At 42.4% G+C, this 72,089-nt stretch overlaps 1 long non-coding RNA gene across 1 annotated transcript; it reads left to right on the top strand.

Annotated features, from left to right (window-relative positions):
• The first annotated feature begins 19,846 nt into the window (after positions 1 to 19,846).
• On the top strand, positions 19,847 to 70,530 carry LOC309610405. The gene is made up of 2 exons (XR_014233908.1): positions 19,847 to 20,142; positions 54,654 to 70,530. It is a non-coding gene; the product is annotated as an uncharacterized lncRNA (long non-coding RNA).
• The last annotated feature ends 1,559 nt before the right edge of the window (positions 70,531 to 72,089 follow it).

The raw sequence follows: 72,089 nt of genomic DNA, 5'->3' as shown, positions 1-72,089 counted from the left end.
GAAAAAATGCCAGACCTTGGATTAACTTGCAAAAAATCTGCAAGCAGTAACATCTGGGCCAGTAAATTACCCGGACAAAATAAGCAGCTTTGTTGATGTGGAGAGATTTAAATGGAATTAAACAGCTGTAAATAAGCCAGGAGGGCACTCAAAGAGTTTGGAGAAGTGCAAGGGAATTAAAGTCAAGTGGAGTAGGAAACAGATGCAAGAGGGAATGAGTGTTCAGATCTCTTGGAGGATCGCTCCCCCAGTGAAGTCGCTGACTGGGGATCTCTCACAGGTCAATCATTACAGACTTTTCTAGAACCACTTGGATGGAGAGGAGGAAGGAGAATTCCCCAGAAGTGGGCAAGGATATTTGGATAAAAGCAAATACATAAAATAATAATAACAATGATGATAATGTTAGGAGAATTTGTGACAAGAAAACACACTTCCCAATGGCATAACCAAAAGCTGAGATTTTTCAAAAACCCCTTAGAAGCCAATATCGACCCACCAGGTTTGTGTTTAAACTCCTAAACTGTGAGCAAAGTAAAGCCACTTGGACTCTCGGAACTATTTATTCTTACTTTGCACACAACTACAATGGAATTGGTTATCTGTGAAAGGAATATTAAAGGGCTCTCAGTATAGCCTAGCTATGTGTCAGGTCCTGGATGAGCAAGAGAAAAGAGATCCTTCTTCTTTGGAACTTGCAGAAAATAAATGTTCTCAGGCCAAAGTCGTTTACAAGAAGCAAATTTGCATGGGTCGAACTTTTAAGAAAGCATGCTAAAAGCAATGAAAAGTGACAGCACATGGTAGTAAGACTGGGAGGTGAAACTATAAAAATCAAAGAGAAGAATCTATAAGGCTTGTTTGTCCAGGACAATGGAATAAAGGACCAGGCAGAATTAGAGAATTAGCTCCAGAGAGAATCGCTGCATCCAAGTGATTACCCAGACAGCCAGTGTGTATAGTGATGACAGTGACATGCACACACACATGACCCTATAGTCATAACATTCTGCTTAAAGAGCATGAAAGCAGAACACATTTTGGAAGGATGCCCATGAAAGTGATTGAAATAAAGTTTGGTTGCTTAAAGAGTGTATGAATCGCTGAGGTTTAATGAATCATGTGTTTTTAATAATGATGGATGCATGGGTTGTCCTGCCTTTAATCTGACCTCTGTTTTGCTCTCTTGGCTGCTATGGCATTCCACATATGGCATTCCTATCTGACTCAGGTGTACAAAGGTATCGAATAGGGCTCACCGTGCAGGCTGGTTGGCATGTCAGAAATAAGATCCAGAGGGGAGTTTGGCAGGAGGGCTAACACATGAAATCAACTTCACTGTTAGGGTGGATTTAGGAAATAAAACTGCAAATCCCTGGGCAGGATACAGTGCCATCAATGCCAAGAAACCGTAATCCAGCCGTTGGTTCTTGGCTCCATCACGCAAGGTCTGCCTTGATGTTCCCTAGGTTCTCCTAGGACCAGAGGAAATGCATCTGGAAGGATGGCATGAAAGGGCTAATGTCTTCTCAGAACATAGTTTTAGATGTAAAATGAATTCTGGTAACTGAAGGATGCATTTACAGAAATAAACTTCCAAAAAAGAGTGAATTGGACATTTTTTATGAGTCTATGGTAGAGAGATGCCATTTGGAATCTGAAGATGCTAGTAAGGGTTCCCCTTCCCACCACTGCAAATTACAAAATACATCTAATTCTCTATATCATTTATTGATGCTCCTAAAATCAAGAAAGGTGAGCTGAGTTAGCTACTCTCTTCATGAGACTCTTAGAAATCCATATGAGGAGAACATTTTCCCATCCCAATGTGAGGATAAACGCTCAGATGTTTAACAGCTCAGATGCTTCCTGCCCAGGTTCTCTCTGGCTCTGAGGATTGCTGTCCTTAGCCCAGCGCCTTCAGGTAGATGAAATTAGTCTCCTGTGTGTGGGATTTCATCAGCTTCTCTTAACTCCTTTTTAATTAGGGAGGTATATAGCAATCATTGTAAAATTAAAATAGAGATTTCACTTCCCAGTAAATTATAAAAGGTGACTCCTAAGACAGTAAAGGAAAGGAAGGCTTTAGGGAAAGGATAAAGTCGATGGAGGAAAACAAAGTGTGGCTAAGAATTTCAAATACTGGATACAAAATTAAAATCATGGCTGATTCATAAAACACAAGAATGAGTTAATTTGAGCTAATTGAGTAGTTTTTCCTTTGGTCATTTCTTTTTTCTCTCTCTTTGTTCATTAAAAAAAAATACTAAGGTGTATGTGAAGAAAGAGAGAAAGAGAAAAGGGTGTGGGGGAGGGAGAGGAAGGAAAGAAGGAAGGAAGAAATGGAGGAAGGAAAGAACTAAGGTTGGAAAGAAGGAAGGAAGAACCTTCCCTATGACATCGCACTCATAGGGGATTTTGCCAATAAAAAGCGTATAAGTCTTTAATCATTTAATATGAATCTTGCAAATCATAATAAAATGTCTTTATCCTGTAGAGAATGTATCACTTTCTTTGAAGCTAGTGACAGCTAATAGGATGAAAATAGTAATAAAGAGAAAAATGTGAAAAGAGTCAAGTATACAGACATTATTTTAATTTACAAGCTACAGTGGTGCTTTCATTCACTGGGTGAGCTGAATATCAAAAGCATTCTCTTATTTCCCTGTTGGGTTGGTGGTATATAGAAAATGAAAACGTTACTTATTCTTTGCAAGCTCATTAATCATGGTGTAGTGTTAACATGATAAGACTTAGGGATTAGGTCTAGTTATATCATTACTTGGCATAAAATCCATTCAAGAAATATATCTTTAGAATGAAAATGTGCATTATGAATACATTATGAATATATTTTGACCTTTTGCCTGTGCTCCACAGGACTTCAGGGAGTAAAGTTATGGAGGTACCTTGATTAAAATGGATTTTTTAGGGGTTCAGAGCATTGAGGGGCACAAGGAATTATGAATCAAGCAAGTGTAGGCAGGAAAAATACGTTAATATGTTTTTACATTCTTGTTCTTTTTCTCCCTCCCTCTCCATAAAAGCTTGTTTTACAAACAAATTGTACCTACTAGGAGAAAAAAATTGATTTTGTCATCATGAACCCTCAGTGCTTAATTTTTATGTTTTTTATTGGCAATTAAAAGGCACTAAAAGCTGAGAATGCGCCATAATGGAATAATCAAGAAATTGATAGTAATCATAGGGGGCAGAAAATACATTAAAAGTTGCATTGTGCAAACCATTATAATGTGGTCTGCACAATATTAAATCATTCAGATAAAAATGCTTAATACTCAGTGAATCAGCTTTCAGTAAAACGTGAAAGTTAACAGTTTTTTTTTCTCCCATGCCTTCCCAAACACCACTAAAATAAGAGTATTGGTTTCACCTTTAAGGCATAAATCCAAGGGACAAATGGAAAGGGAGAAGATGTAATAGAAAAAACGGCAACAATTATTGAAAGTTGATGATAGTAAGAAAGCAGAATCCTATCCTAATGGGGAAAGAGAAGGGAGCCACACAGAAATCTGATTTATTCCACAGAGTTCTACCTCCTTCCAGGTCCCATGCATCTGGGTACTTGCCCCTCCCTGATGCTGGGATTTTCACTGCAGACAGTCAAATAGAGTCTTGGGCACCGTGAGCATCCCATAGGGAACACAAGCTTGGGCATCTGCTTGTGGAGTCATCCGGGTGGAGTCACAAAAGGTGTACCTAATTCCTCCAGCAACATGTAACAACACAACTGAAATGTTATCTACCAGGGAAGCTCATTAGTGACTCATTGCCCAGGTGTTTTTATCGGGGAGCTGGTCATGTAGGCATCCTCTGCTTGGCACATACCAAAATCCCAGACTCCCGTAAGGAAAGCAGGTTGTCAGCATAAATTGTATTGTCTACATAAATCATTTTGACAAAGTGAGCCATTCTTATCAGGGAATGGGGGGAACCCTCCTGAAATCCAACTTTCAACATACCAGCCAAGGGCTAACCTTGTAAACTGGCCTTTCAAAGGACAGCACTCTCAAGACTGCGATGTTATTTTTTACTTCACCCAAGATATGTCCAAGCTCAGGGAAGAAAAATAACTTTCATTTCCGCTAGACATTACGGCTGGAGGAGTGTGAGCCTGGAACTTTAGGCAGCCCATATTGCCTTCACCAGAAAGTGTATCTCTCCTTGGAATTGACACAAAAGAAGAAAAAATTGAGAGAGGGAAAAAGAGAAACCACATTCTGCTAAGCCACTAGATACAGCCATACCTGCACCTCAAAGCTTCCCTGGATACTTGTTTTGCAAGCCTATATATTCCCTTGTTTTGTCTAGACCAAATGAATTTTTTTTTCACTTGCAAATGAGACATAATTTATTTATCCCATCGAGTCAGGACCTATTACGATTAATCATGGGATACTGTTTTCTTAGAAAACAGGAGAAGACATTGAAGAAAGGTTTGAAGGAAAGGAGGGAGGAATAAGATGACTGGGAGAGATGAGAGTGAGAATAAAGCTTAAGTTTTAGCTGAATAGCCAATCTGACAACCAGGAGGGTTTAAAGAGGAAGCCTGAAATTCTCCATAGAAATCTTATTCTTCTGCCCCAAAAGACACCACCCATTAAATAAAATGCACAGTCAAATACATTAATATATCTGAAACTAAAACACCACCCTTAAAGCATCACTATTATGAAAAAGTAAATTTTAATTGGATTATGAATAATACAAAGCAGTAGGTTTTGGTAAAGAAGCTTGTTCTAGGCTGATACCCTAGGGAAATAATTTCTAAAAACAATAATGAATTAGATTTCATGCTTCAGGAGAACCCTTAATCAAAGTCTCATATTGAATCTGACATGGCGGATATTTATAACCTTAATACAAATGACCTATTCATTAGACATTGGTCCTGGATTTTTTTTAAAATTTATTTATTTTAATTATTTTAGTTTTGGCTGCGTTGGGTCTTCGTTGCTATGCGCGGGCTTTCTCTAGTTGCGGCGAGCAGGGACTACACTTCGTTGCGGTGCCCGGGCTTCTCATTGCAGTGGCTTCTCTTGTTGTGGAGCACGGGCTCTAGGCGTGCGGGCTTCAGTATTTGTGGTGCGCGGGCTCAGCAGTTGTGGCTCACGGGGCCTAGAGTGCAGGCTCAGTAGTTGTGGTGCACGGGCTTAGTTGCTCCCCGGCATGTGGGATCTTCCCAGACCAGGGCTCGAACCCATGTCCCCTGCATTGGCAGACAGATTCTTAACCACTGTGCCACCAGGAAAGCCCCCCCCCCCCCGCCTTTTTTTTGGTCTTGCCACACAAGAGAAAAAAGAGAGAAGAGTTATGGGTCTGGATTTCAACAAAACTTCTTTTAGGAAAGAAATCAAATGGTTAAGTCATCCCTTGCTTTTGAGTGAGCCAACTTTTAGAAGTGCAGACGTGGAAAAGAGATGAATGAAGCTTCTATGTCCTTAAGTTAAGAAGCATTTAAACTCCTTTTAAAGGGTAGAATAGAATTCTGATATCGCAGGAATAATTCTCTAATTACAAGTAGAGAAAAACCTGAATTACTAGTTATTCGCTGTCAGTCTGTGGCAGGTGTCACAAAGTCAGGAGAGAGAACAGGGAACGGAATTGCGTGAGGGTGACCCTGAGTGGGTGAATGGGAAATTTAGTGTATTACAAGGCACTTGCTACTCACCTCCCATCATTATATGATCCTGATAGCGCCAAACTTTCCACAGAATACTAGAAATCCATATTATGTATAAAATCTCTGGACTTTAAAAAATTTGTAACTAATTCAACATTGTGCTGACTGAAGAGAACACCTCTGAGGTCCAACCTGCTTCTGAGAGGTTGCAAAATTTATTTTAGGGCATATTTGGTACTAATGTGACTCCAAATAAAATGCCAGTTGGGACATTGAGGTCACATGGGATTATTCAGTTATTGGGGACGGTATGATCTCACTGGATTCAATCAGTGAGGTTGGGTTTTTGCCTACACTATAGCTCAGTGTGGGATGGTGGGCATTTCTGCTCCACGCAGTCACTCAGGGACCCAGGTTGCTTCCCTCTTGTGGCTCTGTCGTATCTTGGGCTTCATCTTCCTTTGTAACCAACTGATGGAAAGAATAAAGGGAAAGGGAAAGAATATGGAATAGACTCAGCTCTATTACCCCAAAGGTGATATAATTTGTTATCACACTATTACTTTAATTTCCATTTCATCAATTACTAGTGAATTTAAATTTTTAAAATTAATTTTACTGGCCATGTGCCGTTCACCTTTCATGAGTTGCTTATACAATGTACTTTATAATCTGTATTCAGTTTTTCAAATGTGGAATTCATTTATTTTTTCTTTTGAACAATTGGAGTAAACTAGCTTGATTGCCTTCAAATCCTCACAAACTGCTTTATGAGTTAAACTTGATCATCACCATCTGTTTTCACAGACGAGGGAAGTGGGGCTGAGATAGGTGACTGTCTTACCCAGATCGTGTAGCTGAATGGGGAGGAGAGGAGACTGGAGCCCAGGACCCTAGATCCAGGCTTTTCCACAGAATTTGATGTGTCTTTCCTTTCCTTCTCCATCTGCAATGCCCACCACAGAAGAGGGTAGGAGGGGGAGAGGAAAAGGGTAAAACCAAGAACTCTTGATGGCCCTGTAGTGTGGGAACAGGGAATGTGTGTGAAGACAGCAAAATGCCTCTAGAGAATTTGAGGAATGTGTGATTTCAAATCTTGGTCCTATGGCTTCATCATAGAAGTAGCCCTCCCCTCAAAAAAACTTAGTTCTTAAACCAGAGGTTCTTAACGAGAGAGTGCTTTTCCTCACAGGAGAATTTGGTAATGTCTGGAGAAATTTGGGTTGTTATAACTGAATGGAGAGTGTTTGTGGCATCTGGTGAGTAGAGGTTAGGGCTACTTGTAAGCCTCCTACAGTGCACAGGGCAGTCCCTACCGCAAGAATCCTTCCCGAAAGCCAATCTTCTCAAGATTGAGAAACCTGGCTTTATACCAGAAATGCACAACCCAGAGCCCTCTGAACATTAATATTTTTGTGCTTTGTATTAAACACATTTACTTAGCCTCAGGAAATTCCCCTTCAACTCAGCCATAAAAAAGAACAAAATAATGCCATTTGCAGCAACATGGATGGACCTAGAAACTGTCATACTGAGTGAAGTACATCAGACAGAAAGATATATATCATATGATATCACTTATATGTGGAATCTAAAAAAAGTGGTACAAATGAACTTATTTACAAAACAGAAATAGAGTCAAAGATGTAGAAAACAATTTTATGGTTAGCAGGAGAGAAGGGGGGGAGGGATAAATGGGAGATTGGACTGGACATATACACACTACTATATGTAAAATAGATAACTAATAAGGACCTACTGTATATAGCACAGGGAACTCTAATCAATACTCTGTAATGATCTAAATGGGAAAACAATCTAAAAAAGAGTGAATATATGTATATGTATAACTGATTCACTTTGCTGTACAGCAGAAAGTAACACGACATTGTAAATCAACTATACGCCAATAAAAGTTTTTTAAAAATAAGAGCAAAATAAGGCTTGTGTCATCAAGAACTTTAATAACCAAGTACACCCCCCCTTCTACCTGCCCCAGTGATTAAGATCTTTGGGACCCCAATAATTCCCAAAGGACAAGAGCAATCCAATCGCCATAAAGCCATTTCGTGGAGGTCCATACTTTGGTCCACTGAAAATGACCAGGAATGAAACACAAATCTGACTGCTGCTGATTCAGTTTCAGGAAGGATAACAACTCATGTGATTGTGGAAATGTGCACCTGTGCCTGCAAAACACAGTCTCGCATTTTGAAATCTATCTGGGCAATAAGGATCAGGAATCCATTCATTGAGCTCCATCTTCATTAAAGAAAATGGAAATAGGTCCTTTGAGACATTATTGACTATCACACAAGAGATAATACATACATCTGCATCAGATGACACAATTTGACCACAAGAAAATGACTTGAAATTTGATTTCTTTTGCCAACATTTGGTAAATTATAGGCATTAAATACATGATTGATGAATAAAGGAATGAAGTGTCCCCTATATTTATTCTCCAATATGGCAAATATTTCCATTTTTTAAAAGTGAAGCCAGATACCAGTGTTTAGAGATGAAACTTTATGATTTAAAAATTATAATTAAATAAATTATTTAGCAATACTATATTGCGTGGCTTAAAAAAATCCCAAATTCTTCTGGTGGTCAAAGACAGAGGGACCCACCAGTATTAAGGCATGTGTGTTTGCTATGTTTGTATTTATTTTCCTCAAAACAAAGGACTATTATACTTCAGCATCATTAGTTGCAGAGAAGAGTCACTCTACTTAATTTAATCAGGAAAGGACTTATTAAGAAATACTAGGAGGCTTAAGAATGGTTCCAAGCAAGGGTAAACAAGACGAGGTTCTTGTTTAAGCTTCCAGCAACAACTTTCAGAGACACTCCATAGAGCCAGAATGGCAAAGAAAGAACGAAGATGGGCCAAGCCATGAGATGGGAGGGACCATGGGATAGGGGAGCCACCTTATTGGAGGAGCCATAAGATGGAAGGGACAATGGGATAGGGGGAGCCATCCTATTGGAGGGACCATGGGATAGGGGAGCCATCTTATTGGAGGAGCCATGGAACAGAGGAGCCATCTTATTGGAGGAGCCATAAGATGGGAGAAACCATGGGATGGGCGGACCCTCCAAATAGGAGGGAACCATCACAGCTATGACACTTGGAAAGCCACCACCACCATTGACCCAAGAAATGTGCTGCACATTCACCATTCCTGCATCACACCTGTCTACCCTAATGTACGTCTCATATCAGAATCTCACAGAAAAGTGTCTAATTAACAAAGCCCAGGTCACATGCCTACACATTCTGGACAGTGAGGCTGGAAAAAACAGGGTGTTTTGTTTTGTTTTGTTTTTCTATTTTAGGAAGCTGGATTCACAATGAACGGGTCCATCAAAATGTACAATGAATGTGTATCCTACATGTCTACAATATCTGATTTTTTTCTTCCTGGGTACACAGGTAAACTACATTTCCCAGCCTCCATTGCAGTAAGTGGAGTTTGCGACCTGGTTCTAGTTAGCTAAATGTGAGCAGAATCCGTACGTGGCAGAATCCCTAGTAGCCTCCCAAGTAATCATCTTACCGCTCTCTTTCCTCACCCATTGGCCAAAGGCAAGGAAAGCAGCCAATGTCTTTGAGATCAGAGAAGATGCTGTAGTCAAAAGATGGCAGAAGCCTAGATCCCCAAGGGACCATGTGGCGCAGAGCCCCTCACACCCCAGCAGCTAATTAGAGTCGAAGTATGCTTCCTTGGGTTGACAATGAATTTATCTGTTACTGCTGCTAGATTGCTTTAATTAATACAGAGTACAATGATTTAATCTAGTAATACACAATTAAACCTCGAAAGAATTAGATAAACTATGACATCACTGAAAAGACAATCTCCATCATCCCTCAAGTTTAATCACTAAAGTTTCATAAAGTCGGTGGGGTTCGGTCTTTGTCTTAACACCCCGTAACATTCATGATATTGTTCATACTGCAGTGGTAAGAATCATCAGAAACGCAGATTACAGAATATAATACAACAAAGCCTTAAGCATTCTCAGTAACCCAACTGCCTCTAAAAGCTTCGTACAATTTCCATTAACAAAATGCCATAAGCTTCTTTTTTTTTTGCATGCTCTACTAGATATTATATCGTTTGCATATTTATAACATTTTATTGAAAAATAATATTTCCTTTTTTTTTTGTATGGGTCATTTACTTTACTGTGTTAAACTAAGGAGTGAAACAAATGTCTAAGATGCCATTCACCCTAATATGTCACCTGATACAAATATGCAGGAGCTGCAGTGGTTTGGTGAAGTAGGCGTGAATTCCAAAATGTGTCTCTCCTTCAGATTTCAGAAAAGGTTCTTGGGATATCATGATTATTGACCTTTTCATGTGATTGACATCCTAGTTCAATTGTTCTATTGTTCTCTAGATACTAATCACTCACCACCTTTTATTCATTAAAGAAATGTCACAGGAGGTTGCAAAACTGTAAAATGTCACCCATGCAGATGATAATGACTTTCCTGGAATATAAACCTCTACAACAAAACCATTAAATCTGAATGCCCCTAAACTTTGAGTCCTTGATCTATTTGTATTTGTGGTAAGGTTGATGCAAGGTGGCAAGTTGGATTTACAGTATGTTAATGGATATCTATCTTTGACATAGCTGAGTAGTTAACAGTCAAGTTCTGGATTTAGAGGGCTTGGATGTGACTTGGGGTTCCAACACTTGCTTACTCTGTGACCTTTGTCAACTAATCATAGAACTGGTTCACACTCCAGAGGATGTAATATGGACCCACCCCCATCTCTGGGAAGAGTGGCAAAGATTATGTGACCGTCTTTAATCTAACACAGAGTGTGAGCGCTAAATACCATCATCACCCACTTACTCCTTCTCCGGGGTGCCTTTATTCAGTGATCAACCTGAACAACTGTACATTACAGCCCTGTCCATGAAAAATCCCATGAGTGAACATCTCCTATGCTTCTCAAAATATTTATTCTTTGCAAGTGATTTCCCCCTGACTGATCAGGAAGGAGAGCTGAAAATCACAATATTCTAATCTCAGGTGTGGCAAGGTCAAGAGACATTTGTTATTATCTAAATAGATTTATACAGAGAACATCATTTGGCTTCCAGAAAATCATTTCGGGTAATGGCATCTAATGAACTTGATGGAATAATGAAGTCCCAGTTGCTGGCCATCCCAATCCATCTTTCCCCCTGGTTTAAGACCAATTTTTACTTTAAATCAGCTGAATGAAACTAATGAGAAACTTCCACATAGATAAAATTATACAATAGAAAATATGTTATGTCTGTGCTAAAAAGTTCAAGAATAGAAATCCAATACCAGTCAGAAAGAGAGCGTGTATGTATGCTTCTTCTGGGTGGACCCTAGATGGTCTGGTCTCTGTTGGCTCACTCAGAATTTCTGGGGTTTTATAATTCTTGGTATTCTCTGTTTACCTACAATGGAAGCCAATGTTTTTTCACCAGGCAATGATCAACATGTTAGATTTCTGACATACAAGCATTGAGAAATTGCCTTAGAATTAATGCCTTTTGGTGACAACCACAGTGGAGATGGTCAGGGCCATGGATAGAGTCCTTTTAATTGTATCTGATACATACAATTTGGTGGTCACATCTCTGAGTATAAACATCCATTTAGACATCACGTTCTCACCAAGATGAGTGAAACTTTCGGCAAAGCTTGGTCCCTATTGCTTCAGAGTACAGGGTAACTCTCTCAAGGGTTCTTTGTGACCTGAGAAACCAAAGGCATATCCCAATGGATTAGAGCCCCATAGCAAACAGTACAGGAGCCATAATGCTTGAGTGGGTGGAGTGCAGCCCCAATATCAAGGTTGGAATGTCAATCAACATGACTCCACTCTCGCCTGGTCTCCATGGCTGGTTGAGGCAGATAACCCAAGGTCATCATTGCATAGCACTGCCCCGGCCATGGGACTAGGATAGGCAAGTAAACCAAACTGGGTCAGTCAATGATGTCAATACTTCTCCTGTACTGAGGGAGGGACATTCAGGGCAATGTGGTTCAGTGATGCCTGGAATTGAAGCAGTAATGTGGACCAAGGCAGCAGAGCTAAGAGAATAACAGAGAAATTGAACCAAACCTCTGATCAAGCATCACCTCTGGCAGCCTTTATTTTTCCTCATCTGGAAAATGGGCATCATAATTATGTCCATTAAAATAGGATGACTGAGTCAACAAACAACCACAGACTCTCAATGGCTTTATGCAAGAAAGATTCACTTCTTACTCATGGTCCAGTGTGAATCGGCGAGGGGGTTCTATTCCAGGCCGTCATTCAGGGGCCCAGACTCCTTCCATGTTTTGGCTCCTCTGTCTCTTACGGGCTTCTCAGAGTCCTCCACTGGGTCAGTTGCAGCTGGCCAATCAATAGGGGAAGAGAGAGAACTCAGGATGGACTGAGCAGGAGGTTTTATTAATCCAAAATGGAGGTGACATCACTTGCACCTGCATTTCATTGGTCAGAAATCAGTCCTATGGCTTCTGAGAAATATTCTCTGGTTGTGGCCCAGGAGGAAAAGGGAAATGGTTTGGTGACCTTGAAACCAGCCTGAGCCACAATAATATTAACTGCCCCATGGGAGTGGGGTTTGAGAAGATTAAAAGGAGAGAATGCAGGTCAGGGTTTCTTAACCACAGCACTATTGGCATTTGGGACCAGATAGTTCTTTATTGAGAAGAGATACGCTATGCATTGTACCATATTTAACAGCATCCCTGGACTCTACCCACTTGATGCCAGAAGCATCTCTCCGGTTGTAACGACCACAACTGTCTCCAGACTTTTGCAAATATCCCCTTGGGGGCAAACTTGACCTCAGTTGAGAACCACCTATGAAGGTGACGTGCTTAGCACTGTGGCTGGCATATAGCCTAATAGATACTATTATAGTCTTTAAGTGTGAGAATTAGATTTGAAAATCTTCGTAGGAAGACTTATAATAAAAGACGATGCTTATCAGTATTAATTATTATGTTGTTGTTGTGGTTGCTATAGACCCACTGTTGCTGTATTTACACCATGTCTGATTCAGAAACTTTTTATATAAACCACTTCCTTCAGGGTCAGGAAACCATAAGTAGCAAGAATAAACCCCTTTCTCCCTTCCTTCCTCCCTTCCTTCCTTCCTTCCTTCTTTCCTTCCTTCCTTCCATCCATCCTTCCTTCCTCCCTCTCTCTCTCTATCCCTTGCTTTCTGAAATACTTTGATGCTAAGTAGTTTGATATTATTATTTTCTAGAGAGATTATTTAACACAGATAAAGAAATATTTCATTGCAATGAAGGCTCTTCCTTTATCGTAATGCCTGTTCTCTGATCATTTAACAGATCCCAGAGCCAAGATTTTCTATTTTCCTCAAAGCCCAAAATTCTTCACGTAGAGCTAATGTATATATAAATAGATATTAGACAGATAGAGAGAGAGGCTAATAGACATTTCTATATTCCAGGGTAACTAACAGACCCAATAGACTGAGATAGTAAAGAGGACTCATTTCAATTACTGCATGATCTCACTTGTGTGTGGAATCTAAAATAGTCAAACTCATAGAAGGAGAGAGTAAAATCATGCTACCAGGGGCTGGGAGGAAATGGGGTGATGTTCCTCAAAGGGTATAAAATTTCAGTGATGCAAGTTGAATAAATTTCAGAGATCTCATGTACAGCACGATGACTATAGTTAACAGTACTGTACTGCGTACTTGAAACTTGCTAGGAGTGCAGATCTTAAGTGTTCTTACCATACACACACACACACACACACACGCACACACACACACACACACAAACACACACACGCACGCACACTCAAACTACAAGAGCTGATGGATGTTAATTATCTTGATTGTCGTGATTATTTCACAATATATATATTTAAATGTATTCCAAAACGTCAAGTTGTACCTGCAATGAGACAATTTTTATTTGTCGATTATACATCAGTAAAGCTGAAAAATAATAAAAGTTTCCTTCTTCTCCAACAAAAGCATCCCATTTACAAGAAGATGCTGTTTCCTTCCCCAGGGGAGAATAATTACTGTTAGAAATACAAAAACTGATCTAAAAGTGTCCCCCACTGTCCTTCACACATCATAGTTATGCATAACAAGGTGAAATGAATGTGGCTTAACTGGATTTGTTAGTGGTACTTTGGCACCTTAATTATTGTAAAATTGTATTCGGAGCCAACAGTGACTGAAATTGGATATCAAGTTTGATTGTGGCTTAAAAATGAAATGTCATGTCCTGGGAGGCACTGTGTCCTAGAAGAGGTACCTGAATGTCAAGCTCCTCACGTGGGCGGAGTTCTTCTGCAGGTCTGGGAAAACATGTTGTATGGTTGATGTCATTTACATATAAACAACGGAAAATTGGGCCGCTCCCCAAAGATCTGACCTAGCCAGACCATAGCATTCACACTTGAGAATCGGAGAGGTCCTCTTCTGCCTGCCATGAAGAGACAGCACATCTACAGCCTCACAGGGCAGTGCCAAGAGGGAAGAGGCGGAGACAAAAACTCCTGGGGTTCCTGAGAGCTTCCCAGTTCCCTGCTTCTGGGGCCACGTTTCAGCTTCACCTGCGTATCCCATGGGACACCCTGTTTCTTATAACTCATTCTCCTTCTGAGCTTTGCTAACTCGTTATGGTCTCTTTTACATGCAAATACAGAACTTTAAGTGGCCAGTGGGTCTTGGATTGGTAATGGCTAAAACCAGATAGCCTGGTCAATTAAAACCAGAGTCATAATAATTTGCCATAGATCAGTATAGTTTGCTTTTCCTTGAAAATTAGAGAGATTGTACACACTTCTCCCATAGATTCTAGCTTTAAATACATTTTGCTTATAAACTTAGGAAGACATTTTGAAGATTATCTATTCTATAAAGTATCCAATTCAGAAGTCCTTTCCGTAATATCTCTCCCTTTCAGGGATGTTTGGCCAGTTTGGGAAGGAAGACTGCCTTGCTTCTCATCAGACTTTCTTTGCAGGGTGAATCCCGCCGCATGAGTGTTGATAAGGACAGGGATCTGCTTCTCTTTGAAGGGGTCAGAAGAGGCCAGCAATTCCCTTCCTGCTTTCTGCCAGCTCAGGAATAGAAAGGGGAATGAGACTTGACCTCTCAAAAGCACATATGCCTTTTTCTTGGGTAATTTTCTCAAAAGCACATTCTACTATCTGCCCTATCCATACATATTTACTTGCGAATTTTTATGTGTTTTTTTCCTCTACAAGAATACAAGCTCCCAGAGACCAGACATCTTTTCTGTCTGCTCTGTTTACTTTATATCCCTGGCACCTAAGCAATGACAGTCACAGAGCAGGTGTTCAATAAGCATTTATCATCGGACACATAAATATCTACCTCAGAAACCCAACTCACCTGCAGTTTGGGAGATTTGCCCTCCCCTTCTCTCTCCTGCTTCCAAAAAGGTCCCAATTCGGTGTTTATTTCTTCCTGTGAATTCTGTTACATTTTCCAGCCCGCTGGTGAAAAGCTTTGATGCAGACTAAAGAAATTGCAGCTTCCATGAGGAAGAAGGGTTGAGGGGGCTGGCTTGAGAAAGCAGTTAGTGGGTGACCACAAACAAAAATATTCTACTAAGTCACAATGACTAAAGAGACAGCAGGTTGACTTTGGACACAGAGCTACATCTTTAAGAACCTCAAAGAAGTTGAGCAAATCTCCAGGCTGACTTTCGAGGGTTGTTTTGATGAAAATATCACCATTGGTTCAAATCCCAACTCTGCCACTTACTGGTTACGTGATCATGGGCAAGTTAATCATTGCCCTGTGTCTCAGTATGCCTATCTGTAAAATAGGAGTGAGAGTCTACTTCACAGTGTTAATATGAGATTATATGCCTTCCTATATTCTGCAAATATTTATTCAGAAACTGCCATGTTCCAAACACCGTTTCGGTAATCAGAGACACAGCTGTGAATAAGACAGTCCTTGCTCTTAAAGAGCACAGATAAATAAATGACAAGGGTTTTTCAGGTAGTAAGAAGATAACTGGGGATTTCTTCAAATTGATGGTGATTTCTGTTGGGAAAATACCAGAAGTTAAATTGCTAAGTCATAGAATATGTGTATGTGGTATAATAAGAAATATGTTTGGTCTTTGTGCCCAGGTCCTGGCACAGAGCTCCCCAAAACCTAGGAATTTCCTGAGTGATAGAAGTATTTTTGGTAATTCATAAGGAGCTCCTTTTGAGCACATCTGAGACTTTGCTAATGAGGTGACTTAGGGTGGAGCACCTAGGTAACCTCAGGTTGGAGCTGATCACCAGAAAGACCAAGTGATTAGAGGGTTAGAGCTTTCAGCTCCATCCACTGACCTCTGGGAAGGGGAAGGTTGGAGAGCTGATTTAACTCTATGAAAACTCTTGAACAATGAGGTTTGATGAGCTTCCTGGTTGGTGAACGTGTGGAGATGCTGGGAGGATGGTAAGTCGAGATGGGGCATGGAAGTTCCGTGCTCCTTCCCCCATACCTTACCCTCTGCATCTCTTCCATCTGAATACTCCTGAGGGGTGTTCTTTTATAACAAATCAGTAAACATAAGGAAATGTTCCTTGAGTTCTGTGAGCCACTGTAGAAATTATCAAACCCGAGAAGGGGATTCTGAGATTTATAGTCAGTGGGTGAGAAGTACAGGTGACAACTTGGACTTGCAATGGAGTCTGAAAGTGGGGGGAGACCTTGACTTGTGGGATCTGATGCTGCCCCTAGGTAAATATTGTCAGAATTGAGTTAAATAGCAAGACACCCAGTTGGGCTCTCGAGCATCAGAGAATTGGTTGGTGGTGTTGGAAACACTCCGGAGTATATGATTAACTTAAAAAGAAACTGCCAACTAATTTTCACTAGCAATAAAAGAGAGCTTCCTTTGATCCACATTTTCACTAACATTTGTTGCCAGGCTTTTAAACTTCGGTTATTCTAGAAGATATGTTGGGGTATCTTTTTGTAGTTTTAATCTGAATTCCCTTGATGACTGATGTTAAACTCTTCTTTCTTGTGCTTTGTGGCCACTTACATAACTTTCTTGATGAAAAATCTGTTCAAGTCTTTTGCTCATTTTTATATTGGCTTGTCTTTGATTATTGACCTGTAGGAATATTTAAGAGGATCTGTATGAAATTTGTCTGATAGATGTATTGCAAATATTTTCTCCCAGTTTGAGGTTTGCCTATTCATTGCTATGATTACATCTTTAATCAGCAGAAATTTTTAATTTTTTTAAAGGTCAACAATTCTATTCTTTTATCATTAGCAATTTTGAGTCCTGATTAGGAAACTTTTGCTAAACCCAAGGTAACAAAGATTTTCTCTTCTGTTTTCTCTTAGAAGCTTTATTCTTTTAATTTTAACATTTGGGTCTATGACATCTCTCAAAAGAAGTAGTGGGTCATTTCAGTTCCAACTTTAACAATAAAAAGTAGAAAGCTGAAAATTACCTCTCTCCCTATATTTTCACATTATCTTTGTGCAAAGAAAGCAAAGGGAAATGTATCGTGTAAAAAGTGACTTAAACCATCTAATGAAGCAAAAAGTCATAATCACATGGACAACAAAATAAAAAGCATTGTCCATTTTACTGTTTGCAAAGTGCTTTATTCCTATGGGTAATGCAAATGTATAAGAAGGTTTTTTTTTTTTCCTCTCAGCCTTTGCAGGACCTAAAGAGACAGCCTCGTATTTTGAAAAAAAAAAATTTTTAAATATGTATGTACATGTATAAATATTTATATATAAACACACACATATATATTTCATCTGAAAAACTGACCTAGTGTAGCAATGACATTTTGAAGGCATCTCATAGAACATGAAGATGGTCCAGTATTATGAATTGAAAACGCTATTGCTTTCTCGGACCGGGAGGATAATTTCCCTAATGAACTACAAAGCCCTTGGATCTTTATTTTCTGCCTGGAAAATAGTAGTGACCTGACCATCTTGAGTCAGAGTAACCCTATAAAAACACCAAAGCCCAGGTCATATTCTTCTGTGAACTTTCTCTTCTATTTAAAAAATCTAAACCGTAAATATACCAGCATAACTTAAATTTTATAAATTCATAGAGATCATTGGTGGGTACTAACAATTCGTCCACAAGAAACCTAAAATGTAGTGTTTGCATTTTGTAAACAAGAAACCCTCAAAATAAAAGGTGTTCACTTTTTCCTGAATGCCATCTTCAAAATTCCACTTTCCCTTCTCTTTTTGGATCCACATTTACTTACAAGCATAGAGACACCTGGTGAGAACACACCGATGTCTGTGGCTCAGGCCTCCAGTATCCCAGGACCAAAAGGACGGGATAAAGCTGTTAGTAGGAGACAGTTATATAAAGTGCTGAGGGCTTCCCTGGTGGCGCCGTGGTTGAGAATCCGCCTGCCAATGCAGGGGACGCGGGTTCGAGCCCTGGCCCGGGAAGATCCCACATGCCACGGAGCAACTAAGCCCATGGGCCACAACTACTGAAGCCTGTGTGCCTAGAACCTGTGCTCCACAACAAGAGAAGCCGCTGCAATGAGAAGCCCGCGCACCGCAAGAAGACCCAACGTAGCCAAAAATATTTAAATAAATAAATAAAGTGCTGAGCAAAAAGGTGGATGGGAGAGAGAGTGGATTTGCAAATTTGGGAGAGCAATTTGGTTCCTTTCCTGCCAGCTTTTTAGAAGCATGAAAGCATGCTGCTTCACAGATTAGTGTCACAAAGGCAATTTTTATGTTGTAACGTCTCCATTATTATAGGATACTTGCAAGGTCTGGGGAAAGAGCCGAGCTTGGTAAGCAGCGATAATGAAGGCGTATGAAGCTATCCAAACGCTGGATTGCCAGAGAGAGCTCCCTTTCCAGAACAACGACAAGGGACGGCACTGAGCACGTGGCAAAGATGATACTGTGATGGTGCCAGGCCCGTGAAGCGCACACATGGACAAAAATAGCCCGAGAAGAATTTGCTCAGTAACGTACCATCATCTTTCAGTTGAAACGTCTGCAGCAATCTTCGGGGATCCAAGCAGAATCCCCAGTGGTCTTGAGCTTTTCTTACCCCTCCAGAGCTCTGCGTGTCTGAGCCACCAGCACCTTGTCACTCCCGGCCCCATACGAATTCCCCCGCCCTCCTCTTCCCACAGACAGACAAAACCAAACCAGTAACTCAAAGCAAGAGGGAAAAGGGGGCCATGGCCTCGTCTATCACTACACCTGAGTGGTAAGGTAGTTTGGTCCCCGGACTGGAAAGGGAGAAACATTGGGCCTCTTTCTCTTATCGCCACGTTGGAGCATCTGGAAACATTTTTTTTTTTAGCTTTTGTTTTCAGGATTGCTTTTAATCTCTCCCTGTGTGCAATATAGATTATATTTGGAAAGAAAAGTTATACTGAATGTTATTAGTTCTCTCAAAGAGATAACAGTTGTGTGTACCAGACACCATTATAAACACTTATATGTATTCATTTATTTTTCACTGTGATTCTGTGTGCTTTTAAAGACAAAGCTGGAGCAAGTACAAGCTTTGACTAAGAGTGTTCCTTCAAATAGGCGTTCTGACTTACCACTTCCTTTGAAGTGTCAAAATCTTAAAACATTCTCACTCAAATTTAATCGTGTTTATCTTCAAAAAGAACAGTATCTAAAACCTCTAGTTCTTTTTTTCTTTTTTTAATCAGTCATCAATTTTATACACATCAGTGTATACATGTCAATCCCAATCGCCCAATTCAGCACACCACCATCCCCACCCCACCACGGTTTTCCCCGCTTGGTGTCCATACGTTTGTTCTCTACATCTGTGTCTCAACTTCTGCCCTGCAAACCGGTTCATCTGTACCATTTTTCTAGGTTCCACATACATGCGTTAATATACGATATTTGTTTTTCTCTTTCTGACTTACTTCACTCTGTATGACAGTCTCTAGATCCATCCACGTCTCAACAAATGACTCAATTTCGTTCCTTTTTATGGCTGAGTAATATTCCATTGTATATATGTACCACATCTTCTTTATCCGTTCGTCTGTCGATGGGCATTTAGGTTGCTTCCATGACCTGGCTCTTGTAAATAGTGCTGCAATGAACATTGGGGTGCATGTGTCTTTTTGAATTACGGTTTTCTCTGGGTATATGCTGGAAACATTTTTACCCAGGCTGCTAGGGAAAAAAATGAAAGATCAATTTTTAGAGGTGACATTTCTTGGTGCCTTCTTTTTAAAATCTGCGTCTATTACCTCAAGTTCTGAAACACAGGCATTGAACTCTCTGGAAAGAAAGAAATGCATGCCTAGAAAACTAGTGTCCAATCATATGGAGATTTGCTTTTCCTCATTTCAGGCAGCTGGAGAACTAGGAGCAAAAGTCCAGCTTCGTGATCTCTGAGCGTCTGGATGAAGCAAAGGTCCCCTCCTGTTTCCCAAACCTTGAACGGAGCCGTGAGTATCCACGTGTTACGTGTATTTCAGTGACGTCTTGTGGGATGTTCAATGTTCGATGTAGACCCCAGCAGTCACCACAGCAGGGACGGTTCCTTTTTGTCTGAACTTCTGAGCCTCTCCCCTGTGTCCCAAGCCTGTGTGTGCCTCAGGCGTTGGGAGATCAGAGGGGCTTCTCCCTGTCGTGATGTGCTTGTGAATGGCTGCATTTGAAAAGCAAAAATATATGTGGATGGAATTCAATAGAAGAATGTTGAAATGTTCATTTTCATGTTAAAAATGATGATTTACCCTGTGGTGAGAAGAAACATTTATCCTGGGAAATGAAGTCACTTTCCAGTTCCATCTACAATCCCGACACAGGGCACACCCTTTCCAGGTGAGAATCCCTGGAATCGGTGCATTTTGTGATGTCCTCATCCAGTACATGTCTTTCCCCCATCAGTTGAAATACTGCAGAGTGGGATGTTGAAGGTTTAAAACACATAGCTTTATGGATACCAGGGGGAGAAGGGATGGGCAGTGGGATGAATTGGGAGATTAGGACTGACATTATACACTACTATGTAGGAAACAGATAACTAATGAGAACCTACTGTATAGCACAGGGAACTCTACTCAATGCTCTGTGGTGACCTAAATGGGAGGGAAATCCAAAGAAGAGGGGATATATTTATACGTATAACTGATTCACTTTGCTGTGCAGCAGAAACTAACACCACACTGTAAAGCAAATATACTCTAATAAAAATTAATTAAAAATAAAACGTATAGCTTTGCATGATATAATACAAAAATGTAATTATTCCAAGACATACACCTTTCAGTGTTTCAGTTTACTGCATACAAGCAATTCCATCATCCACATTTTGCCCTAACTTTTCCACCACCCATTTAATGCGCTGCTCTTCTGTACAAGGAATGACATGTATTTCATTCTGCAAGGTGATTTTCCCAGAGGAATCGTCACTTAGTTTAAAAACCTTTTACCCTGTGTCAACACAGAGATTGAAGGCGGGGATGTGATGAAATTATTGAAGTGGCTGAAATGAAGAAAAAAAATAACCTTACTGGTTCAAAACTGTGTGAGGTGTGTGTGTGTGTGTGTGTGTGTGTAGGTGCGTGTGTGTGTGTGTGTAGGTGCGTGTGTGTGTGTGGAGGTGCGTGTGTGTGTGTGGAGGTGCATGTGTGTGTGTGTGTGTGTGTGTGGAGGTGCGTGTGTGCACACGTGCATGCAGAGTAGTTCTAACGGCTACAGCTTACCCTGGAATTCCCGAAATCTGCACATAAAACAGAACAACACCTTTATAAAGGGTTAAATAAGAATTATGATAAGAATCTGCAATAGCTGGTTTTCAAATAAAGGTTAAAAATTTTTTTAAATGTACATAGTCTAAAGATGTGGTAACAAGACAAAAAATACATCTTTCTCCCTGTGTTGATGTTCTCGATTTCCCAAATATTCTGCCTATATGGCATATGGACCTGTGATAAACATGTAAAAAGCATATAAGAGGAAGCATCACCACGTCCTGGAATGCTGCTCTCAAAGACGTGGAAAACTGGATGAGAAGTGGGAGGAGCTTCAAGAATTGCCAGTCTCAGCTGCGAGTCTCTGCTGACCCCCCGACCTTGTGGGATGTTAGAGTTGAAGGATTAGTTACCCATTATCCAAGGTCTCAGGATGTCTGGGAATCACACCTCTTTAGAAACTTGAAGATAATCCCAGGAAACCACTGTTGCCTTCTAGCCAAAACTCGGTCTCTGTACCCCGAATTGAATCTCAGAGACAGATTTTTGGGTGAAGTAGAAAAGAATGGCTTTATTGCTTTGCCAGGCAAAGGGGGCCATGGTGGGCTAATGCCCTCAGAACTGTGTGTTCCCCCCCGCGGGGGGTAGTGAGGAGTTTTATAGCAATGGTTCAAAGAGGAGGACGTGGTCAGTTCATGGACATTCTTCTGATTGGTTGGTGGGGAGGTAATTGGGAGCTGGCATCATCAACCTTCTGGTTCGTATTGGTCTGGGGTCTATGTGCTTGTGGGCAGCATGCAGTTAACTTCTCCCACCTGATGGGGGTTTCAGTATCTGCAAAACAGCTCAGAGATATTGTTCTGTGTATCCCCTGAGGGGGAACCAGGACCCTGCCCCAAGGCTGCACTATTGTCTCTTGACTGTTCCTCCTTTGTTTCTGCATCCCCTCCCTCCCCTGATTAGCAACTGTTTGAACGTGCCCTTTGGAACTCAGGGAAGGTCTTGGAGGCTGAATGAAGCCTATTTCCTGTAATCAGAGAATGCGGGACACAGAAAGACTTTTGTGCCCAGGAGCCCCACGGGGTCCTGCTTGATTTCAGACGGCTTGGTGGAGATTCAAGGAGAGAGGTAAACCAGCTTCCAGCTATGCACCCAGGTCTGTGATGGTTACAGGTTTGCCAGGAAAATCACTGCATCTCAGCCACGATGGAGCTGGAGAGGGAGGGAGAACATTCAAGGTTGAGGAGGAAAGCTCAAGTGTCTGCTTCACATCGTCCTACAAACAGAAACTCCTGAAGCTGAAATTCAACGTGTAAGAAAATCAACCATTATAATCCCATGGATGTTTTATTTTTAATCACAGCTTTATTATAACCATTTCCAACTTTGTAATTGATGTTTATACCAAAACAGTTTCCTAACTGACTGCCAAAAGAACACATTTGCTGAACTGGTTTGTTAAAGCATTTCATAATTATCTGATTTCACCTGCCAAATAAAGGATTTCTAAAAAGAACAACCTACTTCATTTTTGGTCTTTGATTCAAACTATAATAATGGTGTCTTCTTTATAAAAGTTTTGGATTATTTTAGTGGCAGTAATTTAAAAATTCAAAAATAATACACATCTTGGCACAGGGTATTCAAAGTACATGAATCATTACATTAAAAAATGAATATGTATGCTCAGAGAATGATACAAGTGTAATAAGTCTGCTTAAAGGATGGTGTTTAGCCATTGCCTTCTACTTCTGTTTGGCTTAGATATTTATGAAACAATGATGGGCAAGCCCTGATGACATTCTTGAGTGCCCCGGGAGATCACAGTGGGGACGAAATCTTAATCACCTAAAGACATCGGTCCTTTCAGTTAAACATCTATTTGCAAATTAATTCTGGAGAAGAAGGCATCACCACTAAACCAGCTTTGTGTAAAACAGACATTAGAAAACAGTTCAATTGTGGACTAATATTTTACAGTAACTTTTTACAGTTTTATTAAGAATATCTAATATTCAATCTCCAAACTATTATCCTATCAATATTAGCCAGAAAAGATTTTCAGTAGTGTAACAGGAAAGATAGAACATAAGACTCTGGTAATTTTTTAAAAATTTATTTTATTGACGTATAGTTGATTTACAATGTTGTGTTAATTTCTGCTGTACAGCAAAGTGATTCAGTTATACATATATATTATTTTTCATACTCTTTTCCATGATGGTTTATCACAGGATACTGAATAGAGTTCCCTGCGCTCTACAGTAGGACCTTGTTGTTTATCCATTCTATATATACTAGTTTGCATCTGCTAATCCCAAACTCCCACCCCATCCCTCCGCCACACCCCTGCCCCTTGTCAACCACAAGTCTGTGCTCTGTGTCTGTGAAGACTCTGGTAATTTTATATTTTGTGTGAAAAATGGAATCTTAAACTTTCAAAAAGTGGGCTCCAGTGCCCAAGTCCAAGTACAGCAAAATGGTTCAGCTTCAAGGTTAGACAGTAAAAACATTCAGGGGTTCCCTATCTTTATTCGTAATACACAGAGAGTAGAGAGTCATATTGGTGGGAACGTGCTGGTTTCATCTGTGTTGTAACTTAGTTTTTCCTGCAAAATGAGGTCACATCACCAGTGTTAGTTTACTGTTTCTAACCGCAATCCAGTGGGATGGTACTGGCCCGTGTTATCACTCTCATTTCATTGTTGATGAAGGGCTCAGAGACATTAAGGGTTTTGCCTAAATCACCCATCTGACCCATGACCTTGGAGCAACATAAACTCCCCAATTTTTTGAGCCCAAATCTTAAGTCTGCCTATGTCTCCACGTGGCCATATTATGAATCGGGTTCCTTAAAGCTGCCTATTTCATGAAAGTCAGTGGATTCCTTTGAGTCAATAACAAGCCTAAACTGTGAACCTGACTGAAGGACACAATCCACATTTTCTGAGCAGCCAAGTGCAACCCATGTCTTATACTGACAGCTGCATTCAAGATACCCTGTCTCTTTCTCAAATAAATGGTTTCCCTCACTAGAAAGGCTCAAGACCCCAGGACACAGAGTTGCTACTTTTGCTTCTCTGCTGCAAAGAGAAGTCTCTCTAATCAATCTCTAACTGTGCAGTAAGCCTACTTATATCACCAACGTAAAACGCACCCATGACAAGATAGGCGGTGAATCAGTTTTCTATTCCTGCTGTAACAAATTTCCAAAAAGTAGGTGGCATACATTAACCCCAGTTTATTCCCCTAGAGTTCTGGAAATCACAAGTCTGTCATGGGTCTCACTGGGCTAAAATCAAGGTGTCAGCAGGCTGCGTTCCTTTATGATGTCTGTAGAGGACAATCTGTTTGTTTGCTGGTTCCGGTACCCAGAGGCCCCCGCATTCCTCCATAGAGACCACTTCCTACACATTTTAAAGCCAGCAATGTCTCATCTCTACAGCTGGACCCGCCATCACATCTCTTTCTTTGACTCTCCACTTCTGCCTCCCTGTTCTGATTTTAAGGGCCCTTGTGACTAGACTGGTCTCCCCTGGATAATCCAGGATACTCTCCTGACTTTAACATCAGCTTATTAGCAACCTTAATCCCATCTGCAGCCTTAATTCCCCTTTGCCATGTAAGGTAACATAGTCACAGGTTCTCCGAGTTGGGACATGGGCGTCTTTGGGGGCTATTATTCTGCCTACCAAGGAGGGAACTAAAACTTTGGATAAGTCATCTCATTTGGCTGAGACAGCAGTGGGTGCTGCTCATTTGACCTAGGGCCCCAGCCCCTCTTCTGTCATCCAGTAACAGGCTCTGCATACTGAGAGGAGTGGGCACAGGGCAGACCAATCATCGTGTCCACCCCCCTAGCCACCGTGTTTGGTGGAAGTGTTACCAAAAGTGGGGTACCACCATTCAAAAGCCAATACTCGAGAGGCAAGCCTGGTGGAAAGGAAAGTTTGCTTTATCTTGGAGGCTGGCGACTGGAGGAGAGGATGGACCTGTGTCCAAGGGCTGACTTCCCCCTCTGACAATCAGGGGGCAAGAGCTTTTAAAGGGGAGTTTCAGGGGTGCACAGGCAGAGGAGGGGCCTACATGCAGAAACAGCACAGGCAGCTCTGACAGGCATCTTGAACTTGGTCATGCGGTGGTCTGATCAGTGTCATCTTGATTGTTTTGAATACAGTTAATCTTCAGTTCCAGGGTCCATTTGAGGACAGTTCTCGGAATTGTGGCAGCTTATGTCATGGCTACAGTCTGGTCATCGTGTAGTTAACTTCCCCACCTGATGGGGGTTTCAGCATCTATAAGACAGCTCACAGGACACGGCTCAGAATATGATCTATAGCCCTTGAGGAGGAACTAAAGGGCCTTGACTGTGCTTAATGACTAAACTATTATTACTTGGTCTTGTTTGACTGTTTACCTTGCCTTCTGCATTTTCTAACTTCTCTGATTAAACATATTCTTTGGCTAAAGTTTTTCTACAGACAAAAGGCAAGCGGAAGTCATGAGGGGGAAGGACCGTAGGGTCCTGCTCTGTTTCAGAAGGATGGGCAGGGGACCCACACTGGCTCACTCACTGCCCTTCTCTAGGATTTTCCAACCTGAAGCTGATAGAAATGACCCCCTTGCCCCCCACCCCCCGAACCCTGAAGGTTCTGCTACTATTTGAACAAAGGGCTTCATGCAATCACATTTTCTTTAGGTTGGAAAGGGCATGTTTGCAGCACAGAGAATGAAACCAGTTTGTAGAAACGAGGAAGGGAAGAAAGACAAGAGGGAGAGATGAGAAGAACAGTTTCTAGCAGTGTTTAAGTCCCAGAATCCGAGGGAATGTTATCAAGGCCAGCTCACCTCCGCATAGAACAACTTTATGAGGCAAGAAATTACCCAGTTTTGCTTAAGCTGACCTAGTCTAAGCTTTCCTCCTTTGCTACCAGAGTCCTGAGAAACCCAGACAGAATGCCAAGATTATTTCTTGAGGAACATCAGGGTTCCTAGAAAGAGTTGGAGAAATGCTGGCCTGAGGCGTGAAGGCAAAACAGGTCTCAATAGGGGATTCTGTGATCTTCTAAGAGGGGGAGATAGACATGAAATCCTTCCCACTCACAATCCTGAGGAAAAACTTAGGTAAAAGATGCAAATATTATTTTCCCTCTGGATTTTGGAAATCAAGGTCAGAGGCAAAGCATTGGAAAGAAAGACATTTAAACCAGACCTAGGAGGGGTCACTAGTTAATCTCAATCCATGAACCCCCAAAGAAGCCTCTGCTCCCCTGGAAAGGATAGTTACTAAGAGACTGATGAGTTGAGATGCTCAGAGTGTGAGATCTGGACCACAGGTTCACGGTTGCAAATCCCGGCCTTTCCTGTTGCCACCTGGGGACCTGGAATAGGGCAGCAGTGCACCTAGGCTTCCTGGGCCTCCGTTTCCACACCTGAGAAATGGTGATAATGCCAGAACCTCAACTGAGGAGATTATTGGGAAGATTAACTGAGCTAATTCATGCAAAATGCTGCTTAGAACAACCAAGTTAGAGCTGACACATCTTCAGAGCTCAGTAATGTATTCGTTTTATCAAAGTTATCACCTAAACATCCCCAATGACTGGACTGATCACAAAGCATGTGTCTGTTCTCTTCTATCCTTTTTTTTTTTTAATTTATTTTTGGCTGTGTTGGGTCTTCGTTTCTATGCGAGGGCTTTCTCTAGTTGCGGCGAGCGGGGGCCACTCTTCATCGCGGTGCGCGGGCCTCTCACTGTCGCGGCCTCTCCTGTTGCGGAGCACAGGCTCCAGACGCGCAGGCTCAGTAGTTGTGGCTCACGGGCCCAGTTGCTCTGCGGCATGTGGGATCTTCCCAGACCAGGGCTCGAACCCGTGTCCCCTGCATTGGCAGGCAGACTCTCAACCACTGTGCCACCAGGGAAGCCCTATCCTTTTTATTGTTATTACTATTTTTAATCTGACCAGCTGCTTGAAGGGAGATGAGCGGGCCAGCCATCAACAGCAAGCCAGGCATTCTTAGACCATATCACCCACATCAGGAGCTAAAGACCTTCTCTGACACAGGTTTCTTTTCCGCTCACCCACTCTCTGTTTCCCCAAAAGGTAGATACATTCATGCCTTCACTTAAGCTTTTCTCCTGCCTTAAAAGTAGATATTCAGCCCCAGCAATCATTGTCTCCATATCTCTCATCTCACTCACCTGCTGGGGAATCCATTGACACAAAACTGTTTGATTTCTCGAGCCAATAACTATTTCTAAAGCCAACGCAAGAAACGACAACAAAAAACCACTAATCACATATTTCTTTATGGAACTTGGGGAAGTTTTCTTTTCCTTTTCTTTTTTCCCCTCCAGTGTGTTGACATGGACCTACCTATCTTTAATAGGCTCCCTGAAATAATAGCTAAGGAAATACTATGAGCGAAGTGAATTGCTGCTACTGGAAAAAAATTTTATGATAAAGTTAGGAAGCAAGAAATCACAAATGCACTTCAAAGCGATGAGCAAACGCTGCTATATAAGCAGCCGGGCTGTATTGTAGTTTTATAGCCAAGGTGATCGTGTACCACACCAGCCTTCAGGTCAAAGGAGCATTGGGGACCATGCTTGGGTGCATTTCTTTTTTTTTTTTTTCTTAATTTCTTTTTCAACTGAAGTATATTTGATGTACAATATTATATGTTCCAGGTGTACAATACAGTGATTCACAATTTTTAATGGTTATACTTCATTTATAGTCATTATAAAATATTGATTATATCTCCCATGTTGCACAATATATCCTTGTAATTTATTTTATACATAATGGTTTGTACCTCTTAAACCCCACTTCCCTCTCCCCACTGGTAACCCCTAGTTTGTTCTCTATATTTGTGAGTCTGTTTCTTCTTTTGTTATATTCACGAGTCTGTTGTCTTTTTTTAGATCCCACGTATAAGTGATATAGTATCTGTTTGTCTCTGTCTGACTTATTTCACTTAGCATAATATCTTCCAAGTCCATCCATGTTTTTGCAAATGGCAAACTTTCATTCTTTTTTGTGGCTGAGTAATATTCCATTGTATGTATTATGCGTGTGTGTGTGTGTGTGTGTGTGTGTGTGTGTGTGTGTATAAAACATCTTCTTTATCTGTTCATCTGTGGATGGACATTTAGGTTGCTTCCATGACTTGGCTATTGTAAATAGTGCTGCTATGACCATTAGGGTGCATGTGTCTTTTTGAGTCAGAGTTTTGTTTTGTTTTTGTTTTTTCAGATAGGAATGGGATTGCTGGGTTATATGGTAGTTTTATTTTTAGTTTTTTGAGAAATGTCCATACTGTTTTCCACATTGGCTGCACCAATTCACATTCCCATCCACAGTGTACGAGGGATTTGGGTGTGTTTCTGGCCTTCGCCCAGTGGCAGATGGTTTTTGCTTTGTACTGGATAAGGATCCAAGGTGTGCGTGAGTTCTGTGCCTGTCACCCAGCAGCATCTGTTCACCACCTGTCTCCATGGACATTCTGGAACGTGAGTCAGCTGCTCCAGGTGCTACTTCTCCATTCTTAAGCCTTGGTACCTGAACCACCACGCGGTCTCCCAGGCACCCTGCCTGGTCCCCAGTCTTTTTCATGAGCACCAGTTGGAGACCGTGAGAAAGAGATGGTCAGTACATGCAAACTTCCCTTGTATCTGGGGCTCCAAGGACTTCTTAGGTATGATGTTATTCCACAGTTGGCCTTTAAGAATCAAGACTTCTCCTGTTGTCTACTTAGAAGCTTTCCCATCCACCTTTCCTCTGTGCTCTGACTGACTGTGGAGTCTGCAGTGATGGCGTCCAATTATCTCATATGGCAGGAAGTGTGGAGATACGTGGTTCCGATGGGTTCAGCAGCTCTGTGATGTCACTTCCTGCCTTTGCATTCTGCCATTTTCAGAAAATGTCTTTGTGATATGGAGCTTGTTGCCTTGTGGTTGTAAGCTCCTGCTGCAGTCCCATGATACTGATCTCAGCAGATGGATAAGGGGCTCTTCCTGACCAAGATTCTTCCTATCCAGGAAGAAGATACTTCCCAGAAGCCTCCCAGAGCTTCCCCTTGTGTTTCATGGGCTAGAAATAGATTGCATGCCAATCTCCAGACCCATGGAGAAAGGAATGATTAGGACCAGTTAAATGTGTAGATCCAAGAACCTCAGTGAACCAAACAAGATAAACTTAAAGAAAACCACACCCAGACATATCATAATGAAAATGCTGAACACCAGAGATAAACTTTTTAAATCTTGAAAGTAGCTAGGGAAAAATCACATTACATCCTGGAGGTGGGAGAAGGGTGAAGGGGGATTTTAATTATTGTAGCTTTCTTATCAGAAACTATGGAGTCCATATATGTATAACTGAATCACTTTGCTGTATAACTGAAACTAACACAACATTGTAAATCAACTATACTTCAATTAAAAAATTAGAAAAAAAACCCCAGAAACTATGGAGTCTAGAAGACATTGGAATTATGTTTTTTGAAATACCTTTTATTTTATTAAAAAAAAAAACATCTGAGGATTGGACCAGGGAGGGATGTTTCCTTCCTAAGCAAAATCAGAATTTGGTGGGCAAGAGAGAAGTGGAGTAAAATAATATAAAAACAGGCACATGTATACCCTACAAAGGTCAAGAGACAGAACATTACAGATACGTGGAAAACTCCCGTGTGCCCTTTCTAACCTCGACTCCCAGTCTCCTCTCCCAAGCAGTCAGTGATGACTGCCACAACACCGCTAAGATTTTATTAGGAATTTAAAACAGAATCATGTTAGAGGTAATAAAGAGCTATTTCCCAGGCTTCAGGTTCACCAAAGCTATTCTTGGTCCAGCTGCTGATTCTGAAGATCTCTCAGGTAAGATGCACCAAAAGAAAGTCCAGTCAGCTAAACCTGACCACTTTCTTGGGTGTAGGAATCTTCAGTCCCTCTTTGGAAATTTCCAGCATGGAGTAGATAGTGAGACTAAAGTTATAGGTTTTACACTCTGTTCTTTTTTCCCAGTCTTTTTTCTCTCTGTGTTTCATCTTGAATTACTTTTACTGCCACATCTTCAAGTTCACTGGTCTTTGCTATTCTGTATTATCTGTTCTGCTGTTAATCCCACCCAGTGTCATTTTCATTTCTGTTAATGTAGTATTCATCTCTGATAGTTCAACTTGATTCTTTTTTACATTTTTCATGCCTCTACTCAATCTTTACCTTAAACATATGGACTATATTAATAATGTTTTAATATCTTAGTCTACTAATCCTATCATCCATTGCATTCTTTTTTGACAGATACTGAAATTTACATACTTTAAAATAGATTTTTTCTATAATTATTCTTGAGTTGTGTTATGAGACACACTTAAGCTTATTCAAAACAATGTGATCCTTTCAATGCTTGCTTTTTAGCTTTGTTAGTCAGGACCCAATTATCCGTTAGTCTACTCTTTTTCTGCATTTTCCCATAATGTGAGGCTTTTTCCTCACATTTATGCACTGTTCAGGACTTTGCTGAAAGTTTGAAGAGGACCCCCTGCAGATCCCTGGGGAGTTCTCTCCTCCTGTACTCTGTTCTATGAGCTCTAGCTGCTTTCGCCTCCTCAGACCTCTATCTCTAACTCCTCATCTCTGGAAACTACCAGCCTCTGCTTGGAGTTCCCTCTCTGCTCTGGAAACACAGCAACAAGGTAGGGCCATCACAGGACCCAATTAATTTGCATCCCTATATCAGAGATCAAAACCCTGTGTTGCCTTGTCACCAATGTCTGAAAACCATTGTTACCTGTATTTTTCCCACTTTTTCATTGTTTCAAGTAGGAGGTCTAATTCGGTTCCTGTTATTGCATCTTGGCCAGAAATGGACCTATCCCATTGCTCTTATAGTTATAGCATTTTATCCCTGGATTTGGACATTAAAACACCATCAACACGTGTTAGTTTAGGAAAGGATCCAAGCACTTCTTATTCATCAAATGATATCCCCAAAAGGGATTAAGACCCGTTTGCTTGGTTAAAACCCAGCATATGGTACCATGAAGCTTCTTGCATCACTCATATCGCTGTAAACATTAAACCTGTTTATAGAAACACTTTTAATTACGTGCTGTTTGCACATGTGCTGAAACCACAATCTTAGGGTTCAGAGTTTGCACATAAATTTATCACAGGAAAAAGAGAGAAAGATCTGCAGGTTTCGTGTTTTCACACTTCTACCGAAGAGAGGCTTTTAAGGGAGCAGGTCAGAAACGCTTGACAAAGAGGCATAGTAATGCTGACTGCAGCCAGGAAAAAGTTGGACGCCCAACTATTTTTCTCTGAGCACCCCAAGAATTATCCTCTCATAGCACCCAGGATTTCCCAGCATAGTATTTCCACAATTTGCAATTACAAACTTAGTTTTGTTTTTATAAATCAGTTCTTAGTGGCAATGATTATGTCTATGAAGACTCAATCCCATAGCTTTCAATACCAGCATTGTGGCAATCCCTCAGATGCCATCTTCTCCCATTATCTGTGCACATATCCTGGGTAAGACAGAGCCCAGGGCATACACTCACGGATTTGAGTTTGGACACATAACTCAAGTCTAAAGAATCACGGTATTCTATTCCCTGATTGATGGGGTCAGGTGTGATCATGTGACCTGAGTCAGATTAACGACATTAAGTCCTGTGATTTGGGCTGGAACTATTTTGGAGAAAAACAAATAAGCAGTTATCTTTCAATGAGGCTTTCTAAACTATAAGGGTACAGGTTGGGAGATGCTAGGAGCCTATCCAAATGAAGGAAGTCATATTCAAGGGGTGGAGAGAGTCATATTCTTGGGAACAATGTCTGAGATGCTGGATCAAGCTGAGTCTGAAGTCCTTATCTCTGGAATGTCAGCTGTGTGAGCTGCCTTGCATAAGTCGGTCTGAATTAAATTTTCCGTCATTTGCTACTAAAAGTATCCAGCCTAATGAAAGCTATGTGAAAGTATCATGCTAGGTATCAGGAAACAGAAAGATATAAACATTGATTTTTTTTCCAAATAAAAGTCTCCATCCAAGAGAAGCTATATTAATGATCATTACCTACAATTCAAGTTAATGACTGATTCATGGGGCATTTGATAGAAAACTCAGAAGTTTCTTGCCTCAATGGTGGGGAATAATTATCCCATGATCTGTGCTTCCTCATCTATACTAGGGATTATAATATTCAATGACCTAAAAACTCAGGGCAATCTGAAGTGTTTCAATTTCGCTTCCAAAGGGTATATCCCGGGTAATGATGCTTGTCTATTTGCATGAAAGGAGAGGACTCTTAACTTCTCTGTCTCCACAGAATAGCACTGTTCTCTCAAATGCTGTCAATTACACACACTTCCCTGAAAAAAAATCACACCTGGGATTCAGAGGTCAGAAAGAACTGCCAGTTGGAGAAACCTGTTTTATAACATCCTCTCAGTGCCATACAGAGGGAGACGATTACTAAACTGTATTTAATAATAGGAATATTAACTCTGCTAAACTCCTGGGGAAAAGGAAAATGAAAATATTTATGGTTACACGAGGGCAGGTCACCAAATGCAGCTCAGCAATTCCCTGTCCATTAATTCTGCTTTAAATATAAATGAGGTACTTTTCTAAGGCAAGGTTTGAGGCTCACAGACATGAACGCCTCCAAATTCCATTTGGCAGGGGAGGGGCAGAAAAGCAGATATAGATACCTGATCTAAGCTTATCTGGCTACCAGAAAGGAAGAAAAAAATCCATGCCCTCACTTAATACTTCAGTTTAAGGAGTTGGTTTGCGCACTGAGAAGGCATGTGGGCCGTGACCAAAGAAAAGAAATGAAGATACCGTGTCAAGTAATTTAGACCGTGTGACGTTCTGGAATCTCACAGACTCCCTTAGTGAATATAGTCTCTATTTTCATTTGCGAAGATGGAAATTGGAAATGGATTTCAACAGTGCTGCTAAAAGTGTTGCGTTGTAAACTCCACAGAGAGGAAGAAGGCAGGTGACATTATTTCAGGAGAAAGGGCAATGTCCACATTTAGATGAGTGTGGGCAGGTCAGAGAAGCACTGTCCCCCAATTTACCCTGATTTCCTTCAGCCTCAAGGACTTGGTCACCATGGACCCAGCTCCAAAAGTGGGGTTTGGGGTCCAGATCCCCCATCAATCAGAGGCTGGAATTATTCCGGCCCTTTGTGATTGGTTCAAGAACAGCACGTGGCTCCATGTATCCAATCAGAATGGGTTTCTTATTGTAACAGAGAAGAGAAAACCTGACCCACATGGGATCTATTCCTTTAGCTCTAACCCTTGTGCTCTGTTGCCTGTGCTGAGTCACGCTGGCTCTGCACCTTTTGTCAAAGAATGTTGCCTTTAGCCTGAAATATACAGGATAACCCACTCTCAAGGCTCTGCCTCCCAGGCTTGACTGGTAAAAGTATAGCACTTTCCATTCACATAGAGATAAAAAGTTGCAGAATAGAGAATACCACTTGTCTTGTTGGAGATTTACAAGAACATCTATCTTGACCTGACCTACATGGACAGCTGCAAGAACGAAGGATTATCACATCCCCTCCAGGTCTGGCCGCACTGGGAAGTTAGCAACAACACGGCACACCCTTCCCCTTTTAGTATAAAAGAAGCCTGAATTCTAAGAAGTCATTGAAGACGGTTCTTTGGGACATTAGTCCACCATCTTCTCTGTCTGCAGGCTTTCCAAACAAAGTCACTATTCCTTGCCCCCAACACCTCATCTCTTGATTTATTGGCCTGTTGTGTGGTGAACAGTATGAGCTTGGACTCGGTAATACCATCATTTGCCACCCAAACCTTGCTGCCCAAGGACAGGCCTTTAACAGACACTGCATCACCCCCCCCACCATGCCCCACCAGAGATCTCACTATCTGATTTCCTATGGGGGTGCTGAAGATAGATCTGCTGGGTGTGCTGCCCAAAGCCACAAAGTCAGAGAGTGGCAGGGCTGGAATTCACCCTCCGAGCTTCTGACTGGCTCCAAAGTGTTGTCAATTGTTCCAAATATCAGCAGAACCAAATACGTCAGCCTCTGATCCAATTTGCCAGCAAACACAGGGAAACCCTCTTAACAAGTACTGGCACCAATTCAGTCGCTGCCTAATTTAAAATGGAATCTTCATTTAGAAAGTCAGTTCCATTTAGAGGCAAGAGCACTCCTCTTGGTTTTCTGTGAGTCCACACCACTGGACCTGCGTGCACAAACAGCTACCGCCCATTCCCTGGCCTATTTATACCTCCACTCACCTCCCGCCTTCTAATAAGAACCATGCCTTCGTTTCCACATGTCAAACCACCTTCACATCTATGGGTCCCACAACAACCCTTGGAGGCAGGTAGGGAAAGTGCTATTGTAATTACTAGGTGAGCACATTGAGGATCAGAGACGTTGCCTGGTTTATTCAAAGTCACACAGCTTGTTAAGTGCAATCCTGCCAAGGCAAGAGCATCCCTATCTACATACAATCATACCTCTGCAACCACCTGGGACTCTTTATCCCATCGTTTGCTTCTGGAAAGACACTGTCACTTGCTCATCCTTGGATCTACCCTGGATAAGTCCACATGTCCTCTCCCACCATAGCTACTGTGGGCAGGCATCCGTGTTAGCATCTGAAACATGGAATGCAGAGCCCTGAGGTCAAATTTGTCCTCATGTTTCCTCTGACTCAAGAAATGAGTTTCTGCAGCACCTTTCCCTTTGAAGATGGGCTTATCCAGGGCCGGTCATGATGATCACAACAGAGACCGCCTGTGTTCTGTGGTCCCAGCCAGGGCTAAACTGATAGTATTTGAAAACATCATAGATTTTCATAAGAAGAACAGGTTTTATATTCAGGGTTGGAATGTGCACTCATTGAGTATGTTTGCTTGTACCCCTGCAAATTAGTACTGGCGTCACTGCCCTCGTTCTAGGCAACAACAGTATGTGCACATGTGTACACACTCTCATGCCACTATTTGTTCTGCTGGACAACAGTATCTTGTAGAAAAGGGTGAAGGAATTTTTAGGCTCTCCATAAGGCTGCTCCCCAGATGCTCCTTTTGCTTAGAGTAAATCTAGATTCATGACCACAGCCCACAAGGTCTCTCTCATCTGCTCCCTGCCCACCACACGGTCCACACTCATGCCCTCCCTCCCTCTGCTTCAGCCACCTTGGCTTTCCGTTGTCCTCATGTAATGGGAGTGTACATGAGGCAGGGTATTTGCCTTGGCTGTTTCCACTTTCTGCAAGATTCTCCCCCAGGTTATAGCATGACTGTCTTCATTTTAGTCTTGATTCCAAGGCCACCTGCCAGAGAAGCTGTTCCTGACCACTCACCTGACTTCCCTTGGCAAACTATCATTTTCCTAGACATAATTCGTTTCTTTTTGCTTTTTCAGCGTATCTATCAGTATCTGATGTCTCCACTGTCCTCAGGTTTTAGGCACTAGTTTCAACTAAGGATCTAATTCTCTTTCAAAGTACAGCAAGAAAACCCCCCAATATCCTCAGCATCAAACCTTTTAATACAAAATGTGCAGCGCCTGGCATGTAAGACTGGTTTGATGTATGCGTGTTCATTAAGAAGCTCTTATTTTCTTAATGAAAGTACTGCTGGTCTCCTCTTCACTTCTTATAAGCTTCTCACATTTTAAATGCATGTTCCCTTGCCCCTTCTTCTTTCATTCTGATCAAATACTAAACACTTCAAACTCTGTCCTTAAAGAGTTGAATGCACAAGGACTGTCTCCTGCTGTTATTTAAGGATCTAAGGCTGAATCTCTTTTTTTCAAAGGAAACAGTCCTTCTGTAATGCAAACAATGAACCCTAATTTGGAATTGTAAAGTCTAAATTTTTCATAGCAAGCCAATGAAAACTGGAGCTGCTAAGGGTCTAAGATTGCAGTTGTTTTGTTTTTAAGCCATCAAATTTTAAAAAATTCAGATTGCAATATCAGGCAGTGTTGATGTTACGGAACCAAACTTGGGTCTGCTTGCTCAAGTGCAGTAAAGCCAAACTGCTGACACCTGGTTGTCGTGAAGGAAGGGGCAGCGTTTAAGGCAGGTATGAAATAAGGAGTTTAGGCAGCTAGTGCTCAAAAGAGCCAAACTCCCTGATGGGTTTCAGGAAGCATTTTTAAAGGCTAGGTGACGGAGGGGGAGTCCCAGGGTACGTGATCGGCTCGTGCACAGTTCTCTGATTGGGTGATGGCGAGGTAACGGGTTAACATTATCAATCTTTAGGCACCAGTAGGTCTGTGGGCTACTTCCTGTTCTGCGGATTCTTACCCTATAATTGATAGAACTCTGCTCTGTGTGAGAGGATTTGCTAAATGGTTAGTTGATAAACTTGGTAGAAATTCAGTTTCTCACAGAGGAAATGAAAACTGAGGTTGAGGAAAGTGCCCCCAATCATAGACCAATTCAGCCAAGGAGAGAAACATAAAATGTGTCTCCCAGTACAGTGCTTACCATCCTCCATCCTGTCTGCCTTTCCCATGATCCTTTAGATGAGGGTGATGAGTGATCAGTGACTCTGGAAGATTCAGAAGCTTTGTGCCGCTTTTCTCCAGAGCATGGAGTGTGGAGTATGGGGCAAGGAGGGGGCTGCTAGCATCCTTTCCCAACTTCTCTCTTCAATGGGGCAAAAAACCCTAACCCTCCCTCCTAAACACTGTGAATAAGCAACTTGACCAAGAAATCCTTAACTCACACAGCAGGGTCTGAAAGGAAGACTGATCTCAAGTTCAGGTGGGCACAGGACACTGAACTTCCTCATCTCTAGTGCCATAGAGCCAGGGAGGCAGGCACTCAGAGAGGCATTCATCTTCATTAATAAAGGAGAGTAACCTTAACATTTCCTGGCAGCTGTTCCAACAGACTGCTTGTTATCACAGCGAGCATTTTTTTAAAGATCCACAATGATACCCAATATGTCACAACAGCTGCCAAAGTGACTCTCATGTAGTGACTTTCTGTGCACGTCTCAGAAGGGTTTCTTCTTAGAATCTTCCACGGGGCTCTTCATTTCCTGTTGGTTGAAGGCAACTTTAAAGGGGATGCCCTGAACATAAACGTGACTGACCATTGGTGCTTTATTTCTACATAGTCCAGTCCAGAACACACAGGTGCTTGACTTTCGTGTCAACTCAGGTCACAGAGACACCTGAGCTAGTGGTCAGGGTCTCCCCTTGAGAAGGGGTCTTGTAATAGGGAAAAACAAATCTGACTCCATATTGGATTCATTTCTTTTACTTTAACCTTTGTATTCTATTGCTTTTGCTACAAGAATGTTGCCTAGAGCCTGAAATACTCAGGATAGCCCATTCTCAAGGCTCTGACCTTTAAAGGCATAACATTTTTCCATTCATATAGAGGTAAAAGTTGCAGAACAGAGAATAACATTTGTCTTGTTGGAGGTTTACAAGAACACCTATCTTGACCTGACCTACGTGCACAGCCGCAAGAACAAAGGATTCCGGCACCAAGAAGTCTGCAATAACTAGCCACAGCTCTGCTCCTCTAAGTATAAAAGAAGCCTTTCTTACAACCTCCACGAGCTGAATTCTGCAGCTACCTGAATGAAAGGGAAGCAGATGCTCCCCTAGAACCTCCAGAAACACAACCTTGTCAACACCTTGGTTTTAGCCTAAGACCCATTTTCAAATCTTTGACCTGAAAAACAGCAAAATGATATAGTCATGTTGTTTTAAGCCACTAAGTTTCAGTAAATGTGGTAGAGTTTAAAAACTAATGCACTAGAGGACCTAACTATCTCAGCCATCCTTGGCTTTTTGTTGTACATGATTTTATAAATAACTTAGCAGGGCGATGCAGCAATGGCCCAAGGGCTTTGCCAGAAAATCACAGTGATATCAACATGGTCCCTCACACGAAGTGTCATGATGGGTGATGTGCATGGTACAGAAATGGAAAACACAACCACACATAACAGTTTGCAAAACTGGCCACTCATGGATGTTTGGGTTTGTTTGTTGGTTGAAATCACATTTAATAATGGGAACGTTTCACGTTAAAAACAATAGCTCGGGACATCCCTGGTGGTCCAGTGGTAAAGAATCCGCCTTTTAATGCAGGGGACGCGGGTTTGATCCCTGGTCTAGGATTAAGATCCCATGTGCCACAGGGCAACTAAGCCCACGTGCCGTAACTACTGAGCTCGTGGGCCTCAACAAGAGAGCCCACGTGCCTCAAACTACAGCACCCATGCCCTTTGGAGACCGCGTGCCACAACTAGAGAGAAGCCCGCATGCCACAACAAAGGGACAGCGTGCCGCAACTAAGACCCGATGCAGCCCCCAAAATAAATAAATAAATAAAATTAATAAATAAAATAAATAAATATTTTTAAAAAGAAAGAAAAGGATTATTAAAAAAATAAAAATAAAAACAATAGCTCAATAATAGATTTCAGGTTTGTTTTGAAAACCCTTGGAGGAACCAACAATCTTGGGTCACACATGGAAACAAGTGGTTATGTTCTCCAGGTCTCTGTCTCCTTACTTCCTGTTTCCTCTCACACCCATACTTGTCCTTCACTGAGATTACAAGCCTGGTTGCCTGGAGAAATGTTATTTTAAACCCTGACCTATGGCACTCTCAGCACGGAAGGCAAAATGGAAACGCCAGTGAACCAGAGGAGCTAGCCAGCCCACGTGCTTGCCTCTTTGAGTTTTCCTGTTCCTTTATACTTTAAGAAATCAGACTGATGTCGTTCTCCTTGGTAAATGATGCATTTGAACTTTGACATCTCGTTATACAGTGCAGTCCACACCTTGTAGCAAAGATGGATGCATTTCAGGACACCCTGAGGGACACTGTTCTGAGCACCCGCCCCTCATGTCCCCAGCAGAGACCAAGCTAACAGGAAACAGGAGTCTCTTCTAACCAGACCCAACTCACCTCCCTGCAGACGCCAGCCTGGTTTTACGTGACTGTCTCTCAACTGGGAATTTTGAGCAGCCCTAGAGGGGACCCCACAGGGCAAGTCAAACGTGGCTGTAAAGTCCCAGAGTGGCTGCACAGATGTCCCAGGAATCAGACTGTGTTCTGTTCCATTAGGTTTCATTGTGCTGAGTTACTGCCTCTCTCTCCAAGCTCCCCTCCCCAAGAGAGAGAAGAGAACTTTACTTGTGTGTTTTTATTCAAGTATAGCTGATTTACAATGTCATGTTAATTACTGCTGTACAGCAAAGTGATTCAGTTATACATATATATACATTAGTTTCTCTTTTTTATATTCTTTTCCATTATGGCTTATCACAGGATATTGAATATAGTTCCCTGTGCTCTACAGTAGGACTTTGTTGTTCATCCATTCTACATATAAAAGCTTACATCTGCTAACCCCAAACTCCCACACCATCCCTCTCCCAACCCCCTCCCCCTTGGCAACCACCAATGAGAACAGAAGTTTATAATCATCATCTATAAATAGGCTGCCTCATCAGCCAAAGGTAGCTATTTTTCAGAAGAAGAGGTGTTTCTGGGGAGATTGAAAAGATTGGCAGATCAGCCCTGAGGTCCACAGCAATACTTGTTTCTTCTCCTCCTCCTCCCCCTCCCCTCTCCCCCTCCTCCTCCTCCCTCTTCTTATTCTTTTTTCCTAAATATCCCTCATCCTTCCTTCTTCTGTACTCTGGAAAGAACCCAGCACTTCTCCACCAGATTCTGAATAAATGAAGGCACAGTTACTTCCCCTGGGGGGATCAGTGTTTTAGGCTCAGACTTTAATTATGGGATTATCCTTCATTTCTGATTAGAGAAATTTCCTCCAGATAGGAGGAGAAGTCTGTTATTGGGCAGGAAACACTTCTCAGTGCACTCATGGATGCTGACAACTGAGTAATAAACATTGCCCTAGGCTCAGCCTGGCACACAGGCCACTAAGCAATGGTTAGTGAACAGATGATTGAATGGAAATACCTTATCATTATATAGCATCTTACTTTTTAGAAACCTTTTGAGATTTCCAATCCAAGACAGTGGATTGAACCCATGGTTTGATCTCCTTTTTGCCACATAAAAATGATGGTGAAAGGAAGAAATGATGAAATCCCCCTCGGCAAGTTATTTGAGGGGACTTGCTGAGGAGCCACAGTAGATAAAGAAAACACCTAAAATACCTCTGGCAGATGGAAAGCAGATGAAGCCAAGGTCAGTGATGGAAGAGGCAGGATAATCTTCATATAGGACTAAGATTTCAGGAATGGGGCGATTGGAAATACAATACGGTATATAAATGTTATAAACTTTAACAAGTAGCACAGATCATAATGATTAGTAATAGAGGGAAGAAATAAGAGGCTGGTCATCCCTTCACCTTCTAAAAACGGGACTCAGTTTATTAGCTACAATGAGCTCAAGACGTTGAAGACAATAACAGAACCAGCACTTTCAATGATGGCTCTAAACATTAATTTCACCATAAGCTTTCCCCACCTCAGTCTTACCAGAATGTTTTCAACACCAGTATCTCTGGGGTCAACTAACATTTACTTGAAGTCCAGCAATTTCATTTTGGATACTTTGTCTTCTGCGAGATACAAGCAATGCTGAATTTAGCACATTTTATCAAACACACGCAGAATATAATTTTTAAAACATGTATTATGTCCTTCCCTCTATGCAGTCATATCTATCTCCTTGTAGCCCTATGTAGTTAAATTATGGAAATGATAACTTGCTGATACTACTAATGGTTTTAGGGTGCTTTCATCTGAGAGAATTTTTGGTCTCACCTTGCAATGTTATTTAGAATTTTTTATAATAAAGCATTATTTTAATATAAGTGCTAGCACGCCAGTGAAAAATGCATAAGTCCCCATCTATCCACAAGCTAAAAATGGGATAAAGAAAGCACAATTACAACTGTCATCTGGACAGTTTGTAAAATTGTTAGGGAACCAAGCTAGGGTCCGCTCACCCACACACAGTAAAGCCAATCTACCGTCACAGGGTTTTGGTGAAGGAAAGCACAGCGATTATTTCAGGGTGTCCAACATGAGGCCAAGCAAGGAGCACAGGCAGCTCATCCTCAAAAGACCCAAATGCCCGATGGCTTTCAGGGAAGGTTTTTGTTTTTAAATTGCTTCTTTTTTTCTTTCTTAAATTGAAGTATAGTTGATTTACAATGTTTCAGATGTTCAGCAAAGTGATTCAGTTATACATATACATATATACATGCTTTTTCAGATTCTTTTCCATTATAGGTTATTACAAGATATTGAATACAGTGCCCTGTGCTGTACAGTAGGTCCTTGTTGTTTATCTAGGGAAAGGTTTTTAAAGACAGTGTGAGGAAGAGGGTTGCCAGGTACCTGGTCAGCTCATAGACACTCTTCTGATTGGTCAGTGGTGAGGTCATCAGGAGTCAACATCATCAACCTTCTGGTTCCACCCGGTCTGGGGTCTCCATGCTTGTGGGCAGCATGCAGTTAACTTCTTCCACCTGGTGCGGGTTTCAGTACCTGCAAAACAACTCAAGGATACAGCTCAGAATAGTATCTATAGCCCTTGAGGAGGAACTAAAGGTCCTTGACTTTGTTTTATGGCTAAACCATTATTATTTTGTCTTGCTTGACTGTTTTCCTTCATTTCTGCACCTTCTCATTTCTCAGATTAAATTTGTTCTTTAGAACTAGGGGAAGCCTAAAGGAGGCTAAAGGTTTTCTACAAGCAATAGGCAGACAGGAGACATAGGGGGCTGTCCCAGGAAGGCCCCATAGGGTCCTGCTCAGTTTCAAAATTAAGACTATGAAAGAAGTTTACCAGGCTCTGGAGTGCACTGTGATTGAAAGTGTTTTGCAGTCTTTCTCTGCATCTCTCCTGGGCAGGGCTGATGCACAAACCAGCAGCCGTGGTCACAGCTGTGCCACAGGCTGTGGGCTGGGGCCCTTTCTGATTGGTCCAAGCTCTGGTATCTTTGCTGATAAATATCTTGACAGGTCCCCCTCTTTTATGAGCACACAGAATTAATAATGAAAGTAATTTCATTATTAATTAGCCGTGTCCTCCCTGCATATTGGGCGTTTTGCCAAGAGCTATGCCTGAATTACCACGTTTAATCCCCCAAATACACCAGTGGGGATATTCTAGTAGGAATTATTTTACCCTGTTTAGAAACCAAGACTCCAGAGCTTGTGTAGATTCCCTAAGGTCATGGAGCTAGTAAATGGAGAGCTGGGATTGAATCTAGGCAGCTGAGTACAGTAAGTCCCCTACACACAAACAAGTTCCATTCTGAGAGGACATTCATAAGTCCAATTAGTTCGTAAGTCCAACAGAGTTAGCCTAGGTACCCAACTAACACAATCCGCTACATAGTACTGTACTGTAATAGGTTTATAATACTTTTCACACAAATAATACATAAAAAACAAATACAAGAAATAAAGACAACATTTTTAATCTTACAGTACAGGACGTTGAAATGTACAGTAGTACAAGCTACATCACCACTGCTTTTATACTTCCTTCCAGACATCCTGGGCTTGAAATAAAGGTACTGTACTACTGTACTCTATACAGCACTGCATCATAAAGTACACAAAAGCACAACCACTTGTAGAGGATGCACGCATGTGACAATGTACGCCAGACACGTGAACTAGCTTAAGTGATTGGACCTGCACACGCATGTACGCATTGTTGAAAGTTCACAACTTGAAGGTTCGGATGTAGGGACTTACTGTACAGGGTATCAGAGGTCAGCAAACTTTTCTCCATAATGAGCCAGTTAGAAAATAATTTAGACTTGGGGCCCCACCATCTCTCTCCCAACTACTCTGTGTTGTAGTGTAAAAGTAGCATAGAGAATAAATTGTCGTGGCTGTATGTCAATAAAACTCCATTTACAAACACAAATGTTGAAAGGATGTGCCACCCAATAGCGATTTTTTGAACATATAAATATTTTTTATTGGAATGTAGTCAATTTACAGTGTTGTGTTAGTTTCTGCAGTCCAGCAAAGTGATTCAGTTATACATATACATACCTTGTTTTTTATATTCTTTTCCATGATGTTTTATCTCAGGATATTGAATAGAGTTCCCCATCAGTATTAATATATAGTATCAATAAAAGCTCTAAAAATGTGTCACGTCACACTCCTGCCATAGAAATACCCAGAATCTATCACTGACTAACACAGACCAACAACGACCAATTTCTTTCCTCAACGTTTGAAACTGGCTTTGTTTTCCCTCTTGCACCTTGAAAAAATATGTGTTAGCAAAGGTTTGTCTGAATACAGGCAGATCAATATGACCCACACCTTCATGGTTTTTGTCTGTCTTCTCCACTTTGCTGAATCCAGTTCATTCTCTGGGAAAAAATCCTTTTATGCTTTTATATTTTGATGTGCGCTAGGAAATGACAAAACATCTAAACCTTATTATGTGCACACTGACATAATAAGTTTACTGAATACAATCATTAGGGCTCATATACTGAGGCAATACTTAGCTGTAGAGAGTTGGATACCATTGGAAGATTTGATGTGTGGCCACCCACTATTGAGCATGCGCATAAAAGAACACTTAGAAAGTACACGGTGTTTAATCTCATCGGACAAAGGTGGTTATTTCTGGTCATGTGCTCGGTGTACCCAGCGGACATCCACTCTCCTTGACATTTTACAATTGCTCCTTTCAGCTGTGAAATCATTTTTATATAACTGAGATAACCGCTGTTTGCAGAACACCTCACTCCTTCTGGTTTATAGGAGAACATAAAAGCACCGACTGCTTCAAGTTTATTCTGGAAACCCTCCCCCAAACAGCAGATAGACCGCTAGATGCTAGACGGCCTCAAAAAAATCACTGACCAGCTCGCTTTGCAGCAAAGAGAGATGCAGGCAGTATCTCAGTGGTCTTATGGAGTGAGAGTTAAAGTAAAATAAATTCCAGATATATAAAAAACTATTTCTTGTTTGACACACAGAATTCAGCCACACCACTAAAGGTAAGACTTTCTTACGGTTGTTGATGATCATTGGCTGCCTTTGGAGTCATGGTTCTGAGAGTTCATTGAGGGACAGGGAAGTGGGTCGATCCCAGAAGCGGAGGCAGAAACAGCATGGCAGACACACGGTGCCAGAAGCATCCTTGCTCACTTCCTGCGGACGAGGTCAGGATTGCTTATCAATCCTAGAGTGCTTTCCGTTGAACCCAGAGTAGACCTCAGAATCCTTCCAGCCCAAGTGTCAAAGTGCCGCCCTTCAGCCAATTTTCTGCCCCCATCAGATAGGGCTTAACAAGACTCCACTGTAGCAGCCAAAAAATTGAAAGCAGAAACAACCTAAATGATTATCAGTAGGAGAAATCCAAATACATGTTGGTACAACTATACTCTAAAATAATATGCAGCAGGTGAAAAAAAAAAAAAAGAGACAGATCTATTTATACTAGTAAGGAAATTCATCAGAAACATATCATTGTACCAAGACAAAAAAAAGACAAAAAATTTTTTAAATTAAAAAGGGGAAAGTAAAGCAAAAAAAATCATATCATTGTATGCAAAGAGTAACTCACATAGAGTGACTTATTTTTAAAATGTACATTATTTTAAAATGTATATTTTAAATAATATACATAATATATTATTTCCAGCCTCTACACAGACATTTCACTCCTCAGAGAGGGCTTTGCTGTCCCTTATTTACAGCAGTAAATCCAACCCCTTCCCTCTCAAGCCTCTCTCTCTGTGCTATTTGTTCCAGAGCTCTTACCACTATGAGAACCACATTTTCTATCCATTCATCTGTTGATGGTTCACGCCCTAAAAGAAGACCCTCTCCATGAGAGTAGGGACTTTGTTTTGTTCATCTTTAACTCCTTAGCACCTAGAATGCTTCCTGGTACATAGTAAGTGCTCATAAACATCGGTTGAGGGACTTCCCTGGTGGCGCAGTGGTTAAGACTCTGCACTCTCAATGCAGGGGGCCCGGGTTCGATCCCTGGTCAGGGAAATAGATCCCACATTCATGCCGCAACTAAGGAGCCTGCCTGCTGCAACTAAGACCCCGCACAACCAAATAAATAAGTAAATATTTTTTTTAAAAAAATCCGTTGGAGGAATGCATACGCAAAAATGCACCCAGAGAAGGGAAGTCACAGGACAAGATCCCTCAGCTTGTCAATGGTCAAGGCACAATTAGAACTGGGTTGTGTTGAGAGCCCAAGGTCCGCCCTTAGGTCCTGGTCCCACAGCCCTGGCCGTAAGCTCGCATACTTCCCATTTCCTCTGGGGGCTCATAACTGCCAGTCGAGAGGCACAATGCTCTCCTTTAAAATTCCCCCTCAGCAATATTGGGGGGGCTTCAGGACCCACAGTGAGTGGAGGCTACAGGTGAAGCATGGAAAATTCTTCCATCTACTTAGGATTCATTCGTGGGAGTTTAGCTTAAGGAGATGACACGTGTCTCAGTCCAAACCACGTTCTTCCAGAGAATTTACAGAAGAGCTCCAAGGGGCAAAAATGCAGGACAGCATCATTCTGCCCTAAAATCCACAACCATCCATCTCTGCCCTTTACCAAGTTCGTTTCCTGCCGTGCCATGAAGTCAACAAAATCAAAACACAGATCCTGCTGATGGGGACATCTTCCCTCAGTCTCCAAGAACTAGGTGTCCCTGGAAGCTTGAGTTAAAGCATGAGGTCCTCTCATTCGTTCATTCATTCATTCAACGAATATTTACAGCATGCCTACCTGTGCCAGGTATTGTCGGAGGTGCTGAGACAATGGGGACAGCGCCCCTCTGTGGGTACAAAACAGCCAAGTCCCTTCCCTAATTGATTTTACGTCTGGGATGAGGACACACCAGGAACAAATCTCTTAAAAAGTCATAACCATGCAGAAAATGAAACAGTGTAATAAACTGAATAGAGCGATGAGTGAGGAGGGGCAGACGGAGCGATTTTAGCTGAGCAGGTTGGGGACGGCATCTCTAAGGAGAGGGCATTTCTGCTGAGAGCTTACTAAAGACAAGGAGTCAAGTCTGGGGAAATTTCAGGAAGCAAAGTCTCTGGAAGAGAAAAGAACCAAGTGCAACAGCCCGAGAATCGCTTTTGCAGAAGCAAGTCTTTTTTTTTTTTTTTTTTTAATTAATTAATTTATTTTTATTTTTGGCCGTGCTGTATGGCTTGTGAGATCTTAGTTCCCCTGACCAGCGACTGAACCCGCCCCCTCGGCAGTGAAAGCACAGAGTCCTAACCCCTGGACAAGGGAATTCCCTGCAGAGGCAAGTCTTGAAACGTTACTTGATCGGTTTTGATTAGAATGCAAAACGGATCTCGATTCTGGCATGACACCTGAGTGATGGCGTATTAGTTTCCTAGAGCTGTCATAACAAGGTGCCACCAACTTGGTGGCTTAAAACAAACAAAATGTACTTTCCCACCACCTGGAGGCCAGGAGCTTCAAATCGAGGGGTCAGCAAGACCGTGCTTTCCAAGAAAGAATCCTTCCTGCCTCTTCCAGCTTCTGGTGGCCCCAGGCAGCCTCAGCTGTGGCAGCAGCCCTCCAATCTCTGCCCTGGTGGTCACACGCCTTCTCCTCCCTGTGTGTCTCTAACTGTTCTCGCCTCTTCCTGTAAGGACATCAGTTATCTGATTTAGGTACCTCCTTAAATCCAGAACAATTTCATCTCAAGATCGTGAACGAATGATATCAGCAAAGATCCTATGTCCAAATAAAGTCACGTCGGAACTTCCAGATGGATGTGAATCTGGGGGGACACTATTAACTCTGAGTAGTAAATATTCTTGCTGATTCCGTTATGATCATTTAGGTTTGTGACCTCATTCTTTGGTCTCAGCCAGGCAGGGCAAGACAGGCTAGAATACATTTGGACACTTTTAAAAGTCACAAAAGGCATTGAGCATGGGGTATTCCCATGGGTTTATCATCTTTGTGACCCATCAGCCCCTTAGGTTTCAGGTTCTGGAACCTCATGCATCACTTTCTTTTCAGATGTGGCCTCTGAGCCTTGTTGTATATGGAACTTCAACCATGCTTGGGAGAAGAAATCTGGTCACATCCAGGCCAATGAAACAGAAACACAAGATGAACTCTGGGATCCTCTCCTTACTCAGCTGGTCAGCTCTCCACAAGGCTCTTTTAACTGCATTTGCATTTCAGACTTTTCCAGTCCCTGAGAGGCTAGGAGATTCTCATAGCAGAGCTGATCGCCAAGGGGCTGGTTTCTTGACTTACAAAACCGCTGTGTCCACCCTGTGTCCGGAATACCTTTCAATGAAACCATCTTCAGTAATTGTAGACCTTCGTCTTGATGTACATGAAGATGAAGGTCATAAACAATAGGTTCTCTACAGGAGCCAGTTCTGTAACATCTACAAATGAAAAAGGATTTAAACTGAAGAGCTGTATGGTTTCCAAAGAGTACTCATGGCGTAAGTGGTAAATGCAATGCTATTGGAATGTATCTTTCTCGTTTAGAAAAGTTGCATCACCTACTTGGGAAATAGGAACTATAAAAGATTTCATGTTTCTTTTAATAATAAAAGAAGGCAAAAGAATTATTGTTATGACACATGCTTTTCAAAGCAAGGATGCATGTCCATGAATGTTATCTGATGAAAAATGCATAACAGTTGGTTCAATCATCAGACAATTCACCTGCCTCCTATCCCATGGGGTCCAGGCCAGGCCACTGCTGCTGTCAATTCCTAAGCCCACCATCCTGACCCTCTGGAAAGGGTCAACTGTTCTGTGCCAGGAGATCAGGTGCTGTAGACATTCTGCCCCTATTCAAAAGGATTGTTATAACTGGTGTCCCCTTAATAAATGGAGAGAAAACAGAACTCATAACGCAAGATGCTAAATGACCTCATTCCACCCTAAATATATGTGCCTTTGCTCATGCAGAACACAAGGAATCCAGTCCCCAAATAGCCAGAGGGTGCAGGTCATACATACCAGGGCCCTGTAAAGCCAACAGGAGCATCAGCTCTTCCCAGGACTTTGGGTACCACGTCAGCTGTACAATTCAGCATCCGTGGAGTCAGGTGTCAAAGCAAATACTTTCTCAGCACAGATGGACTCAGAGATTTCAGAACTAAACTCTACAGTTAAGAGCCCCATGGGTCTTGAACAAATGTCTTCCAAGAACTCTCCCATCCCCAGCATAATCATACTCTGAACCCTCGGTGGTAACTTCTGAATTCCTCTACCACAGAATTAGCCTGGTAAATTTTTAAAACTATAGTAACAAGACATTGCATAATTACCACCTAATTACAGCCATTTCTTTGCCAGGAAGTCATATATTGTTTTCCTAAGACATTCTGATAAGCCTATTCACACAAGATTAAATACTTCTAGCGCCAAATGGCTATTATGCTTGACAGGCTGATTAGTAAGTGTAGGGAGCTGCAAAGTACAATCTGAGTAAATTGGATGCTTTAAATTTCGCTAGAAGGATGCTTTTCATTACACTGGCATATCTAGAGTCTATATATATATTTTTTTCTCAGCAAAATAGATTGTGGCACCATATGCGGTGCAATTTCTGACTAATAATGCTTAATGGAGGCATGTCAAGCCGACAACTTGTAATATTCTCATTTATGTTAAATCATCCCTTACTGGTTTTCTAATTGTTCTCCCAGCTTTATGGCCGGGACACTCTCCTATACCACAACAGAACTTCTGTGTCCACACGAGCTGAAAATACATGGGTTCTTAAGAATTCAAAACCATGAGGTTAGGGGAACAAGAGAAGAGGTTTCTGATGGGGCCTGACTTCTGGCTTTTCCATTTTAATACTGACAAAGACTCCCTCCTTGATCAAACTTCAGCCAGACTACTTTGAAAAGGAGTCTTCTTCTCTACAAGTTCTGAACGTTGGCCTTCCATGTCCTGAGGCTGCTAAATCAGTTCGTCAAGGATCTTCACACCCTTGATTTCTGTCTTAGTCTGTTAGGGTTGCCATAATGAAAATACAGTAGACTGGGGGACAGAAATATGTCTCTCACAGTTCTGGGGCTGGAAAGTCCAAGATCCAAGATCAAGGCTCTGGCAGATTTGGCACCTAGTGAGGGTCTGCTTTCTGGGTCACAGATGGCCATCTCCTCACTGTGTTCTCACATGGAGGAAAGAGGTGAGGGGGCTTTTGAGGGTCTCTTTTTATAAGGGCACTAATCCCATTCACAAGGACTCCACCCCCATGACCTAATGACCTCCCACCAACACCACCTCCTACACCATCACATTGGGGGTTAGGATTTCAACATACAACTTTTTTTAGGTGGTGGGAGAGACAAACATTCAGTCATTTTCTGATCACGTTCCTCTTCCCCCATCTTTGACATCTAGGCCTTTGGCTTATCTTTAGCAAGAATCTTGTTAAGACAGTTTAGCAAGAAGCCGCCTTCCCTTGACTTCCGATTTCCCACCCACTGATCCCCCTCAGCCTGCCCTTCGGCTATAAATCCCCACTTGCCCTTGGTGTGTTCAGTATTGATTTCAGTCTTTCTCCCCTATTGCCATAAGCTTTTTTTTTTTAATTTTTTAAAAATTTATTTGTTTACTTATTTGTATTGAAGTATAGTTGATTTACAATGTTGTGTTAGTTTCAGGTGTACAGCAAAGTGATTCAGTCATATAGAGAGAGATAGATATATAGATTTTTTTTCAGATTCTTTTCTATTATAGGTTATTACAAGATACTGAATATAATTCCCTGTGCTATACAGTAGGTCCTTGTTGGTTATCTTTTTTATATATAGTAGTGTGTATCTTTCTGTCCGGGCTGGGGTAGAACCCTGGGCGCTGAAAGCAGACCTTGCGCCCTGCTGCGAATGAGTTTAACCTACAGGTCCCACCAAGATCAGAGCCAGGAACCTGCAGACCTTTCGCCCGGTGGCGAGGGAAGTGTTTTTCTCACCTCATGCCCGCGCCCAGGCGTCCCGGGACCCCTGAAGACCCACTGTGAGCGCAGCCTCAATCCGGATGGAGGGGAGCCTCTCTCCTCCCCAGCCCCGCGCTCACCCGAACCTGAGCCGGGGCGCGGAGGGCACACGTGGTGGTCGGCTGCTCCTGGGCGTGGAAGCCGCCTCCTTCCCTACTGATCTGGGTCTGCTCGGCTCCACCCCGGTGCCACGTGTGCATCATAAAAACAGCAAAGGTAATAAGCTCGCCTCTGACCTGGAGATGCACCCACTGCTCCCAGACGCCAGCGTCACTGAGCCCCACAACCCCGATGATCACCCTCCCAACCGCCTTGGACCCGGGGAGTTGCCCGCGGGGATGATCCCACACCTCGGCCAAGAGGGGGCTCCCCGCGAGCTGCGCTGGGAGCGCGAGTCATCTCCGAGGGCCTAGGCCGGCTCTTCGCTGCCTTGTACACCCATGGATCGGGAACCGGTCTGCAGGTGGTCTCAGGTAGGGGAGACCGGGTACGCAGAGCCCAGTGGAGCCCGCTATTCCAGGGATGGGGCCCCCCGCCGAGGGGCTCCAAATGGGACCAACGCCCTTGCCAGAGCCCGGAGACTGAACTCAAGTTCAGGTTCTCTCCGGTGCCCCTGGAAGCCTGGAGGACATTGCCCAGCGCCGGGTGGGGGGGAGGGGAGGGGAGAGACAGCCGCGCTCCTGCCTTGCCTTTCCCGGCGCGCCAGCATCCAGCTCAGCGGCCGGCACAGCCCCGGGGCGCACCCTCGGGGCGCATCCCGAGGTCCCGCCGTTCGCATCCCGCCGCTGACCCGCGCGAGTGGAGGACCCCGCGGCTGAGCCCCAAGCCCGGCAGCGTCTCGGATGCCTGCGCCCCGGTCCCGCGGTGCCCTCGCCGCTGCCCGCGCTCCGCCACCAGCAACTTTTCTACTGCCGCCGCCGCCCGGTCCCACCCTCGTTTCTGTCCCCGCCCGGGGCCTCCAGGACTATCCCCGGCCCAGGGGCGGGGCCCAGCGCCCGCACCATCCCGCGCGGAGGCTGGGCTGGAGGTGAGCGGGGCGCAGGGGGAGAAGCGCGCGGGCGGGGATGCAGGGTGCCTGGTGCGCTGGGGAAGTGGCGCCGCCGGGGGCAGATGGACGTGCCGGGGCGGCTCCCACCGGTGACCCGCACAGCTCGTCCGCGCACACCGGCTCCACCCGCGAGGAAACGGCGAGTTCGCACACTCGGTCCTTCGCCCCTGCGGCGCCGGAATTCTGCGCCGGGTCCCTGCTACTGTGACGCGGACCCTTTCCCCACCCGCCGGCCGTCCCCTGGGGCAGGCGGTGGGCGCCTCCCACTTGTAAACTGCTCTGTTGTCTTGGGAGCTCGCGATTTCAGGAATTAAAAGTCCCATTCATCTGATGCGTAACCATCTTCGGCCCACTGAGAGAATAAATACACAATAGTGAACAAGGGATCTATGCTCATATAGATGGACATTTACCTGTAGTTTAGGGGCGCGTGTGTAAAGACTCAAAACATACGTGTAGAAATACACCGTTAACTGCTGGTGGAAGAAAGGTTAACCGTTCACTAGTGACCCGTATTTACTCATGGAGTTTTAACGCAATGTGCTTCAGTTAACTACTCAGGAGGGAAGAGCCCCCTCTCCTGCAGAACTGTTCCCGCAAGAGCGTTTTCAGCCCAGCTTCCCACCGCCCCTCATCCCTCCTCTTTCCCCCAGATTTTCACCAGCGCCCCGAGCTTCTCCCCTCGCGGTTGCCTCAGGTGCCCCCCGATCAGGTTCTGCCTGTTCCTGTCGGTGTGGGGGGGAGAGCGAGCCAGAGCGACCCCTCTCCCGACAATACACCAGCGCACAGACAGCCCTCAGACCCCTGCTGCCGCCCCTTCCCCGCGCCCCTGTCCCAGCGCCCGGGACAGCCACCTCCGTCTCCTCTTCTAGCACAGGGCTCAGGCCGCCCTCCTCTCTCCCGGGAGGCCCAGTCCAGCCTCAGAAAGGAAGCCAAGCTGACTGTGCCCTGTGTCACCATCTTTCTGCAACCGAGGGCATCCTGAGCCTAGAAAGCTTTTCAAAAGAAAAGAAAACTTAAAATCCCGTGAGTGAATGAGAATTAGAGATAGAAAGAATGAGCTACTGAAAATCCATTTGTGTCCCCAGACGCAGGCACGCGGAGGTGCCAGGCCTCGGAGGAGCTGGGGGTGGGCTGGGGAGTGCACTCAGCGTGGAGCAGGTCCCCCAGGAGATCACCTTCGGAAATCTGGACCCAGGCTGGGGTGAAGCCAGCTCACTGGGTTTCCACGTTGATTCCACTTGTCGGCGGTGGGGAGAAGACAGCCTGGAAAACAGGACACAGGCCAGAGGGGGTCAGAGTTAAATGCCAGCTCTAATAGGTCTGGGGAGCACAGAGTTGTGGCTTTTATTGTTTGCTTGTCTTTGTTTAAAAAAAAAAAAGAAAGAAAACTCTTGCTGATAATTTCCCAAGATTCCTTCCATTTGGCTAGCCTAGATGTGACCTCAGAAGCAGATGCAGTTATAAAGCACATGCGGGCTGTCTGGCGCTCGTAAAACAGCCGGGCTACCTTCTTCTGTATCAGCTTCTGCTACTCCTTTCTCTCGCTCTCTCTCTCTCTCTCTCTCCCTCTCTCTCCCTCTCTCTCTCTCTCTCTCCCTCCATCCCAAACACACACACACACACGTTTCTCACCTTCCGAATTCATCCAGGAGTGTGTAATACCTGGCTGATGAATCAGGCTGTTCACCTTTCCCTCCTCCTATAAGATCATATGAACAACAAAACCGTAAAAATAGCCCTAAAAATGTACCCAGCTTTCCCCCCTGCCTTTCCCTCTTCTTTGTAGGCTTACAGTCTGCAGTTCCTGCTTCCGCATCATCTCTAACCTTCCAGCGCTGAATATTACTCTCTCCAAGTTGTAGAATTAATGCAGGTCCCAGTCCAAAATACCACGGGGAAAATAACAAAACCCCTTTCTGACTGTCTGATGCCCACGTTTATCTTCCTCCTTCCATATCCTCACACCCTCTGTTTCTGTCTCTCTCCCTTTCTGGATAAAGATTTAGTCCATCCTATGCCCCATCCAGTTGTAAGTACGATTTACTGAGCACTTGTTATGGGCCTTCCTTGCTTCATTATGTTGTTCATTTATTTGTTTACTTGCTTATTATCTGTCCCCAGGGCCACCCGTCCAGCCCTCAGTGAAAACTCCATGGAGCATGGCTTGATTCAACCCTGCTTTCCCAGCTCCTGGAGCCGTGCCGGGCATAGTGTGTAACTCATGACCATTTGTTGGGTGAATTAATCTTGTAAAGCTCTGCATATTATCCATTTTACCACTGAAGAAACTGGGATTCAGAAATATGAAATTAAAATGGCCTAGCTTGCAATGACAATAGCATTTTGGAGCACATAAGTTAGATGCTGTTCTGAGAATAATGAGTGAGTTGACTCATTGAATCTTTATGAAAACCCTACAAGTATATGCTCTCCTTAGAGTCATTTTACAGGCAAGGAAACAAACGCTTCAAGATGTCCAGTCATTTGTCCAGGGTCACACAGAGGGCGGGGGGTGGAGCTGAATCCATCCCAGGCAGTAGGCTTCTGAGTTCACATTCACCAGGCAGCTTGGTGCCCGGGTGTTTCCAGAAGTTGTGTCCCCACCCTTACTGCATGACACACCGATGACTTTGTTACCGACCAGGGTCCTTGGACTCTTTAATAACTAGAAATTGATAAGAGGACAGAAGAGAAATTCAGGCAAGGCTTTATTGGGCTCCTGCTGCAGCAGGAGGGAGTGAAAACAAGTAGCAGCCTCCCTTGGAGCGCTCCCTGAGAAGGGCGAGCTGGTCCCTTAAAATGCAGTGCGGGTGAGGGTGGGTCCAGGAGTCGGGCTGGGGGGCAGCTTAGGTGGTCTGTGCACCCCCTTGGTGAAGCTGTGTGCAGGGGGCATGTGCGGTATCCTGCTTTTGTTCCAGGCACCTCAGAAGTGGCAGCTGGGTTTTGGCCTTTTTGTATCTTGTTGTTCATAATTTGCCCCAACTGCACCTGTGTGCGGTTACTTTTAGCCCCTTACAGCTTCTTTGTATCTGTTGCTTGCAGAGGCAGTTTGTCCAGGTGCAAGCCCTCCAATAAAGGGTCCCAGGTCCCAGCCTGTCTCAGGTTCTGTTGGCTCCTATTTCCTTGCTCATCTCTGGCTCAGATCTTACTTGCTAGAACTTTCTACATCAAACAAAACTTTGTTTTGGTAACTTCTGCTTCTTTTCTCACTCCTAGAACCAGCCTCATCACAAGCTTAGGAGACACCGGCCCACCCTGGGCAGGGCCACCTCCTCGGAAGTCTGGGTCTCAGCCCCAGAGGGGGGTCCGTCTTGCACCCTCCGGAGGCAGCACCAGCCCCCGGGTTGTGGTCTTTCTTCTGAGGTCCACACTCGTAGGTACCAACATAACCTCAGGTGTTTGGGAAATTAAATATTTCATGCAAAGAGGCGTGTGTGTCCAGCAAACTCTGGTTCCATGTCACTCACTGAGGGCCCCTTTAAGAAGAAGTCGCAAGTACTTTATTTTCCACCATTTAAAGCATACCAGAGTGTAAAACATTCTGATTTAATGTGAAATATTTGTAGGAGGAGCTGAGTGATTTTTACGGTGAATTCGCTGAACGAGATATTAAAGAATTTTGTAGAGAAAACATATTCTTCTGCCCATGTAAATACATCATAATCTATACTGGAATGTAGCAGGGAACTGATTGGAATATAAAATAACAGTCCATTAGCTCTGATTTAAGAAAGGTGTAAAATTACAAAAATAAAAGAAATATGTTGGCTTAAGTGGATATGGGTACAAATCAGGGGAAGAAATGGCACAAAAAAATGCTGGTAAATGGATTCTTATATTTTATTTGTGGTATTATAAAAGCAAACGGCAGCACTGTGATTCAGAAAATATGGGTGCCTGAAAAGCAAGTCACAATATAAAATTGGATGGAATAAAAATGAATGGCTCTGTTGGCAAGCGAAGAAATTAAGCAAAATGAAAACATACGTTGGACTGAATTCCCACACAGGGTTTGCTGGAGGAAATGTTGGCAAGCCAATATTTCTGTATAAATCAGTGCAAGATATACAGTAAAAAATCGAGTTGAAGAAAACCCAAGGTCATTCTTATGCATGCAGTAAAAGCCAATATTTGTTTGGCTATTATTCACACACTAACAAGTGGCAGGGGAGAAAAAAGAATTCTAATAGAAACTAGCTTGAAACCTAGCTTCAAGAACATCCTAGAAATTCCATTCCTCTTGGAGCCTTGGCTTGTGGTAGTGAGAAACTTAAATATAAATCTCGTAAGGAAATACCCCGAATTCTAGCTCTGATTCGTTGGGTGGGTAACGGGGTGTTACTTATGTAGAAAATCATGCTAGGATGGGAATCTGTCTCCAGTCTTTTCTGTGACGTTTGTGTTTCCATTTTTTGCCACTAGAGGTAACGATGTTACCATAGTCTGTAGAGCCACTATTCCTGTCTCCTTCCCTGCTGGGTTTTCAACATGCTATCTTGGTTCACTAGACATGGGGTAAAGATGTTGCTTTTGGATAAAGATGGATCTTGCTTGCTGGCAAGTAGAGTAGCTCTTTACAAAATGAGTGATGCATACACTCCATTGAAAAGGGTGATCAGAGACAGCGTAAGCAGGTAGTCAACAGATTGTTGGACCTTGCTAATTATTATGCAAATATGAAATGCAAATCAAAACTACAATGAAGTACCACCTCACACCAGTCAGAATGGGCATCATTGAAAAGTCTACAAATAACAAATGCTGGAGAGGGTGTGGAGAAAAGGGAACCCTCCTACACTGTTGGTGGGAATGTAAGTTGGTGCAGCTACTATGGAAAACAGTATGGAGGTTCCTCAGAAAACTAAAAATAGAACTACCATATGATCCAGCAATCCCACTCCTGGGCCTATACCCGGACAAAACTATAATTCAAAAAGATACATGCATACCTATGTTCATTGCAGCACTGTTCACAATAGCCAAGACATGGAAACAACCTAAATGTCCATCGACAGATGAATGGATAAAGAAGTTGTGGTACATATATACAATGGAATACTACGCAGCAATAAAAAAAGAATGAAATAATGCCATTTGCAGCAAAATGGATGCACCTGGAGATTATCAAACTAAGTGAAGTAAGTCTGACAGAGAAAGACAAATATCATATGATATCATTTATATGTGGAATTTAAAATATGGCACAGATGAACCTATCTACAAAACAGAAACAGACTCACAGACATAGAGAGCAGACTTGTGGTTGCCAAGGGGGTGGAAGGTAGGGGAGGGTAGGACTGGGAGTTTGGGATTAGCAGAGGTAAACTGTTATATATAGGATGGATAAATGACATGGTCCTACTGTATAGCACATGGAACTCTATTCAATATCCTGTGATAAATCATAATGGAAAAGAATATCAAAATGGATTAAAGACCTAAATTTAAGGCCAGACACTATCAAACTCTTAGAGGAAAACATAGGCAGAACACTCTATGACATAAATCACAGCAAGATCCTTTTTGACCCAGCTCCTAGAGAAATGGAAATAAAAACAAAAATAAACAAATGGGACCTAGTGAAAAAAGCTTTTGCACAGCAAAGGAAACCATAAACAAGACCAAAAGACAACCCTCAGAATGGGAGAAAATATTTGCAAATGAAGCAACTGACAAAGGATTAATCTCCAAAATTTACAAGCAGCTCATGCAGCTCAATAACAAAAAAACAAACAACCCAATCCAAAAATGGGCAGAAGACCTAAATAGACATTTCTCCAGAGAAGATATACAGATTGCCAACAAACACGTGAAAGAATGCTCAACATCATTAATCATTAGAGAAATGCAAATCAAAACTACAATGAGATATCATCTCACACTGGTCAGAATGGCCATCATCAAAAAATCTAGAAACAATAAATGCTGGAGAGGGTGTGGAGAAAAGGGAACCCTCTTGCACTGTTGGTGGGAATGTAAATTGATACAGCCACTATGGAGAACAGTATGGAGGTTCCTTAAAAAACTAAAACTAGAACTACCATACGACCCAGCAATCCCACTACTGGGCATATACCCTGAGAAAACCATAATTCAAAAAGAGTCATGTACCAAAATGTTCATTGCAGCTCTATTTACAATAGCCAGGTCATGGAAGCAACCTAAGTGTCCATCATCGGATGAATGGATAAAGAAGATGTGGCACATATATACAATGGAATATTACTCAGCCATAAAAAGAAACAAAAATTGAGTTATTTGTAGTGAGGTGGATGGAGTTAGAGTCTGTCATACAGAGTGAAGTAAGTCAGAAAGAGAAAAACAAATACAGTATGCTAACACATATATATGGAATCTAAGGGAAAAAAAAAAAAAGGTCATGAAGCACCTAGTGGCAAGATGGGAATAAAGACACAGACCTACTAGAGAATGGACTTGAGGATATGGGGAGGGGGAAGGGTAAGCTGTGACAAAGTGAGAGAGTGGCATGGACATATATACGCTACCAAACGTAAAATAGATAGTTAGTGGGAAGCAACCGCATAGCACAGGGAGATCAGCTCGGTGCTTTGTGACCACCTAGAGGGGTGGGATAGGGAGGGTGGGAGGGAGGGAGACGCAAGAGGGAAGAGATATGGGAACATATGTGTATGTATAACTGATTCACTTTGTTATAAAGCAGAAACTAACACACCATTGTAAAGCAATTATACTCCAATAAAGATGTTAAAAAAAAAAGAATATGAAAAAAAAGAAGGTCTACGTGTGTATAACTGAGTCACTTTGCTGTACAGCAGAGATTGGCATGACATTGTAAATCAACCATACTTCAATACAAAAACTAAATTAAAAAAATAAAAATAGATTGTTGTAAACTCACCCAAATTTCTTTCAGTCTGGGTTGAACATTAAATATAATACCAGCGGCTCAAATTTTTGTTTATTTTGTTTTGTTTTGGTGTTTCTTGAGTAGCAACCTTGGAGACAACTCCAAGAAGCTATTGCCACAATGTTTTCAAGCGTGCTATTCTTTGGATTGATAATTAGCAAATTGAGGGATAGATAAAACAACACCAGTCGCAGGAGTTTAAAACGTTCAGGGCTCTTGATTCCTGATGAACAACTTTTTGTTTGAGCCTGGAGGATTTATAGGGAAACAGTGAGAAATGCAAAATTTTAAAGAGAGAATGGGTTTTGTAACACGAAGTGTATTACAGTGATTTGCTGTGCCTTCTTGTGGCCTTTTTCTGAGCGGCTGCATCTCCACATGTAAAAAGCAAAGTGATCTTGACTTCAAGCCAGTTTCCTCTCACGCGTGGACTTGGGATGATTCCTCATTTAAGATGCTTCCACCCTTCACTGTCATCCTCTACCAACTTTCTTTAGGTGATTGTGATCCAGCTGAGAGCTTAGAGTCTCCTTCATGGATCAGGGATACAAAGAGCAGACACGGATAGAGGCTACAGACGTGGAAACAGCCTCTATCCCAGCCACATGCCTGAGACAGCTCAGAAGACAGCCAGCCCATCCCAATTTACTACCACCATCCTCGCTACTCAGAAAAGCACAGCTCAATATTTAGCATGCATGTGCCTTTCCTGGGAGTGTTAATAACATGTAGATTCTGATTTGGTAGGTCTGCGTTGGGACCTGAGAGGCTGCATTTCTCATTAATTTCCTGATGGAGCTGATACTTGCATCCCATGCGGTGACCTCTCTTAGCTCAAGGGGGGGAATGAAACATTCTATCCAGCTAGACATCAAGCACTGAAATGCTGGCATTTTCTGCTCATGATCTGTAACAGCTAGTACAACAATACTGATAACAGCCACCATTTGTAGACTGCATATTGTGTGGACATATAACATGAATGCTGTAAACCTCACCCCACCCCTGCGTATGATGTTACAGATAATTAAGTACTAATACTTTTTGATCTTTCCCATGAGCCAGGTATTTTTCTAAACATTTCATGTGCATGAGTCATTCTGACCTTCACAACAAGCCTGTGAGGTGAAGGGTATTACTGTCACCGTTTCAATGGTGGTACTTTGAGACACAGATATTCACATGGCTAAATCTCTCCTTTTCTTCAGGTTTTTGCTCAAATATATTCTAAAAGACTCTTAACTCACCTCCTGTTTCAAATTGTCACCCACTCCCATCGCTAGCAACCCCGATCGCCATTATCTGTTCCCTTTTTATTCCCCACTGTACTTAGGACCTTTCAGAATTTAACACAACTTAATTACTTCTGAGGTTAATATTTTGTTGTTTACCCTTTTATGAAATGTAAGATCTCTGAGCAAGTTGCTTCTATTTTTTTCCACTGATGTATCTTCAGCACCAAGGAGAGTGCTCGCGATACAGTGGACGATCCAAAAAACGTATCCTTATGGGAGGTTGAATGCAGAGGTGGGGAATGTGAGGGAGGAGAGGGTACATCTGGGAACGGCTGTCAGCCATGGCTGCTGTGGTGGGCATGGGGATGCGGGACTCGTTTGGGGAGCACTGCTTACTTGGGTGGAAGCTAGGCTTGGGAAAGATTGAGAGTCACTAGTCCCCCCTGAGTGCCACTGGCAATTCTCTCTACATCACATGCTAACATGAAGAAGGTTGATTCCACCAATCCCCTGCAAGGAAAGAGGAAATCATTTGATTGAGTGGTGTGGCAACATGTAGATCAAAGAAATCAACCATAACATAAATTCCAACCCATTCAGATGGACAAATAACGGAATGCTCTCTGTTTTGGCCATTTGTTTTGTAGCTACTTGTAGGTCAAAGTGACTGCAAAATATATGGTAAAACCTCCCCCCAAAATAGTTTAACAGTCAAAGGGAAGAGACTGTTGAGTGCCCCCGCCCGTTGCCTAATGTACTGACTCTTGCAAAAATTCATGGTTGGGGGGAAATTTTCATCCTCTTCGCTAATTAGGGGCTGAGGATCTAAGCTATTGAAGAAGTCTGCTTGGGTGGTGACACTGCATTTGGATACCTGATTGGAACATCCAGGATCAAAGCACATGACTAGTGACTGAACATCACACAGTGGGAGTATCAGTAAACCCTGCACGTTATTTGTGCTGATAAAAATAAGAAGTGTCTGATCTGCGCATCAGCGGTGCTAATGGAGAAGGATCCCTGGGAGTGAATATCACAGGAGAGATACTGTATCCGTGAGACAGAGGTGGGATTATTATCAGGGTCAACGTGAGCACACCCAGAGGGATGTCAGCATCATTCTTGTAGCCCAGAAAGGGAGTATCTCTGACAGCACATCCTAAATGCACAGCATAGTGACAGTGACAGCACCAGCAAATGTGTCCCCGTGGAGGGGATCCTTGACAGACTTGATTTCAGACCTGGGCATGGTGTTTTTGTTTATGGAAATTTGAAATGCCAGAAGGTGAGCCAGTTGAGGTGAGGGGTTCAGACCAAGATGGAACTCAGACAGTATGAAGCCTCAGGTGAGAAGGACAAGCCAACAAAGGCACGCTCAGTAAATATTTGTTGAATGAATGAATGGATGGATGGATGGATGGATGGATGAAAATGGCTAAATACAACACTTAGTCTACCTTTGAAGACACACCCAAGGTGGTCAGCATCCTGAGTACGAGAAGGGTGCCCCCCATGCTGCAGATTCTTCAGGCTACTCGCCTGACTATTTGAGCAACACAGAACATCTAATTCAAAATAGCATAGGTACAAAAGGGAGTTTATTGGTGTAACTGTCTGTGAGGAGCATTGAATTTAGACAGGGCAGGGACTGGTGGCTCAAACAATGACACCAGCACTCATCTTCTCCTCCTGGCTCTTCTTTCCTCCATGTTGATGTAATTGTCAAGCTTCACAGGGCAGCAAGATGCAACAGGGAAGGGCTCTGTTTCTCAGCTCAAGTCCTGTTAAAAGCATGTCTTCCTTCTCAAAAATAGCCAGTCAATAAATAAATAAAACAAAACAAAATAGATTGCTTGCTTCCTCATCTCATGGGGTCAAAGCCCACCCCTGGCCTTCTGGGGCCATGCCAATAAGGTGCTTTGACTGCCTTAATATAAGGCACATGTTTACTTCCAGAAAAGAACGAGGTTATTCTCTGTAATATAATTAGATATTTTTGGTTACTGAGTGATTTTTTTAAAATCTACTAAAATTAGTGAATGTAAAAAAAAAAAAAAAAAGCCTGAATCTAGAATAACAGAACAAACATCATGAGTGAAACCACATTTGGAAACTAATTATGCTTTGGCACTGGAATAACAAATAAGTAGTTCTTATTAAGCTGGGCCTCATTATTAGTCAATCTTGATACTTTTCCTTTGAACTCCAGATGCCCCTTCAGAAAAATCTCAGTACATCTCTGGGCAGTGAACCATGCTTTTGGATTTGATATATGAACTGAAGTGTCATTGTCATTCTTTGTGGGAAGGATTGGAACTTGAGAGTTCAGTGGTTCTGAGTTCAAATACCAGCTCCACCTGTCACCTGCTATCCAGGTGAATGTACACAGTACAACTCTTGTAAGTCTCAATTTTGTCCTTTGGAAAATAGGGAAAATAAATCTTTCAAGATTAAATGAATATAAATAGCCACGTTCATAACCCATGCAGTGCTAAAATGCAAGCTACTTTCCCTTGCCTCTCTCTAAGAGGTCCTGTCTGCACTGAGTGGGACTCTCTTTTGGAAACTGTAGCCAAACAAACCCCAGCCTATGATCAAGTGGCTATAACTCTCTGCAATCCAAGTTTGAGGGTTTCAGCTCTTGCAAATCTATTCATTCTGTGCAAACAGTCTTGGGACAAATGATATACTTGGAGGAGCCAATATGGTTTGGGATACTCAATCCATGATTGGAAAGATGCTGGCCAATTCAGTGCAAATAGTCATAAGATTTCAGTGGAAAACACCAACAATGGCACTAATGATGCTGGTTTTCTGAACGCTTTAGAGGAGATGGCAGACTGCAGAGTGCTGCCTGTCTTAGGGGCCAGCCTTGCCCCTGGGACACTTAGAGAAAATCAATACCTCCTTGGTAAGTTTCTCCTTTAGAGCCAATTTGTAACTTTTACCTCTGAAGACACACAATCAATCAAACACGAGCAATTGCTGAAGTCTGAACTGGGCACCGGTTTCTTACACATCAAAAGTTTGGAGGAATAATTTCAATTCCAAGATGTACTTTCCGTAGCTTTTTCCCTTGGAAGGTGCCCTGTACCTTTGAGTTGAAATGCTGCCTGCCCTAGAATTTGGTAACAATGTTCAATGTTTAATAGAAGTGTGAAATAACATTTCTTTGGCTCATCCAACTTTTATTTGACAGATATTTTTGAGTATCAACAATTTTATCAGGCCCTCCATTATGTGTCAGGGGATGAGCAAAACACTTGAGTCCTGCCCCCTTGGTGAAATCTGCTATCAAGTAAAAAGCCAGATATGAAACAATGAATTTCAAAATTAATCATTTAATTACATTTGAGATAAGACATCAACTAGAAGTGCATGATGCTTTTTTCTTTAATTAATTTATTTATTTTTGGCTGTGTTGGGTCTTCGTGGCTGCACGCTGGCTTTCTCTATTTGCGGCGAGCGGGGGCTACTCTTCGTTGCGGTGCGCAGGCTTCTCATTGCAGTGGCTTCTCTTGTTGCAGAGCACGGGCTCTAGACGCGCTGGCTTCAATAGTTGTGGCACGTGGACTCAGTAGTTGTGGTGCATGGGCTTAGTTGCTCCGCAGCATGTGGGATCTTCCCGGACCAGGGCTCGAACCCGTGTCCCCTGCATTGGCAGGCGGATTCTTAACCACTGAGCCACCAGGGAAGTCCCTCAGTTGGTTTTTGAATAAAGTTTGGACATTGCTAGGATGAAAGAAGCAAGCAGTCTGACTCTTCTCATACAGATGAGAAACATAGGTTGCCATACCTCACCACTGCCAGCACCAAGTAATTCCTCAAGAAATACAAGCTTCATTAGTAAAGGTAACAATTCCCATCTTGATTTCCTCCCATACTAAAGCCTTCAGTATCCATGGTTGCTTTTATAGTTCAGAAACAATCGTCTTCTTTTACGTATCAAGCAGAAAAGGAACTGCTGTCATTACTGCACAGGGCCACAGGGGGCAGTGTTGAAGAGTGGTTCTGTGAGGATCTGCAAACTAATTAGCTGCTGCTCGGACACCAAGGTTTAGGCCACGGCTGGGTGCCACGGTACTGGTCTTCCTAGTTCATGTGCACTTTTAGCCATTCTTCTCTAGATCACCATTGTTGTTGAAACTCGGCCTCTGTTCACCGGTGCCAAACAGAAACGCAGAGACAGAGTTTTGGGTGAAGCAGAAAAGAGTAGCTTTTATGGTTTTGCCAGGCATAGGGGGCCACAGCAGGCGAATGCCCTCAAAACTGTGTGTTCCCCGTCCCTGGAGGGGGTAGCGAGGAGTTTTATAGCAATGGTTCAAAGAGGAGGGTGCGATCAGCTTGTGAACAGTCTTCTGATTGGTTGGTGGTGAGGTAATCGGGAGTCGGCATCATCAACCTTCTGGTTCCAACCTGTCTGGCATCTACATGCTTGTGATCAGCATACAGGTAACTCCTCCCCCCTGGTGGGGCTTTCAAGTATCTGCAGAACAGCTCAAGGATATGGCTCAGAATATCATCTATAGCCCTTGAGGAGGAACTAAAGGTCCTTGACTTTGTTTAATAGCTAAAGTATTATTCTCTTGTCTTGCTTGACTATTTTCCTTTCTGCATGTTCTCACTTCTCTGATTAAATTTCTTCTTTGACTAAAGTTTTTCTACAGGCAAAAGGCAGGTGGAGGACATGGGTGGGAGTCTCTTCTGGGAAGGCCTCATAGGGTCCTGCTAGGTTATACTACCTCTGATGAATACTCCCAGAATCAGCTGTGTGTTATTTGGAAAACAACTCTCTGAATGGATCTGCATGACATTTAGCTGAGCCGGGTCACTGGCTGAGACTTGCATTTTCCATGAGATGATTTTATTTTGGGTAAATGTACCCCTCAGAGTAGAGGAATTAGGGTATTCACTTCTACCTGACCAGGAGGTCCTGGATTCCTTATGAAAACTGAGCCCTTTACTTTCCAGAATTAATTTTGTAAACCAAGAGAGTGATGCCATTTTTGCTCAGCCATTGGAATAGAAGCTTTGTGAGGGAATACACTCTGTCCTTTCATAACCCCATTTACTGATTCGAGTAGAAGCCCAACCTTTTGATGAAATAAATGGACAATGAATGAAGCGACTTAGACATTTGTTATATGAGGATTTTAAGCAAACAGATATTTACATAACTAAGAGGGATGGTTGAGTGACCCTTGTTGAGTCTTCATTTCCATGGCTGGATGAAGTAGGGCCAGTATCATTTTAAATACCCTGTCAGGAGAACCCCCGATAATCTCAGTCTTAAGAGACATCCTGGTTTGTACTATAATAGTCTCCTAAAGATGCCACGTGCCCCTATTAAAAAAAGAAAGGAATTTTCTCATTTTAAAATACAAAACATAAAAACATCTCAGCCTGAAGCTTGTCATGTGGACTAGCTTACTATCGGCCCAGTAACAAGGCTTAAGTCTGCACCTTACATATGTACATGTAAAACATTCTTGACAATACTCCAGACTCCCTGGCCCTTCTGTTTACAACCTTGAATAAAAATTATGATCTAATTTCTCTGCCTGGATCTAAGTGGCCAAACTCCACTGGGTAAAGTCATGCAAGAGGGCACATCTTCATCATTTGCAATCAACGTCCTCAATGAGGTGCAGAAAGCCCGCCACGTTTTCTGCTCCCTCTCATGCTCAAAATACATTTCTACATCCCCCTCTATTCCCTTCTGTCCCACATACCATCTTATTTTCAGCAGCGGAGTGTGTCTCTTATTTCACAGAGGTAATTAAGCACTTCAAAATGCTCTCCCAGCTTCCTTTTACTGAACTTAGAGTTCTACTTATAAATGCTCCCATCCGTCCTTCCTCCTGTTAAAATGAAGGGACTATCTTCCTTTCTAGGGTCAATTCCTTCACCTGTTGGCTGGTGCCCATTCCAGACATCCTCTCTAGGGCCTTACATGGTCATTCTTCTTTCTCATAATCAACCTCTCAGCTAGATTCTTCCCATCTCCTTACTAATGTGTGTAGTTTTCTCTGTTCAAATCAACTACAAGCAAAGCAGACTTTCTTCAACTCCATATCCCCCTCCATCACTTACTTTTCAGCATAACACTTCTTGGTGTGATGAAATAATCTGTCTACATTTTTCTGACTCAGCAAATGGTTTTTGACCTCTTGCCATCTGACTCCCCTATTCCTTCATCGCTCACTCAAAATCTCTCTTCATAGTACTCCACACCTGTCGTTTTCCTAAATCTAATAGGTGTATTTCAAAGCATTTGTTCCCATCTACCTACTCCTTCTTGAAACACTCTCATCCCCTGATTTTCTTGATTCCACACTTCCCTGAGTTTTCTACCTCCTTTTGGTTTATAACAGGTAAGTCTCTGTTGGAGGCTTTTGACTCCTGTACTCAGCAGTTAGATGTCAGAGTTTTTCAGTGGTGGTTCCAACATGATCATGAAGGCCAGGAGTCAGAATTCAGAGGCTCCTTGACTCCAAAGACTGGATTGATTAATCTAGAGCTTAATTATTAATTATTACTTAATTGGTAATTAATACTTGCTAGTTATTTGCCTAAATGTCTCTCAAAAGAAAGAATATAACACAACATTGTAAATCAGCTATGCTTCACGGACTTCCCCAGTGGTCCAGTGGTTAAGACTCTGCCTTTCCAATGCAGGAGGCGTGGGTTCAATCCCCAGTTGGGGAACTGAGCTCCCATATGCCACGTAGTGTGGCCAAAAATAAAATTAAATTAAATTAAAAAATAAATCAACTATACTTTAATAAAAAGAAAGCAGGAATATAATGTCCATAATGAAGCGGCTATGTCCCTGTGTTCTGTTGGCCATAGGTCTTTTCCTATGTCACTCCCAACAGAAAAGTTTCTCTCTCCAGTGAATACTCACAATGGTGTCACTTGCCCCGTGAGTGCTGGGTGGGCTGGGGCCTGGTGAGAGAAAACCAAGGCTGGTGAAGGAAAAGTGAGGGGCACTGTGTCTTCCTTCTTTGGCACTTCCAGAGTAGCCTTGGGGAAACCAGATTAAATTAAGAAGCAGGATACATTTTCCCCTACATTTAGACCAGCTATCTAGGTAGAGGACATAGGAATTTATGCCAAAGTCCTGGCCAGGGATACAGATGTTGCATAGATACATTAGGCCAAGTGACTTGAGAATATAAGTGAGACTTGGCAGGGCATGGGTCCAACAGGGAGCAGAATCCTGAATACATTTTTGGAGGTGAGAAGAGGCATACAATAATTGAACCCTTTTGTTATGGGCTGAATTGCGTTGCCCAGGCCTTGATATCCCTTCTCTATGTTCTGTAGCATCCTGTCCTTGTCTCTATTTGCTGTCATAATTTTTTAGGAACTAATTTGGAAAACATTCAGGAAATGCTCACCACCTTTTTTTCGCCCGAATTGCTTGTGTATGTCCCAGCCACAATCCTGGACCATAGCGAACCCTTGAAAACTGGGGCAGTGGCAGTAATCACAGTGAAAAACTTGAACTTCCTTTTTTTTTTTGGCTAGATGGATCCACTCACAATTACCAGAACCTCATTAACAGCTACGGTATCATCAGTAAAGAGTTAAAATTAATGACATAGAAAGATATTGTAACAGAATGCTAGCCTGTGTCATTACTTCTGTACAAAAGCTTCCACAACTTATACCCATAGAAGTCTCTGCAAACTCTGGCAGGTTGATGATCACAGACACAATATATCCTCCACCTGTTACTTTTTCTCCCCCTCCCACCTTCTCTCTCTCCCTCCCTCACTCTTATTTATTTATTTTGGCTTTGCCGTGAGGCACTTTTCCTGTCTTGATTACACTATATTAAAATGAGGGCTATAATGAATGCAGCACAGATACAAAGATTTTTTTCAGCCAAGTCGTTACACACGCAAGCTGTGATATTGTTTACGCTGATGGTATTCTCCTCTCATTAATAATTTTATAGGAAGGATCCTGGTTAATGAGGCATGGGGCTGAAAAGGAGGCAATGAATGGAATAAAGAAATAAACGAAAATGCACGGTGTACGTAACATCTTAAAAGCCAACTGGGTTGAACAGCTAGAGGGTCAGCAGAAATTTTGGCTGCAGTAACTGCATCTGGTCATACACTGAAGTCGCATGAAGTCTCCAATTTTCCAGTCCTTTTGTGAATCTGAATGCTGGTGAGTAACCCAGGCAAAAGCTGACAGCCCTGTGTCCTCTGGTGCATTTCCATAGCGCTGAGCCCTGTAAACATGCTGGGACCACCTGGGCTTTAGTCTGCATCTTGGGGTTTAAAAACGCAGAAAGCTTCCCCGAACTGCAACCTCTCTCTGGGCTCAGATCTCCCAGTGTGTGCCAAATTGTTTTATAATTTCTTATTAAGTAGCAGTGAAATAAAAACACGCAATTAGGACCAATTTTAATTATATGCTGCCCTCCCAAAGAGGGCTTACATTACAGTTAAAAATTAGACAGTCAAGTAACACCCAGGGAAATAACAAGGAACAAAGAGAAATCTCCAAAGATCCTGGCACGGAGAGCAGGTTTCAGATAATTAGAGATAAACTCGGAGATTTGACTGCTTGGCTTTACTTCTAAGAAGCTGATGTTCATTTTAAAACGTAAGTCTGATTTTTTTTAAAGAATCAATAAATCCTTGTAGTGACGGGAACATATTAAAATAATTCATTATATTTAAATATCAAAATGGAAATTATAGCTTCATGCTAGCAAAAGTAGCATATGATAGCAACATTTACATTCAGGTATGAATCTTTCAAACCTGCTATCAAAAAGTCTCACGATCCATAACAGAACTTTATTAATTTTAACTTAATGAAATAGGCAATATTACAGTATTGTAAAAAAAAAAAAAAAAAGTAGACAAAGGAATCCAACATTTGCATATAGATAGAAAAGAATTCAGCTTCAGATGACTAGTGTAAAATAATGATTTTCAATATTTCCAGCTAATTTTCAGTAAATTATCATTTAGGAATGTCACTGTCATGTTATTTAAATATGTAGATTGATTCTCTCTTAGCTTATCATGTAAAAAATAAAAATGAAATTGCTTTCTCCAGGAAACTGCTACACGATGTGATTGAACCCCAGGAGAACATCTTTGGGTTTGCCATGTTTTAAACAAACCCAGACAAAATCTATAAAGTATGTATTTTCTCTTCACTTCATTTCACTACTTTTGACTCAAATTCATACATTTCTTTTTTTAAGATTTCACTGTATATTTTATTAGTACATAAGCATAATTAATAATAAGTATAACAGGTACTACGTGTCAAATGCCAAGAAATTCTGCTTATGGAGGCATTTGTCCTTCATCCAAAGTCATGGGGTCGCTGAGTAGTGGGGGACAGAATCCGAACCTGGCTGGAGCTGGTTTCAAAGCCCTAGCTCTTTTTTGTTTGTTTGTTCATTTCTTTATTTTTTATTGAAGTACAGTTGAATTACAATGTTGTGTTAATTACTGCTATACAGGAAAGTGACTCAGTTATACATACATATATATATATATATTCTTTTTCATATTCTTTTCCATGATGGTTTATCACAGGATATTGAATATAGTTCCCTGTGCTATATAGTAGGACCTTGTTGTTTATCCATTCTATTTATAATAGTTTGCATCTGCTAAACTCAAATTCCAACTCCTACCCTCTAAATTAGTTTCTGCTGTACAACAAAGTGAATCTGTTATACATATAACTATATCCACTCTTTTAGATTCTTTTCCCATATAGTCATTACAGAGTATTGAGTAGAGTTCCCTGTGCTATACAGTAGGTCCTTATTAGTTATCAATTTTATGTATAGCAGTGTGTAAATGTTAATCCCAATCTCCCAATTTACCCCTCCCTTCCCTCACCCCCTAGTAACCATAAGTTTGTTTTCTACATCTGTAACTCTATTTGTTTTGTAGATAAGTTCGTTTGTACCCTTTTTTTAGATTCCACATATAAGCACTATCATATGATATTGAGAGACAACAGTTTTTGGTAATGGGAATTCATATTTTCTAATCATAGGACATAGTTAACTATAAAAAGAGGGCACCACTGGTATCATTTATCGCACAGACATTTAAGGAGCCCCTGGTACCGGCGTTAGGCTTGTGACCTTAGAACCTGCTGAAAATGACATGTGCCTGAATACACACTGTTGGCTCCTTGCTTTGTTCTGTTACAGATTTCCCTGTTCTTGACATTCTACTGAGATTCTATTAAATGATGGGGAAGAAGCACACAGACTGGTACTTTTTCCTCAAGAGAAAAGGTATTAAATGCAACCTCTGGGTATTTCTCCAAGTATCATACGAGGGGCTGCGGAGGCCTCTGGGTGTGGCAGTCTAGACTTTCCATGGGGTCCTTCTCGGGATCTTCGGAGCATGCCTCCCGGAGGTGGTGGGAAGTTTTCCACTTGGGGTCGTGTTTAATGTTTATGTGTCTGATTCTGGGCAGGCGGCTGGCTGGGACTGCTGTACGGACAAGGAAGGGCTCCTGCCGGAACCCGACTCAGGTGGCTCTGAGGGTCCAATTCCCTGTCTGTCAGAGGCTCCAGCTCGTGGCGATCAGGTACAGGAGATGGTCAGCAGACCCGGAAACTGGCATCATCACTCTAAACACTTTGTGCCATGAGTAAGTAGCACAGACACCACAGCACATGTGGAATAAGCCCGGCTCCTCCTCTCTGACACGTGGAAATGTCAATATCGGGTACTGTACTCGACCAAGCAATGCAGTGCAAAGCCATCAAACTAGGCCCCTCAATACAAGGAGAAAAAGATACATTTGAAAACCAATGAAACCACTGAAATGAAATATGTGACGGAGCGGGACTGCACTGATATCTCACACCTGCTTCCCAGGCCCCCGGCTGCACGGGCTGTCCTGTGTATTAGGAGTAGCGCTAGGAGAGAATGAATTAAATTTGTTTCCTCTGAGCTGATGACTTGTGTTCTACAATATGCACTACCTACAAAATCAACTGAATCTAAAAATAAAATGAATGAATACTCTAATTTGAAGCACAAAATGGATATGAACAATATGACTATCTTTTAGGCCAAAGAAGGCAAAAATCCCTCCCCCCCTCCCCCCTCCCCCTCCCCTCCCCTCCCTCTCTCCCTCCTCCTCCTCCTCCTCCTCCTTCCCTTTCCCCTTCCCCTTCTCCTTCCCTTTCCCCTTCCCCTTCTCCTTCCCTTTCCCCTTCCCCTTCTCCTTCCCTTTCCCCTTCCCCTTCTCCTTCCCTTTCCCCTTCCCCTTCTCCTTCCCTTTCCCCTTCCCCTTCTCCTTCCCTTTCCCCTTCCCCTTCTCCTTCTTCTTCTTCTCTCTCTCTCTCTGCCAATCCACTGGTAAGCCACGATTTATTCATAAAGGTAGCCTCGTTTAATGTCTTAGAAAATGCAGTTTATTTGGCCTTGTTATTTCTAACTCGGGGAAAAGGTTTGACAAATTACAGGTCCCTGTACTCATTTTCTGTAGAACAGGGAAATGAGTTTATTGCCTCCATGATGGAGCATCAGTAGATCTCAAACATAAGCAAATTGACCCCATATTTATACATAGAGGTTCTGGCAATTTTTGTGCTAGGAAGAGTGGAATACAAAACACATCCGTTTTGGAAGATGTGCATTGTATATTTTAATACCTGAAAATATTATTCCATGATCTTCCTAGTTTTGCCTAGAGAGTTTGACTAAATTGTGCTCCAGTACACTGGGAAGGAAATATTAATATTAAATACGTGCAACGTAATGCAGACTGACAGATCCTCTAATCTCAGGATTACTGACTGGAAGGGCCGGCCCGCCACCATCTCTGCCCAGAACTCATTTAGATTTAAATTATCAACATGTATTTATTTAAAAATTCACTGATTTCCCCAAACCCTTGCTTCGCAAGCAATGCTTTTCTTCTCTAACGGGTTTTCACAATTGGATTTGGCTTCATCAGCTCCAGGCAGCACCGAGGATGGTGTACACTTAATCATAAATTAATGCATTTACAACTGCTTTAACGGGATTACCGGGACTCCATCTCAAATGCCTCACAGTTATTCGCACATTTTTATAATTACCTGGAAAGGTTTTTTAGACGTCTTGCGCTTTTTATGGGCCATAAGAACTTGATATAACCTAAACTTTATCTGCCACATTCCATTTATTTCTGTGGTAAATGCAAAATATCAGAGTAATTTAAGTTCTTAAGCAACGCATGGGAAAATGAGAAGACAAAAATGGGAACGGCCTGATTTCTGCCTTTTAAAAGTCTAACGAAGTAAAATTCACATCTCAAGTGCACAAAATAACACATGCAATGAGAATCAACGCTACATGAGAAAAACATAAGAACATATATTATTGAAAACCAAAGTAGGTAAGGAAGAATACGAACAAGGCTGTATTGATCTGGGTCTGATTACACTTGATCGGTCATGAGACCAGGTCTGGAAGGAGAGGAGTCTTGGGGGAGCAAGTCTTTCTCAGTTAGAAAGACTTCGATGGA

The sequence above is a fragment of the Balaenoptera borealis genome, assembly GCF_965194805.1.
Source record: "Balaenoptera borealis genome assembly, chromosome: 14".
In the NCBI taxonomy this organism is placed as follows: domain Eukaryota; kingdom Metazoa; phylum Chordata; class Mammalia; order Artiodactyla; family Balaenopteridae; genus Balaenoptera; species Balaenoptera borealis.
The sequence above is the reverse complement of the archived record's forward strand: the minus strand, read 5'-3'. Positions and strand labels throughout refer to the sequence as shown.